The sequence below is a fragment of the Megalobrama amblycephala genome, linkage group LG9 (assembly GCF_018812025.1).
Source record: "Megalobrama amblycephala isolate DHTTF-2021 linkage group LG9, ASM1881202v1, whole genome shotgun sequence".
Lineage (NCBI taxonomy): Eukaryota > Metazoa > Chordata > Actinopteri > Cypriniformes > Xenocyprididae > Megalobrama > Megalobrama amblycephala.
The window spans coordinates 6,323,597-6,395,442 of record NC_063052.1 but is presented as its reverse complement, the minus strand read 5'-3'; the positions used below and the strand labels follow the sequence as shown (position 1 = coordinate 6,395,442).

General features: G+C 36.4%; 6 protein-coding genes across 9 annotated transcripts in view; 3 read left to right on the top strand and 3 right to left on the bottom strand.

Annotated features, from left to right (window-relative positions):
- Positions 1–11,027, top strand: part of laptm4b (lysosomal protein transmembrane 4 beta) — a 16,554-nt gene extending 5,527 nt beyond the window's left edge. The window contains exons 3-7 of the mRNA XM_048201371.1: positions 748–821; positions 1,050–1,172; positions 1,254–1,352; positions 2,077–2,172; positions 8,381–11,027. Of these exons, the coding sequence (XP_048057328.1) occupies positions 748–821; positions 1,050–1,172; positions 1,254–1,352; positions 2,077–2,172; positions 8,381–8,455 (467 nt within the window). The 3' untranslated portion in view covers positions 8,456–11,027. The remainder of the gene's footprint in view (positions 1–747; positions 822–1,049; positions 1,173–1,253; positions 1,353–2,076; positions 2,173–8,380) is intronic.
- Positions 11,028–17,764: 6,737 nt separating this feature from the next.
- On the bottom strand, positions 17,765–20,885 carry rpl30 (ribosomal protein L30). The gene is made up of 5 exons (XM_048201370.1): positions 20,780–20,885; positions 20,617–20,665; positions 18,412–18,557; positions 18,165–18,295; positions 17,765–17,862 (listed from the first exon to the last, which is right to left on the bottom strand). The coding sequence occupies exons 2-5, from the start codon at positions 20,635–20,637 to the stop codon at positions 17,810–17,812; spliced, it is 351 nt and encodes a 116-aa protein (XP_048057327.1). The 5' UTR covers positions 20,638–20,665; positions 20,780–20,885; the 3' UTR covers positions 17,765–17,809.
- Positions 20,886–34,139: 13,254 nt separating this feature from the next.
- On the top strand, positions 34,140–40,601 carry si:dkey-284p5.3 (uncharacterized protein LOC557830 homolog). Its single transcript, XM_048201369.1, has 4 exons — positions 34,140–34,606; positions 37,736–37,978; positions 39,875–39,925; positions 40,029–40,601. Exons 1-4 carry the CDS (start codon positions 34,528–34,530, stop codon positions 40,046–40,048), a joined length of 393 nt encoding a protein of 130 aa, XP_048057326.1. The 5' UTR covers positions 34,140–34,527; the 3' UTR covers positions 40,049–40,601.
- A 59-nt stretch (positions 40,602–40,660) lies between these two features.
- rida (reactive intermediate imine deaminase A homolog) lies at positions 40,661–49,205 on the bottom strand. 2 transcript variants are annotated; one of them, XM_048201367.1, is made up of 6 exons: positions 49,029–49,205; positions 46,283–46,388; positions 46,015–46,069; positions 45,843–45,911; positions 41,192–41,247; positions 40,661–40,937 (listed from the first exon to the last, which is right to left on the bottom strand). In XM_048201367.1, exons 1-6 carry the CDS (start codon positions 49,091–49,093, stop codon positions 40,878–40,880), a joined length of 411 nt encoding a protein of 136 aa, XP_048057324.1. In that variant the 5' UTR covers positions 49,094–49,205; the 3' UTR covers positions 40,661–40,877. The 2 variants fall into 2 exon arrangements, with proteins under 2 accessions (XP_048057324.1, XP_048057325.1); XM_048201368.1 differs by lacking the exon at positions 49,029–49,205 and adding an exon at positions 48,700–48,855.
- Positions 49,206–50,375: 1,170 nt separating this feature from the next.
- On the bottom strand, positions 50,376–57,712 carry stk3 (serine/threonine kinase 3 (STE20 homolog, yeast)). Its single transcript, XM_048201363.1, has 11 exons — positions 57,513–57,712; positions 57,130–57,210; positions 56,917–57,045; positions 56,690–56,804; positions 56,440–56,604; positions 54,675–54,842; positions 54,437–54,574; positions 54,164–54,289; positions 53,876–54,080; positions 53,620–53,792; positions 50,376–51,950 (listed from the first exon to the last, which is right to left on the bottom strand). Exons 1-11 carry the CDS (start codon positions 57,533–57,535, stop codon positions 51,792–51,794), a joined length of 1,482 nt encoding a protein of 493 aa, XP_048057320.1. The 5' UTR covers positions 57,536–57,712; the 3' UTR covers positions 50,376–51,791.
- Positions 57,713–60,770: 3,058 nt separating this feature from the next.
- Positions 60,771–71,846, top strand: part of nt5c1aa (5'-nucleotidase, cytosolic IAa) — a 20,832-nt gene continuing 9,756 nt past the window's right edge. Inside the window, exons 1-3 of one of the 3 annotated variants that reach the window (XM_048201364.1) lie at positions 60,771–61,163; positions 65,085–65,183; positions 70,972–71,139. In XM_048201364.1, the coding sequence (XP_048057321.1) occupies positions 61,017–61,163; positions 65,085–65,183; positions 70,972–71,139 (414 nt within the window). In that variant the 5' untranslated portion in view covers positions 60,771–61,016. The remainder of the gene's footprint in view (positions 61,164–65,084; positions 65,184–70,971; positions 71,140–71,846) is intronic. The other 2 variants (XM_048201365.1, XM_048201366.1) reach the window with 2 other exon arrangements.

Below are 71,846 nucleotides of genomic sequence, written 5' to 3'. Positions count from 1 at the left end.
TGAACAGTGCACATTCGAAGTGTCTCAGCTGAAGGAAATTATCCAGGATTTATCGGCTTTAATATATCGGCCAAATTTTCTTATTGGGGCGATAACGATAACATTAAAAATGAACATTTATCGGCCGATACCGATATGGTGGCCGATATATTGTGCATCTCTAATATATTTCAATGTATTTTCATAAAAATTTCAATGCATAATAACATTTTTTACAATTAGATCTATTTCAATTTCAATGCATAATAACAAAATTCACTATAATTTACATATATGTAATTTCCGGTTTGTTAATAGCTTTGAGCATTGACAAAAATTGTCTGATTTTATTGAATTCTGATTAACAAAGTCTCAATTTGTTTCAATACAATTTAAATTTTATTTGATTCTGATTCGCAAAGTCTTCTTCATTCAGTTCGGTCTTGATTTGGATTTTATTTGATTGCCTGAATAAATCTACATTTGAGTAAATGCCAATTTAAGTCTTTTTTTTATTAGATAGATATATATCATTTTGAGTACATTTTAAATTAGACAAGAATTTCTCTATGAACTGATACTACGAGCTTACAAGGAGGTAATCTCTAACTTTGCATTACTATAATATTTATGTTTAATTAACATTAACACAACGAAACAGCTAAATTCAGTAACACTTTTGTTTAAAACAATCCTAGATGGTACATATTGGCCGTTAAACTCAATATTCCTTGTGCAGATCTGATGTCGTTTGTCTTTCCTCCACAGACATGTGCATCGCTGCTGCAATCTCATTGCTGATGATTTTGATTTGTGGAATGGCAACCTATGGTGCATATAAGGTTTGACAATTTACTTAAAGATCTCCCATCATTTACTCACCATTATGTTGTTCAAAACCCATAAGACTTTCTTTATTGCATTGAGCTCAAACATTAGGGTGAGTAAATGAGATTTAAAGATCATTTGAAGCTCATTAAATAAAACTCAATCTGTTTGTCATCATTCTGCTAAATGAATATTCATTAGTTTGTGCAGAGTATTAAAAAGATTTCTTTCTTTTCTTTTAGCAACATGCTGCATGGATCATTCCTTTCTTCTGCTACCAGCTCTTTGACTTTGCTCTTAACACTCTGGTAGCAATAAGTGTTGTTGTTTACCCCAACACTATACAGGACTATCTTCAGCAGTTGGTAAGGATCTCATGACTTTGAATTTTTGATATTGAAAGTATCATTCCGTTATTGACTCAATGTCCCTTTATGTTTTAACAGCCTGGGACCTTTCCATACAAAGAAGACTTGATGTCCACAAACAACATGTGCCTAGTATTAGCAGTGCTTCTCTTTGTCGGATGCATCTTAGCCTTTAAGGTAATGTGAAACAACTGTACTTTGCCAGTTCATTTTTGGTTCACTATAGCTGGATGTGATGCACAGTAGCCTGTAAGATGACTAGTGAACCTGACTGCTTCAGACAAACACTGTTGTCCTTCTAGAAGCCTGACTTTTCCAGTAGACTTCAGATGTGATACAAATCGCTTTATGACAGCCTGCGCGCATTAGAGAGAGGCAGATTACTCTGCTGGGATAAACACAGTGTGCTAAAATTAACCTTTTAGCTTGCCTCCCATGCTGTTGTATGCATGACAGTCTTAATAGGTTGTTTATTACATTGTGATCTGTCTAAATCAATCTGAATTCCTCTGAGAATTAATATCATTTAATTTAGTAGTAAATGGGTAAATGGGGGAGTTCAGACTGTACATTTTACAGATGGTTGAATTTTTTGAAAAGTAAAATCAGATATTTTGGTTTGAGTTTTTAGATTATTTAGACATTGTATTCATTTTGCAATTCCTCAAAGATAGCTGCAAATATAGCTAAAGGGTTATGATTAAAAATGGGAAAAAGAAAGGTGACTAGTTTTTATGTTATTTGTCCCATATGTTCTTGTTATATATTTTTTATACCAGCTGTAAATTAAATAATGTAGACGAGGGACTGTATCTGTGGCTCATTATTTTATTGCTAAGCCATATGCACTTGATTTTTGTTGGTGTTTTATTTAGCATCAACGGCTGTTCTTTCTCTTTAGGCTTACCTTATTGCCTGCGTCTGGAACTGCTACAGATACGTCAGTGGAAGAAGCACTACAGAGGTCTTGGTTTATGTCACCACAAATGACACTACAGTAAGTCAAGTGTTTATTTGAATGTACACTGTTTTTTTACATTGACATTTGCAGATGTTTCCATAATGAACACACATAAACTACCATTCAAAAGTTGGGGGTTGGTAACTCTTTTATTCTGCAGTGATGCATTAAATTGATCAAAAGCAGCATTAAATACCTTTACAGTGTTACAAAAGATTTCTATTTCAAATAAATGCTGTTCTTTTGAACTTTCTATTAATCAAGAGTCCTGAGAAAAAAATGTTTCATGGTTTCCACAAAAATGTTTAGCAGCACAATGTATTCAACATTAATAAAAAGACTGGGGTAATGGCTCCGGGAAATAATAATATATTATAATAATATATTCAAACAGAAAGCTATTTTATTTTAAAAGATATTTTAAATTGTAATAATATTTCACAGTATTACTGCTTTTACTGTGTTTTTAATCAGATGAATGCAGCATAAGAGACTTTTCAAAAATGATCAAAAATCTTACGACCCAAAACTTTTGAGTGGTAGTGTAATTAGGGATGGGAGTCCTAAGGAGTTTGACCATATATTTTCAGATTCTTACGGAGGCCTCACATGACATGCAGGAAAAAAAGTAAATCGTGCACAAGATTCACTTATTCATTCCCTCGATTTACTAAATCGTGTGCACGATTTAGCAAATTGAGGAAACGAAACAGTAAATCGTGTGCACAATTTAGTAAATAGAGGGAACGAATTAGTAAGTCATGCGCACAATTTAGTTAATCGAGGGAACGAATAAGTGAATCGTGTGTACAATTTAGTAAATAGAGGGAACGAATAAGTGAATCGTGCGCACAATTTAGTAAATCGAGGGAACGAATTAGTAAGTCATGCGCACAATTTAGTAAATCGAGGGAACGAATTAGTAAGTCATGCGCACAATTTAGTAAATCGAGGGAACGAATAAGTGAATCGTGTGTACAATTTAGTAAATAGAGGGAACGAATAAGTGAATTGTGCGCACAATTTAGTAAATCGAGGGAACGAATTAGTAAGTCATGCGCACAATTTAGTAAATCGAGGGAACGAACTAGTAAGTCATGCGCACAATTTAGTAAATTGAGGGAACGAACTAGTAAGTCATGCGCACAATTTAGTAAATCGAGGGAACGAATAAGTGAATCGTGTGTACAATTTAGTAAATAGAGGGAACGAACTAGTAAGTCATGCGTACAATTTAGTAAATCGAGGGAACGAATAAGTGAATCGTGTGTACAATTTAGTAAATAGAGGGAACGAATTAGTAAGTCATGCGCACAATTTAGTAAATCGAGGGAACGAATAAGTGAATTGTGCGCACAATTTAGTAAATCGAGGGAACGAATTAGTAAGTCATGCGTACAATTTAGTAAATAAAGGGAACAAACTAGTAAGTCATGCATACAATTTAGTAAATCGAGAGAACGAATTAGTAAGTCATGCGCACAATTTAGTAAATCGAGGGAACGAATAAGTGAATCGTGTGTACAATTTAGTAAATAGAGGGAACGAATAAGTGAATTGTGTGCACAATTTAGTAAATCGAGGGAACGAATTAGTAAGTCATGCGCACAATTTAGTAAATCGAGGGAACGAACTAGTAAGTCATGCATACAATTTAGTAAATCGAGAGAACGAATTAGTAAGTCATGCGCACAATTTAGTAAATCGAGGGAACGAATTAGTAAGTCATGCGCACAATTTAGTAAATCGAGGGAACGAATTAGTAAGTCATGCGCACAATTTAGTAAATAGTGAACGAATAAGTAAATTGTGTGCACAATTTAGTAAATCAAGGGAACTAATTTAGTAAGTCATGCGCACAATTTAGTAAATAGAGGGAATGAATAAGTAAATTGTGTGCACAATTTAGTAAATCGAGGGAAGGAATAAGTGAATCGTGTGTACAATTTAGTAAATCGAGGGAACAAATTAGTAAGTCATGCGTACAATTTAGTAAATAGAGGGAATGAATAAGTAAATTGTGTGTACAATTTAGTAAATCGAGGGACGAATTAGTAAGTCATGCGTACAATTTAGTAAATAGAGGGAATAAATAAGTAGCAAATGGAGGGAACAAATTAGTAAGTCGTGCACACAATTTATAAATCAAGGGAACGAATAAGTGAATTGTGTGCACAATTTAGCAAATGGAGGGAACGAATTAGTAAGTCGTGCGCACGATTTAGTAAATCGAGGGAACAAATAAGTGAATCGTGCACATGATTTAGAAATCGAGGGAACGACTTAGTAAAGCCTGCAGACGATTTAGCCAACTAATTGATGTTTATATTTTTATAAACAAAATACTGAATAATAACAATATTATTTGGTAACATCTAAATTCAGACATCAAGGTTCACATTTGAAAAAAAAAGAAGCCAAAACTGAAATAAATATAAATTAAACCTAAATAGCAATTTAAAAAAAAAAAAAAAACATCAACTATCTAATAAAAGGACAATAGCACATAAAATTATTAAAATTAACATAAAAGTAAATTCAAAAGCAAAAGCAAAAATATAAAATATAGTCAAATTCAAAACTATAATAAAACTAAAATAACACTCCACACAACAAGTCATTCATTCACAAATCAGGCTAGACCTGTCATGCTGCATATTTGTCAGCAAAAAAAATTAAATGGTCATGAACCATTAACAGAAATGAATAAAATCAACCAGTTCTCATTTCTTAATCCAACACATAATTCAGTAGTAGAAGTGTCATGTAGTCCGCTATAGTTTATCTTTGCACAGCTATAGGGGATGTTCTGATGTGCATCACAGCAGGATCATGAATGATGACGCTCTCCTCATGCCCTCCATATTGTTGAGTCAGTGTTTATGGAGGGCATTAGAGAGGGCACTGTGTTTGTACTGCCTCTAATCCAGTACAGTCTGCCAGAAGTAATCCCATCTTACTGCTTCTGTCTATCTGTCCTGCTGCTCTGTTGACCCTCACAGCCCCCCAGTCACTGACAACTCACATATACGAAGAGTTACATTTAATGCATTTGACAGACGCTTTTATCTAAAGTGACTTTCAGTGCATTCAAGATATACATTTTATCTGTATGTATGTAATCAAGTATAAAAATATTTGTATTTTTTGGGGTGGGTGATCACACTAATTGGATTGCCCGGGTCATTCAGCTGAATTCCGCAGATGACCTTGCAGCATAATGAGTGGTCAGATGCTTTAAAAAGAGACCGAAAGAATAGAAATAAAAGGCCATTGAGAAGCATAGGGCTTTTTCACTATTCAGCTGCAGGCTGTTACATAACTGTCCACACTTGTTTAGTTCATTTGATATCCGCTCGGTTGACGCATTCCAGCCATCCTGACAAGGTGAGAATGCGATCCCCTCAGGGCATTCATGACCATATTACTAATTAGCTCACCTTTTCATAACAGTTCCTAAACGAAGAATGTGGCTTTGGTTGGTCTTTCTACATGGGGAGTATAATTTTTTTTTATATAGTATTTAAATTTAAGGTGAAGGGGACCCTCTTGAAAATGCTTTAGTTTTATGTGTGATGCGGCCGTGGTTTACAAATGGCTAGCAATGTAACAAGAGACAGTAGAGAGAAAACTTTATGAATTATGAAGAGATAAAGTTGAAAGACGTTTTGGGCATGACGCGAGCAGAATTCGAACCTGCATCTTCCACATGAGCACCATAACTCAATGGCTATTTTCAGAATACATACTACGGTGCTACTCTTACTATTTCTTTAGTATATAGAATGTATACTACATGCAGTATGTACAATTTCTTTCAGAAATACCCAGATGTATGGAGCACCAAACATGACATGGAGGCAAAAAATAGATATAGCGGCCACAAATTAAGAATTTGTCGACATGACTTATTAATTCATGGACACACATTTATTATTTTTTTTCCTTGTTTTAGTTCAGTCGTGGCCACATTGTACTAATATGTTCCCTTGTTTTAATTTAGTTAAATCATGATTTAATGGGAACAAATTAAGTCGTGGAAAACAAATTCTTAATACGTTACCATGATATCTTGATTTTCCCCCCATGTGCGGCGCTTCGTACAGATGACCTACTACATTTACCAAAATATGCATTCCACAGTGCAATACCCTGAACTTTACCATGTCCAATGTGACTAAGGGTGTTTTCACACCTATGGATCGCTTGTTTTTTTCCGAAACAGGGACTACATTTGTTACAATGTTGCTTTTTTTTTCTTGGTTCGGTTCGCTTTCACATAGCAACATTTCAAAGCGTACCAAAATGCGTTAGGCAAGTCACATGCGAGTAAAACTGTCCTCTTATTGGTCAGAATTTTCTCTGCGTCATCCATCAAAATAATGATTGACAAGTTCGCTCCATGAGTTTATTGTGGCTTTATTTGTAACTGTCGAGACACACGCAAACACTTTATAAATGTAGCCGTCTTTCCCGCTTTTAAATTATACTACATATATTAATGCTGCGGCAAATTCAAACGCCCTCTCTCTCTTTCTCTCTCGGTCCGTCTCTGGTTTCCCAGCGCTGTCTAGTAGTAGGCGAACTGTTGTCAGTGTGTCGAGAGAGACCATATACATTTTATAATGAAGCAGAGCGGGGAAAGGCTTTGTCGGGACAGCATTCTCGCACGGAGAAGTGCAAATACACAACAGAGGCGCTCGTTGGTTTTCAGCTATGGTAAATAATATGCTCACTCACAGAATCAGACACTACCGCTTTTTATATCAAATTTCCCGTTATGAATTATGACATCATTTGGTTCGTTGGTCCGTTAACTGGGTCGGATTGCTTTCACATCTCAAGCGAACCGCTCCAGAGTTCGTTTGAAAGCGTACCGAGACCACCTCTTCAAGCAGGTCTCGGTACGCTTGTTTGGTCCGCTTTTGGTGCGCACCCGAGTGCGATTGCTGCTTTCACACCTGCCCAAACGAACCGCACCAAAGGGGGAAACGAACTCTGGTACGATTCAACCGAACTAAATGAGGCAGGTGTGAAAGCACCCTAAGGGTGCGTTCACACTTGTAGTTCGGTTCGTTTGGTTCATTTGGTCCGGACCAAAGAAGGAAAAAAAAACCCATTTAGTCCTGGTCCGATTAGCGTTCAGATTGGCAATTTTATCACCGAACCAAAAGATACCGAACCTTCAGACATAGGGATACATTCACAACGTGATTGGTCGGATTTTATGACGTATTGCCTATTTTGAGACGGAACTTACCGAACATCCAAAACAGTGCTGTTTTCTGAGGTAAATGCGCCCGTTGTGTGTGCGTAGCTGTCCGTAGCCTGCATGTGATGGTATTTTGGCCAGCTGGGAACTCGTGAAGAGCTTATAAAATGTGTAAAGTAGTCAAAACAGCGGCGAGAATCCCTCCGTCACACACACAAACGATCTGCTGCGTGGATACGCGCGTCTGATGCCTGTGATAAACTCGCGTCTATGACGAGAAAAACCGACATGCGTGAGGATTCTGTCCATTTTAGGGTCTCGTCTTCCTGTTTTTGGTTCGGTTACATGTCTTTGGTCCGTGTTGCGTTCATATATCATTCGAACCGCACCAGAGTTCGTTTGGAAGCGGACCGAGACCCATCTTTTCAGCGGTCTCGGTCCGCTTGTTTGGTGCGCACCAGGGTTCGGATGGCAGCGTTCACATATGTTCAAATGAACCGCACTAACCGAGCAATCGCACCAGGGTTCGTTTTAATCGAACCAAACATGACAAGTGTGAACCATGGTGTGAACACCCTAAATAAACCAGAAGTAGTGTCAGACATCAGTTCTTGAACTTCTTCCTTGACTCATTATGCAAGTTTATGCAATTTAAACATTATGCAAAAAATTGAATTAAAACATGCATGAAAACATTAATTAAAACAATAAACGTTTTTTTTTTTTTTACCAAAAGAAGAATTATTATAGTTATATGACAAATGTATAGCTTAATACTCTTTAAAACTTTTTATTTTGCATAATGTGCTTTATTTTACATACTATTTTGGCAGTTTATAGTATAAACCACACAATATTCAGTTAGCAGCAAGCTAATATTCATTCACAAACATTGCTAACTGCTACAGCTTAAACTACAGCTGTTCTTTTGTTTTCTTTTTTTGTGTCATGATTCGTCTAAAAATATAGTATAAAGGGGAAACTTATAGTATAAGAAAAGCATTTACTAATATGTTACTGCTTTCATTTCAGGTACTACTTCCACCCTACGAAGAGGCGATCAGCATTCCACCGAAGGATCCCCCTCCCCAGTACGTTTCGGCTTGAGAATCGCACCACTCTTTTACTACGCTGCTCCCAAACCTTCTCCAAAGAAACAATCTTGTCACAGTAGCCCATTCCGTTGCCCCGGTCTCCTGTTTGTCGCTGTGTGACGTAAGTCTCCTCTCTCCTCTCCTCTCTGGAGGCAGCAGTATGACTTTGAGACGCCCTTCCCTCGACAAGGCTGCCCAGCTGTCCTGGCAACCCAATGCTGTGTGTCAGCTCCAATCTGATTTGCACTTTCGGCGATTATGTGTGGCACTGGCCTTTTTAATACTGTGAACTACTCAGTAGTGTTGTCGTCTACTGATATACCTGAGATTTGAATGCAGCGTGCATGATAAACACGGGAGTTACGTAAGAGCACTTTTCAAATGGGAATTACCTAGAAATATACTGAATGTAAGAAGCCGGCATTTTCACTTTAATTTCGTTGTACTGTACGAAATGAAATTTGAATTCTGGTTCAGAATATTAACTAAATTAGTTGTAAAAAAAAATAAAAATAAAAATAACAAGCAAAGCTACATAATTTTATCTAACAAAGTGAAATCTTTCAAGTCTTCCTTTATACACAATGCAGTCATTTGTTAATATTGTCTTTCAACAAATCTATTGCTAATCATTAATTAGATGTCGCAAGGACGGTTGTTCCTGCTGCTTGTGAACAGTTTCAAAGCTGTATACACTTAATATACGTGATCACTCTTATTTAGATGAGAAGTCAAGTAGATTTGAAACTTTTTAAAGATTCTGTTGACTGTGTTTCATGCGTCGTGGGGGATCTGACTTCTACGGAGCTCCTAAAGGGACGTGGTGATGGAAAAAAATATGAGATGGCAGGAAAAATTATATGCCAATGCTTTTGCGTTCCCCAGAGAAACTATGCGTTCACTTGCAAAATGTTTGCGATTCCCCCCCAGAAAATTTGCGTTCACTTGCAAAATGTTTGCGATCTCCAGAGAAACTTTGCGTTCGCTTGCAAAATGTTTGCGATTCCCCCCAGAAAATTTGCGTTCACTGGCGAAATTTTTGCAAGAAAACGTTTTGGTAGATAATGCAAAGGTTTTGCGAATGAATGCAGGGGGAGAGAATGCAGAAGCACTGAATTATATTTTTTCCATCACCATGTCCCTTTAGGGGCTCCGTATACATCAGATTAAAGGACTTGTCACTCGTTTTATTAAAAAAAAAAAGAAAAGAAAAAATCTGGGTTAAGATTTGGTCACATTTACCGTTTCAATAGGAATCCACATGATTGTAATGGTGAAAGATTTCCTTACACAAATTTCGCAACAAGTTTAAATTGGTAATGTGAATTTGCTGCATTGATGAACAGAAAGCTACTTGGTTTGAAAGTGACTTCTGTGTGAGCTGTGTTTTATGCATCGTTACACTATTGACAATAGACAATGGACCTTTTGCCTATGAAATTTTGCTGAAATTTCAGTAATGTGACCACATCTTTACAGTGAGGCACTTAGAATAGAAGTGAATTGGGCCATCCGTAAACGTTCTGTGTTGATTTTGGTGTGAAAAAAATCACTTAATCTTTCTATGTAAAGTTATATCCAGTTTTTCAACTTCGTCGTCATGACATGTAATGCCTAAAATGCTAAATTGAATGATTAAAACATTTTTACCACTCAATATACAAGTTTTAACAGAAATATTAATGTCTTTCATAAGATTAGAAGCTTCACATTTCTACTTTTAAATCCTACAAAAATTGGCCCTATTCACTTCCATTGTACATGCCTTGATTTTTGCTTTTCGACAAGGGAAGTGCTCAAATGCATAAATGAGAATTATGTGTAAGGAGATCATTTTGTTGAATTTGTCCTGTTCAGAGTAGTTGTATAACATTTCTTTCATTATCACTAGGTTACAATCTGTGGCTACAGACTGCAATGTTTTTGCACATATGAATATTATTCATTCATGTTATTGTCTGTGATGAACGGTGTGTTAATCAGTAATTTGTGACAAATGAAAAGTAAAGGACGTGACTGCCGACAATAGATTAGCATCTAGCTTAGTTCAAACGACATGGCATCTCCCTCAGACATCTTCTAGTTTAAAGTAGCTTCTGTTATTGGGAACATTTTTATATAAAGTGGCTATGCAAGGGTATTTTGTAACATGTATCCATAGCTCACAATGTCTATGTACTTGCATTTATTCATCATGGTAACATTAGGTATAGAAGCATTAACGAACGTATTAGAGATTGATAGATGTAGCCATTTCCTTTCATTGTTCTGAGCGTAGACTTTCATCTTCAGTTCAGCTTCAAATAAGCAATGTTTTTCGTGAAACACAACTTTCAGAATATTCTGTGTATTTGGAATATTGCTTTTGGTATCAAATGTGACCTGTAAATTGTATTATTCTCACAATATTTCTCATGAAAATTAAATGATTATCACAAAAATCAATTCTCAGAAACCCAGAACAATGTTTGTCAGTAGGTAGAATGCCTGTGATTGTTTGTCTTTGTCTTGTTACACATCATGTATTGGGTTGACACTGGCTTATGTCTTATTTCTAAACAATAAAATATTACAGTAATGCTTCATTATGGCTGAGTATCTCTTTATTATGCAGATGAATAAACAATAGGATTAATACTTTTATTATATATTAGGTTATATACATACAAACACACATACACAAGTAAATTGTAATTAAGTAAAGGTGCAATGTGTAAAATTTGGAAGGATCTATTGACAGAAATGCAATATAATAAACATAACTATGTTTTCAGTGGTGCATAAAGACCTTATATAATGAACCATTATGTTTTTATGTTCATTATGCCTTAGAATGAGCCATTTCTATCTCTGCCGGCATGTTTCTACAGCAGCCCTAAACGGACAAACACTCTACAGAGTGTGTTTAGTCACTATGTTGTTCTTCTTCTTCTAAACCGTTTGTGTTTTTAGAGGCAGCTTGCATTGTCACTACATTGAATACGCACGAATTAGTAGCAGTAGAAGTAGTGGTCTGGTTTATTAGAAGCAGAGACCGTTCTTTGTTAGAAGTAAGAAGAAACCTCATTGCTTCACACAGGCTACTCTCTGCTGTCTCAGATGACGACATCTTTGTCTTGTGTCGGCCAGACGGCCACCGTAGCTTCTCCGAAATGGAGGGGTGCGCGCCGCTAGTTGCAGTTCGCAACCTCACCGCTAGATGCCGCTATAAAATTTACATATTGCACCTTTTAAAGGTGCCCTAGAATTAAAAATTGAATTTATATTGGCATAGTTAAATAACAAGAGTTCAGTACATGGAAAAGACATACAGTGAGTTTCAAACTCCATTGTTTCCTCCTTATATAAATCTCCTTTGTTTAAAAGACCTCCGGAAAACAGGCGAATCTCAACATAACACCGACTGTTATGTAACAGTCGGGGTGTACGCCCCAATATTTGCATATGCCAGCCCATGATTGAGGCATTACACAAGGACAGTTAGTATTAAACAAGGGCAGAACGTCTGGATGTGCACAGCTGAATCATCAGACTAGGTAAGCAAGCAAGGAAAACAGCGAAAAATGGCAGACGGAGCAATAATAACTGACATGATCCATGATAACATGATATTTTTAGTGATATTTGTGAATTGTCTTTCTAAATGTTTCGTTAGCATTTTGCTAATGTACTGTTAAATGTGGTTAAAGTTACCATTGTTTCTTACTGTATTCACGGAGACAAGAGCCGTCGTTATTTTCATTTTTAAACACTTGCAGTCTGTATAATTCATAAACACAACTTCATTCTTTATAAATCTCTCCAACAGTGTAGTGTTAGCCGTTAGCCACAGAGCATAGCCTCAAACTCATTCAATATCAAATGTAAACACCCAAATAAATACAATACTCACATAATCCGACGCATGCATTCAGTATGCATGACGAACACTTTGAACATTTTGAGGGTTATATTAGCTGTGTTAAATTTGTTTTTGCTGTGATAGAGTCGAGAGCTCGGGAGGGGGCGGAGAGCGCGCGATTTAAAGGGGCCGCAACCTGAAATCGGCTCGTTTCTAATTATGCCCCAAAATAGGCAGTTAAAAAAATTAATTAAAAAAAATCTATGGGGTATTTTGAGCTGAAACTTCACAGACACATTCAGGGGACACCTTAGACTTATATTACATCTTTTAAAAAAAAGTTCTAGGGCACCTTTAAGTAAATTGTTTAAAAACGTTTTAAGTATACAATAACAGTTCTTTATTAAGTATATATTAATTATATTCGCCTATTCATTGTTATTCATTATTACTGACCAGTATTTCAGTATTTGTTGGTGTGATAATGACTGAAATCTGAAAGTGTACCTTGCTTGACCAGAAAAGACAGATTCACCTTTTATTTCTGCCTGAGCAGAACTATGTCAGGGTTTTAGATTAATTTGACTATAAGAATTTACAATATATACACTTCATCCACTGACCTATTTTTAATGGTTCTGGATTACAAGGATGCTATCCAGTGTGTGTATATAAAACTAAAAACACAGCCTGAGATCTTTTCTGAAGCACTGTTTTTTTTTTATTTTTGCAAGCTCACTGAACAAGCTCAGTTGAGGGTGATTATATTTATCTGTGAGGGTATTTAAGAATTAGACTTCAAACTGACTGCACGTGACTGAGGAAACTAGGGCAATCACTTCACTGAGGAGAGCCTTTGATGTTTTCTCTGCTCAAGCGCTTTAGGCCTGTCAGATTTTTATTTTGGTCTGAAAATCCTTAGGAAAAAGTATGTCATTGCAGCAGCACGTTTCTAATGTGTCAGCCTCACAGCTTACAATATTGCCTTCATGTAGAATATCAAGGGCATTGGGGAATATGTAAATATGTAATTGGAAACATAAAAGACAAAATTTAAAATAAAGTGATCCCATACTCACTTATTTTCACATGTTTGCACTGTTTCAGTTCTGCGAACTCACAATGGACAAATTATCCTGAAAATCCATGACGATTACAAAAACTGTCCTTACTTTATTGCTCACATGTTGGAAAATCACACCCAATCCAAAGTCCATGATAGCCACCATTGCAATGACATCACTGCACCATGAAGTTTAAAAATGTTTCTAATTGGCATATTGTTTGGGGTTAAATTCTGTTAACTGTGGAATGAAGCAAATCAAATATTTTATCTCTAAATCTTTAAAGGACAAATCTGCCAGCTTCTTATTTTACATAATTAATATATTATTATTATTATTATTATTATTATTATTATTTAAATCTGTGCCATTCAAGATTAGATTGGAAAAAAACACCAGCAAAAGTGCTTTGGTAGTGATTTAAAATGCCATTATACAACTTATTTTTCAGTTACATCAACAACATTTCGAAAATATTTTAAGACTGCAGAACATAATTGAATATCCACGATTTTATATATACAGACGTGGATAAAATGGTTGGTACCCTTGATAAATATGATCAAAAATGACTGTAAAAATAAATATGCATTGTTTATCCTTTTGATCTTTAATTCATTAAATTAGCAAAAATCTAACCTTTCATTAAAGGAAAAGAATTGAAAGTGGGGGGAAAATCAGATTATGAAACAAAAGTTTTTCTCCAAAACATGTTGGCCACAATTATTGGCACCCTTTTATTCAATACTTTTTGCAACCTCATTTTGCCAAGATAACAGCTCTCAGTCGTTTTCTATAATGCCTGATGAGTTTGGAGAACACCTGAGGAGAGATCAGAGACCATTCCTTCATGCAGAATCTCTCCAGATCCTTCAGATTCCCAGCTCCATGTTGGTGCTTTTTCTCTTCAGTTCACTCCACTCATTTTCTTTAGGGTTCAGGTCAGGGGACTGGGATGGCCATGGCAGAAGCTTCATTTTGTGCTCAGTGACACATTTTTGATGTTTGTTTTGGATCATCGTCCTGATGGACGATCCAACCACGGCCCATTATTGGATTTCTAGCAGAAGCGATCAGGTTTTGATTTTTTTATCTGTTGGTATTTGATAGAATCCATGATGCCATGTATCTGAAGAAGATGTCCAGGACCTCCAGCAGAAAAATTAGCCCACAACATTAAAGGTGCCCTAGATTCAAAAATTGAATTCACCTCAGCATAGTTAAATAACAAGAGTTCAGTACATGGAAAAGACATACAGTGAGTCTCAAACTCCATTGTTTCCTCCTTCTTATATAAATCTCATTTGTTTAAAAGACCTACGAAGAACAGGCGAATCTCAACATAACACCGACTGTTACGTAACAGTCGGGATCATTAATATGTACGCCCCCAATATTTGCATATGCCAGCCCATGATTGAGGCATTACACAAGGGCAGCCAGTATTAATGTCTGGATGAAAGGCATTAGACAAGGGCAGAACGTCTGGATGTGCACAGCTGAATCATCAGACTAGGTAAGCAAGCAAGAACAATAGCAAAAAATGGCAGATGGAGCAATAATAACTAACATGAGTCATGATTACATGATATTTTTAGTGATATTTGTAAATTGTCTCTCTAAATGTTTCGTTAGCATGTTGCTAATGTACTGTTAAATGTGGTTAAAGTTACCATCGTTTCTTACTGTATTCACGGAGACAAGAGCCGTCGCTATTTTCATTTTTAAACACTTGCAGTCTGTATAATGCATAAACACAACTTCATTCTTTATAAATCTCTCCAACAGTGTAGCATTAGCCGTTAGCCATGGAGCACAGCCTCAAATTCATTCAGAATCAATGTAAACATCAAAATAAACACTGTACTTACGCGATTAGACATGCTGCATGACGAATACTTTGTAAAGATCCATTTTGAGGGTTATATTAGCTGTTTGAACCTTTTTTATGTTGTTTAAGGCAAGCGCGAGCTCCGTGGGCGTGAAGCACGAGATTTAAAGGGCCACACACCCTGAATCGGCTCATTTCTAATGATGCCTCAAAATAGGCAGTTAAAAAAATGAATTAAAAAAAATCTATGGGGTATTTTGAGCTGCAACTTCACAGACACATTCAGGGGACACCTTAGACTTATATTACATCTTTTAAAAAAAAGTTCTAAAACAGTGTTATATTTAACTGTGGGCATGGGGTACTTTTTATCCATGTGTGCACCAAACCCATCTGGTGAGTTTGCTGCCAAAAACCACTTGTTTTAGTTTCATCTGACCATAGAAGCCGGTCCCGTTTGAAGTTCCAGTCTTGTCTGACAACTGAATATGCTGGATAATGTTTCTGGATGAGAGCAGAGGATTTTTCTTGAAAACCTTGTGGGGATGTAGGTGCTGTTTGACCATTTTTTTTAGGCTTTCTGAGACTCGAGACTCAACTAATCTCTGCAATTCTCCAGCTGTGATTCTTGGAGAGTCTTTGTCCACTCAAACTTTCCTCCTCACTTCACATTAGGATGATTTAGACACACGTCCTCTTCCAGGCAGAATTGTAACATCTTTAGTTGACTGAAACTTCTTAATTATTGCCCTGATGGAGGAAATGGGGATTTTCAATGCTTTAGCTATTTTCTTACAGCCACTTTCTATTTTGTGAAGCTCAACAATCTTATGCTGCACATCAGAACTATATTCTTTGGTTTTTCTCATTGTGATGAATGATTACAGGAATTTGGCCTTTGTTTCTCCTCATGTTTATACTCCTGAGGAACAAGAAGTCATGGCTGGACAATTTCATGCTCATGATCACCCTAGTGTGCTAAAAAAAATTCTATATGAATGGGAATATACTTCAGAGATATTTTACTCAAAAAAATTCTAGGGGTGCCAATAATTGTGGCCAACGTCTTTTGGAGAAAAAAAATGTATTTCATAATGTGATTAGATTAGATTTTTAGCAATTAGCAAAATTTATTTTTACAGTCATCTTTGATCATATTTATCAAGAGTACCAACAATTTTGTCCAAGTCTGTATATATATTTTTTTATTTTTCAGGACTGTTCGGACTACAGACATTTTCAAACCAAAAGCAAAGATTTGTATTCTGCTCACAAAAGCGTTGTAAAGCACCCCAAGTTCTGCTTCATCTGGAGAACTGAGGATAAAATCCATTAGATATTGCGCCCTCTAGTGGTAAACTATTACATTTTAAAGGCGTGAGCGTGTGTAGCGTTTTGTTAGTTCTTCTGTCACTTTGGCTCAATTCTTTTTTTTTTTTTTTTTAAATCAAAACAATAAGATCAGATCTTGTTCACATCAGATTTGAATTTCTAACTGATTCAAGTAAAATGCATGTGTTTCGGCACGTGTGCAAAAGATTATGTAACAGACTACAATTTGCACAATAACTAAATACACATGGCTTTTTGATTCTCAGTGAAATTGTCAAACTCTTCATAACTTCTAAATATTCTATCGTGTAAGCCTTAACATGCAAAATAATCATTTATGAAAATCTCTGACATACATGTATATTCCATAAATATCTGACATGGAATATTTGTAATGTCTGCTGAATTGGCAAATGGCCTGCCATTGTCATGAAATAGGAATCACAATCTTACCAATCAAGTTTGTAATATTATATAGGAACTTTGCCCAGCACAAACACAGACATTTTTGAACTTGGAGGAACATCACAACCCTAAACAGCAACAGCTATAGCAGTACATTTGTATTTATACAGTACATTTATTTTTGTAGAAATGTCACAAATTCAATTGCTTGTCATGGAAGACCATCAGGACAATATACAAGAATGTGTGGTGGTGTTAAGGAAGACATAAGAGTGTATTTTCAGTTTACATGTAGCACATTTCTAGAAAAATAAATGTGCTGTATAAACATTTTTCATATATTTTTTGTGTTGCAATATTGACTTTTCCTAGTAAATTTTTACCTATGGTTGAAAGTATCCGTATGATCCACAAGAGGTTTCAGATAGAAAAAAAACAAAAAAACCTGACATTCTTGTATATTTGAAGCATGAATTAAATGTTTTGGGTGAGGAACTACATTTTGCAGACATGCAATAAAGTTCTGACGTTCCAGCAAATAGTTATAACTGCACTTACAGTTTTGATAATGTTAAGACTGTTTAAAAAATCTGCCAAGTAGATCCCAAAAAGCATATCCAGGATTTCAAAAAGGTGATCATTCTTTAATAAACAACAAAACCATGAATAACTGAATCATAGTGAGTAAACAAAAAAAAAAAAAAGTGGGATGCATATTCCATTTCTCAACATTATCAAAGATTAACAGATGAAAAAACTTCTGTCACCTTCTGTTTCTCATGCAGTTTATCCATTAAACACTTCAAGCCTGAACAATAACTGAGACAAAAATAACCAAAAACCACAATGACCGTTTCAACCAATTTTATTTATAAAGATCTGGTGGAAATGGCTCTACTTCTCCCCCTGCTGCTGGTCTGGCATGCTTCTGATGATGTCAGAATCGCCTGTGAACACAAGAGAACGGCATTACTTACTGAACAATGCATTTAAACTTGACACACCGTTACAGAACATTAGTATTCATTCAGATGATGTCTAAGACCATCTAGATTTCTACTTCTGAAACCAAATAGTGCAAAACATACCAGCAACCTTTTAAATCTTATCGACCTTGACATATAAATGACCTACTAGTCTAAAAGTAACATTACAGTATGATTCAGTTAACAGGGAAAGTTACACTCCAAAAAAGGTATAAGATCACATCAGTTCAGCCAGTGAGAAGAACTGATGCATGAATACACACCAGGGTCAATGATGGCCAATGTGCACACCCTGTAGTATTTACCACAGGCTGTACCGAGCTCAATGTTGTTTCCACTGTAATGATGGACTCCGGTTTTGGCCAACATAGCGTAGTACTCAATCTCAGATTTCCTGGAAAAAATATCATGAATCATTAAAATTATCCTCAACCCTCACAAAACTATTGTCTAAGAGGTCAGGCTACTTGCATGGTGGCAGAAATATTCAAACAGCTAAAAGGCACACACCTCAGAGCAGGACAGTTGTTGGCCAGGATTACCAGCTTGGCTTTTCCTTGGCGAATCATTTTCTGAGACTGCTTGTATCCGAGAACGTATTTACCGCTCTTCATCACGAGCTGCAGTCTGGAGTTGATGGACTCCAAGGACTTTTTCTGTAAAGATGAAGATATGGAACAAAACTATAAATAAGCCAACAGCACAGAATGTCAAGAAATAAGCTTTGATATTTTTTCCTGTTCAAGGCTTCAAAATTGGAATAACTATTTTGAGACTATGCCCAAAATAGTTAAAACCAAGGTAGATGTGTGCAAAACTATTGCAATTTGACTTTAAAACATTTTTTTTTCCAAACAGATATACTAGTCTTTACTTCTTTATTAGCTAGTCAATGAATTTTATTTCTCTGCAAGTCCACCAAACCACTAAGTATTTCACAATGGCTTGTTGATACCATTTACTTTCTGAAGCTGGAAAGGTTAAAGAGATAGTTCATCCAAAAATTAAAATTTGCTGTTAATTTACTCCCCCTCAGGCCATCCAAGATGTAGGCATCTTTTTTTTTTTCCTCAGTAGAAACGTAAAGCTGAAACCGTGGTTCTTTGAGATTCATACAATGCAAATCAATGGCTACCGTCACTTTAAGAGTGAGTAAAACAAACAAACAAACAAAAAAAACATACAGGCAAAACAAAATTTAACACCTGTGGCTCCTGGCGATACACTGAGGTCTTATGTAGTGAAAGATCAGTCTGTGCAAGAAGCATACCAAGCCTTGGCAAACCGTTCCTAAAAATAAAAATTATGATTATGTTCGCTTCCACAATCTCAGACGGGAAGATTGACTTTTCACAGATGCCCAGAGTTTGAGCTCCAGTGCATACGTCATAATGCGACAGGAAGCTCGCGCTCCAGACTGTCATGAACGCACTCAGAAACGTTTGCTGAGGCTGTGGATTACAGGTAATAATGTTGTAAATAATGTTCAGTTTCTTGCACAGACTGATCGTTTCGCTTAAGACTTCCATGTATTGTCAGGAGCCAAGGGCATTCATTTTGTTTTGGATCTATATGTTTTTTGACAGCGACAGCACCAATTGATTTGCATTATAGGACTCACCAAGGACCACAGTTTCAGCTCAAAATCATCTTTACAATTCTAATGAAGAAAAAGACTGAGGTAGAGGAAATTAACAGCAAATTAACATTCTTGGGTGATCTATCCCTTTAAGATAGACTCAGAATGGCAGCTCTGGTTCTCAACCATTTATAACCTATCCTTTCAAATTTAATCTGCTGACTGATTCTCTTTTACCTCCCGAGCATCGTCACCCATTATTGATTTATGTGTATATTTATGTGCATATATACCTAATTAACAAACACTCTCTATATAGTTTTAATTATTCTATATACAGTTTCTTCGCACTGATGTAAAAATGATTAAAGATGTGGAATGTCATTCTGTTTTAGGCTTCATTTGTTGTCTTTCACCTAAAAAATTTGAAAAAAGCTTTGCAATGACTTTGAAATAAAGTTTAGTCACAAATATGTCAACATGACTAACATATCAAATGTTTAAAATGAGAATTATCAGTCATTTCTTCAACCGAGGTGTGAATAATGTGTATTGATCTTGCCTATCAGTATTTAACACAATTACATTTCTTAAGCAATTAAAAACCATTCGCACTATGAAGATAACTTCTGTCAGTGTACTTATGGTCACATGTACACCATGTATATCATGTCTGTTTCACAGACAGCTATAATTCAATACTGTATCTCACTGATACTTCATAAATATTGATCCCATAGTACATTTATTGTACATTAGGACGTGATTATTTATTAAATACGCCTTTATTTTACGAAAAATAAGCGTTTGTCTGATAGATCTGTGCTTTCGGTACCACGTTTTCTGGAGATACTTAGTAAATTATTATTATTAATATGTTTATTATATAAAAGTTATTTCCTGAACTAGAAATATCCTGACAAGCATCTGCGCCTTTCGACAACTAGCTCACATTCAGCCCACACAACAGATCAGAGATAAACACTCGCACAATATGATGTCTAAAACACTTCAACTGCGTAACAATCACATTTATCAGTATATGTGCATGAAAACATGTCGTTTATATATAAGCAGGCCTGTAAGGAGCTTCCACGTGAAGTTCTCCGGCACGCGCAGCATCGCGCTTCACTCACCGTTTTCTTTGCGGCCACCATTTTTCCTGATTAGTCCGATCTGGCCAACCTGAATACAAAGGAGCGATAAATCAAAATCTACACTTTCAAAATTATGCGTTCGTACTTTTCATGGAACTTTTAAAAGGAATATTTTAATAATTTCCAACAGAGCCGCGCTCACCTCCTGATCACACCAAGATGGCCTCGTAGAGAAAGGACTTCCCAGCGTGCACCGCGCGCGTAAACCTCACGCGCCCCCATCGCGAGAACGCGAAGCCTCGAGACCACAGATCTCAAAACAGTGTCACTCTGGGACGTGTAGTCAGAGAATCTTTTTTTTTTTTTTTTTTTTTTTTTTTTTTTTTTATTGCAATATTAACAAACAGAACAAGTCGCTACATACGAGAAATACAAACAATCTTTCAAACAAAAAGAAATTATGGTTCAATAGTAAACAGAAGAAATATGTAAGAAACTTAATTAAATCTATTGAACAATAATCCTAAAAATTAGAGAAGAGAGAAGAAGAGAAAACAAAGAAAAAAGAAAAGAAAAGAAGAGGGCACAAAAATAAAGAAACAAACATATTAAGGAAGAATATTAAACATGGCACAAATTCTGGATGTTTTCAATGCTTTCTTGTTCACAGAAGTTGAAATTGTATTTAAGTACATCTTCAATTCTAGTCAGAGAATATTTGGTGTAGCCAGTGGTTCACAATCTTTTGACTCCAAGGCTCCTCATTGTCCACAACAATATTCGTAGGCCTCATGACTTTTCCAGTTGTTTGATGTAGCCTACTGGATGAGAATGAAGTGTATATATATATATATACTGTTATTCAAAATTTCCACCTGATAAAATATTTTAGAGCAGGGTTGTGGCATTCAGCATCTTGGGCCACATAAATGGCCAGTCCATTACAGGACTACCTAGAAATATGTATGTTATAAAAATGCTCATGGAGTTATTAATTTACACAACTTTTGCATGTTCAGAAATCATACTTTTAAAAGTAGTTATACCTCATTTATCACATTTTTTTGTTTTTTGGGGCGGCTTCCTAAAAGGGAAAAAAGAGAATTCAAATAAGAAATGTCTTGATTTGTAATTGTTTTAGCTTTTTTAATGCTTGTTTTGTCTTATTTTAAGTCATCTTAAAGGTGCCCTTGAGTGATTTGAAAAAACATTTTAAATTGTTCCCTGATATCTACATAGAGGGTATGTGGCTTTTTTATGGCCGAAAATTGTCCAGATATGGTTTTACAGCTCCATTTATAACCCCACAAATAGCCCCTAGAATGAAAAGGTCTGTTTTTGCCTTATTTGGAAGGCTCATGAATAGTAATATGGTGCTCCGCTCTGATTGGCTGTTTCACTGTTCGGCTCCTTCCAGTAGCTCACACTGATAGCGAACAAATCTGTACTGTACGGCGTAAACGATGGAGAGTTTTGGTATTCAACCTTATATGTTTGAGCCTGTTTCTGACGAAGATGCAGATGTAGAGGAACAACCAATTTTGTTGCGATTGGCCATAGACGTTTCTGAGTGGTAAGTTAGTCTTTATTTTCAGTATGCACCTGCAAAACGTAACTGTTACGTCAATGGAACTAGCATATAGCGTTAACTTTACACTATAACTCATAACGTCAGTATTTGCAACTTTGTTTTTAGCATTGTAAAAAAAAATAATTGTAATAATGTGTCGCTGTATGGTTTTACAATGATAGCTTCTTCACTTTGCAATAACAACTCTAAACAACGAACGAAAATTTGTTTCTAATATATTGACATTACCGATATGATTTTAAATTTGATTTATTTAGCCAACCAAAGTAAAGCATAGAAGACATTCCAAAAAAGCAGTGTCATGTTTACTACTCAGCTGCCGTAGTGTGATTACGATTTAGCTATTAGTAACAAAAACTTACATCGTCTATAAATATCTTTTTCCACAGGTGTACGCATACAAGTCATACAAGTTCTCAAAAATAAAAATATTTGAAAAAAAGTGACTAAATGTCTTGTCAAATGACTATCGTTTCAGTTTGAACGGTGTAGAAAGTTAGCTAGAAGGATCGAGTATCTGTAGCTATCTGTAAGCAAATAAACTAACATAGTTAGCTTCGGTGTAATGTGTTGTTGGTTAAATATAGGTCAAATTATAATTATATCCGACAAAAGAGAATTGGCATATGTATCTACGGTTATGTTATAGATTATATAACAAAGACAGTAATAAATTTTAACCTCACCGTTAATAGTAGTTACGTAAACTTTGCTATTTGTTACTGTACTAGCATCTTGCATTAGATCTAGACAACACTGGGTACATGGTCGTTAATGTTGTTAGCTCACTAAGAAACTTTACATTTAATCAGAAATAGTTTCTACAGCCAAGATGTGGATAAAAGCACTACTTACTGCTTGCGGGAATATAGTTGGAATTACCCCATTCTTCAGTGTCAAACGCTGAGCGAAGCCTGCTTGATATTGTCCCAGGTTAGAAAAGCTGTCCGTGGTGAAATGGGCAGAGCAAACTAACAACTTTGAGTTAAATTGTTCCGGTATCCGGTTATAGATAAACATCAGCCATGCCTTTTGACAGTTTTTTTCTGGAGGAAGACTATGAAAAGTTTTCACATCCCCTTCACAGCCTGGAACATAACATTTATTTCCATGATCTGCCATTTTCGCTGTTATCCTCGCTTGGCTTGTTTCTTCACTCTGCTTGCAGAACTTCCGATGATTCCGCTGGGCGGTTCCGCCTGGCCTGGATCATGAGCATATGCAAATATTGGGGGCGGAGTCCCCGACTGTTACGTAACAGTCGGTGTTATGTTGAGATTCGCCTGTTCTCCGGATGTATTTTAAACAAATGAGGTTTATATAAGAAGGAGGAAACAATGGGGTTTGAAACTCAGTGCATGTCTTTTCCATGTACTGAACTCTTGTTATTCAACTATGCTAAGGAAAATTCAATTTTTGATTCGAGGGCACCTTTAAAGTGTTAGTTCACCCAAAAATGGGTGAAAAAAAAAAATTCTGTCATTAATTACTCACCCTCACGCCGTTCCACAACCGTAAGACCTTCGTTCATCTTCAGAACACAAATTAAGATATTTTTTGATAAAATCCGATGGCTTAGTGAGGCCTGCATCGCCAGCAATAACACTCCCTTTTTCAATGCCCAGAAAGCTACTAAAAACATATTTAAAACAGTTCATGTGACTACAGTTGTTCAACCTTAATGTTATGAAGCGAAAATACTTTTTTTGCGCCAAAAATAACAAAATACTGACTTTATTCAACAATATCTAGTGATGGGCGATTTCAAAACACCGCTTCATGAAGCTTTGAATCTTTACGAATCATTTGTTTCTAATCAGTGACCTTACTGAGCCATCAGATTTTATCAAAAATATATTAATTTGTGTTTTGAAGATGAACAAAGGTGTTACGGGTGTGGAACGACATGAGGGTGAGTAATTAATGACATAATTTTCATTTTTGGGTGAACTAACCCTTCAAGGCACCTGGAAAGTTTGCTGATAGCCTACCCCTAATGGGTCCCCGGCCCCTGGTTGAGAACTTTTCAGTGTTGGAGACCAGCTTAAACCAAGACCAACAAAACACCTTATAGGCTGCTTTTCTTTCACTATCCAGTTGTTTTTATTTAGTTGACATTAAACATTGCAACCGACTTTATTACTGTATTGTGACCTTTCTTTGATTAGCTATGGGAATAATGTGCTTCTCACTTTTTCTTTTATTTATAAAGCATGTTCTTTATTCTTGTATATTTTTATGTTACTTTGGTAATAAAAAAGTAGGGTGGGTACTGGGTTGATTATCAGACTGTGAAAATAAAGGCAAATTAGCTTGCTATTGGTCTGCAATTCAGGTAAGGGATGTTTTTGCTCAGGCAGCTGAATTGTCTGCCCAATATAGAGAGGTTTTGCTCAGGGAACATTAGTTTCTGCAATTTAAACACACAATGTGTTTATTCTCATCTGATATACAGTATTAGCATGTATGTTGTGTTTCACTTCTGATTATTGAATTGCAGTTGCTGCACTGATGCTGACACACACACAAGATTTTCACCAGCACTCCAGATATACTATTTTAATGAAAACATCTTATGCATAAATGCAGTAAACAGAAAGCAAAAGTAAACATTCATTTTCATCTCATGAAGATTACAATATGAGTTGCTACAGCCAACCCTAAAGATCGCACACTATGGGAAGGTCTTATATTTCCTCATGACTTCAAAGATCTTTTATTGTAAAGGATTATGCTTATATACCTGAACGTTTGTCTGGGTGATCAGCTTGGCCAGCTGCAGACCAAGCTGACCAAGCCAGGTGTGATGTTCACAGACAGAGGTGCACTCTTTTTATTTTATGTTTTAAATAATCTAATTTTAATTGTATAATTTATACTATAGGGGCTACATTAACCCTAAAACAGCATTCCCCTCCACCAGTCAATTTTGCAGACGTATTGATTGTTTGGAGAGATCAAGAACCAGCTCAGAAGAGTCCTTCCTCCTTTTCTTTTATATTCATAGGCTAATAGGCCCAAGCCTCTAGTACAGAAATTTCGCGGAAACAACGATGAATGTAACGTTATTAAACTGAAAGCAAAAGTAAACGTGGGTAAAAATGGGTGTGTAGATAAAAGTTTTATTGTCGACACTAGAAACCTTGCTCTCTTGATCAGTTCGATTAACGGTTGACATGGCGGTTGACAAACAAATCTTGACCGAGGCGCTCTCTGCCTTTCTGGGAGTCACTGTGAAATTACAGTCAGACTGTATGGATTCAGATGGAGCCATTAAACTGGATATTACCAGTCTTACAACTCTCGCCCTTCTTGGTTATGATGCGTTCATGCTTGTGGTCCAGCCTGTGAGTTTTATAACTTCTTTACTGACCGGGTGGTTTATTGGTGATCAGAAAAATTCCCAAGAAACCCCGAAAAACGAAAGCGCGAGCTCTTCTCTCCGGAAGGAATTATTTGTGATCCCGGATGATTTTTTCGACCCAAAGTTTGACTTTGATTTCACGAACATGTCCGAGTCAAAGTCTGATGAGTGCATGCGCGGGGACGAGCCGTACAAGCGGCCCTACGGGTGGATGCGCTTCGCGCTGAAGGTGCGGGACAAATACCCGGACGGGAACGCTTGGCTGGGAACAGGTGGGTGGAGGAGCCGTTCCGCGCCCGGTGAGTGGCCAGTCTCCTACCACGGAACCGGTTTACAGGGGGCTGAGGGCATCATACAATCTCACTACAAGGCGGGAGACCGTCAGGCTTACGGCAGAGGGATTTATTCATCTCCAGACATCAAAGTGGCAGATGTCTACGCGACAAGCAAGAAATTCATCTCGCAAAAGAATGGAAAGACTTACAAAGTCATCATGCAGAACAGAGTCAATCCCAAGAAGAGGGATATCATCAAGGGGAATAACTTTTGGTTGGTCCGTATTCCTGAAGGAACAACAGCTGCGAAAGAGAAAGAAATAGTGGAGAGTTCAATCCGCCCTTATGGACTCCTGCTGAAAGAGGTGGAAGGCAAATAAAGTTGCTCTCAGAATTGAGCTTTACTCTGTCTCTTGGTCATACATTTCTACATTCAAATCTTACCATACCATATGAGATTGTATTTGCCTATTGTATTTGTCTCTCTCAAATAGTTGACATGGAATTGTATAGCTGAAATAAAGTTTTACAACAATGCAATGTGTTATGTTCTGTTGAAATTGACTTTGTTTGACTATTATTAACTGTGTAAAAATTCTTATTTTTACTTAAAAGTATATTTTCCTCTGTCCTAATCAAATTCATGTATACATATTATTTAAGCTTTTTTTATTTTACGACAAATTAGCATGTAGCTACTTTTCAGAACCTAACAATTCTTATGGGAGCAATCTGATTCTGGCAAAAACAGATTGCAGAAACAATAGAATTGACTTTGTTTTTAATACCGTAGTCAGGGTTTGAAATGAATTTTGTGCACTTACCAGCCAATTTGGCCATTTTTAAAGTTATTAAGCTACCGGCCATTCAGAACTTACAAAAACAGTCAAACCAAAACTTATTCAGACACCTTGAACATTTCATTCATTAATACAGTTGATACAGTATTATAATTATACAGTACAATTATAATAAAATATGACAAGATCTCAGATTTCTGTGTCAGAAAAAATAATCTTAATTATATCAGATAACATTTAAGCAAAACATGGTCAGGTCAAAGTGTCTGAATAATTTTTGGTTCCAAATTTTTATCAATTTTAGTCTACTGTATGAAGAATTTTTGGGTATAATATGTCACAGTTTACTTTATCTTGCTATTCTCACTATAGTATCCTGCACCCACTAAAATGTATCAAAAATATCAAAAATGTGTAAATAATGGCTTGACTGTAAGAAATAGTCAGAGCTTAAAAATGTAGGCCTATTATTAAATCTGATTCAGTCATTGAATGCCTTTCAGTTTCACAGTCAGTTTACTGTTTGCTGACAACATAAAAAAATTCCATGATTTAACTAAAACAGCATTTATTTAGTTGTAAACTCAATCCAAAAATTAAGGTTTAATGGACATGTTGAATATTAGCGGACATGTCAATTCTGCTCAGCTGTTTCCTCACAAAATTCAGCCATTCTCACTCAAGGTATCCGATAATGCTAATAAAATTCATGACCCATAATATAATGTCATGATAAAATTTCCATGTCCTTCATGTCAGTATAATGATGGCAAAGTTTTCATATTTGCAACATTTGCAATACATGGTGCTGTTGTGGTCAAGCAAAAGAGATCCTTAAACACAGCAAGTTGTCTGCCTGTTACACAATACTGTGTTGTGTCAACACATTTTGATTTTTGAAACATTTAATAACCTTGTATCGCATGAAGAATGAACACTATGTTGATTTATTTGTTATCTATCATCCTCCTAGATTCCACAACAACACGATCACTGGAATCGTCTTGAATCGTCTGAAATCACTTTTTTTTAGTGTTGGACATGAACACAAACCAGGGGCAGAGCCAGACAAAACATTAAGGACTTCTAAAAAAACACTTGGGGCTGGAGCCTCAGAAATCACCCCCTTATTCCAGCCCAACACAAAATACACAGGCATATTGTTTGAACTGAAAACAGAAAAGCTAAACATCACTGCCAGTTTATATTTCTCCACAGTGTTGTTTTTTTTAAAAGCTGTAATTTAATCAAAAGGACTATAAGCATATCAAAGGTATTCAGTGTTTTTGTGTTCCTTTGTGTCTATGTCAAAAATATGGAGTTTTGCTTTACATTCCCATGCTTCCTGTGCTTTCTACCTGTTAATCTGTTTCATTGGTTACTGATTGTTCCACACCTGCATTTCATTATGGGCCTTAACACCTGTATTGAAGTTCTTATGTTCTCAATAGAGTACCCCAGGGATGACATGTTTTTGTAGGCGGTTAACGGCACACGAGAAGTTAGCGGCACATGGGTTCCCTCGGTTGAAAGCCTATGCATTTTTCCCATAGACTTTTGGAAAATCGCAGAAAATAAGCTCTGTGTTTAACAAAGGGTTATGACACTTTTGTCTATCAAGATAATCTTTACAAGTTAACACAACATTTATAGATTTTGAAACCTAAATAAAGTCGTCAGATATAAAAGGCTAACAGTAGGCTATAAATGGACTACAGCACACCATGGTCGCGGATCAACGTCGTCACCACCAAACTTCTTCAAACTGTATTTAAAAAACAACTTTATTTAAAAACATGCTCGCTGATTATGATCTGCGCTGTGTATGAATGCTTATCCACTTTTTCATGAGAAATGCTGTCCAAATGTCCCGTTTTTAATGAAGACATCTAAAGTCCAACGCCAAAGGAAGTAGTCCCTTTTAGCAACTTGTTAGCAACCGCCGTTTTTAAGACACAATAAAGGTTTAAAAAAATCACAAGTGGGTTATAACTGGTGTGTTTTATGTCATAGATCAAAACGTGAAAGTATTTAGAGGCTTTGTTAACCACAGACCTTATTTCAGGCGATTTAGCAAAAACCCATTCAAAAAACCCATTGACTTTACAGCGTTGGAACCGGAAGACCTAAAATGCTAACTCGCTTCCGGGTTTTGCCTACAAAAATGCGTCATCCCTGAGGCACTCTATAGCCGCGTTTCAACTGCCGGGCCAAAGGCGGGCGTGCTAGTGCGTACCAGGCCCGGTCGCGTTTCCACTGTCACTTCCGGGGTTTTGATCGTGCCTCTTCGGTGCTTCCTCGGTGCCAAAGGCACGGGTTTTTCGGCCCGCCGAAAACCTTGGTCCAAAGCGGGCCAGCTGGGGCTTGAGGCGCGGTCGAGGTGAAAGGCGGAGCTAATCGTAGTCAGGTCTACATGCTGAAATGGGTTGGGTTGTGTGACGTTTGATCAAGGGAGAGGTGTTTAAGGGCGGTTTTTAGATCAGCGCTGCGGAGCTAGCGGACCGACAGTGGAAACGCAACTTGATTTTGGCCTCGTGCCTAAGGTCTGTGGCCATAGGCCCAGCCCGGCACGCTGTTAGCCCTGGCTCGCACTGGCCCGACAGTGGAAAAGCGGCTATTGTGAGGTCTGATCCTCAGCTCTAGGCTGATTGATATTTAAGGATTTAATTGTTGTGAGTCCTCCATCCTCATCTTCCCTTTCTTGAATAAATGTTGTGTCTAGAGCCTAAGCTTTTGTCTCACAACTGTGACAATGTGTGTGGTGTTAGTGTGTAAAGGGCCCTTCATGACTCTATAAACATTTGCATCCTTTCATGATTATTTTATGTAAACTGGCCTAACCTACTGAAAAGTGCCCAAATCATCTCTAACAGACCAGCCTGACCATGTCCAGCAAAGGCTGATTTAAGCATTTTTCTTTTCTCAGTATTTGTTGCAAATACTACTGCATTTCACCCAATTTTGTTGTTTTATTTTATTTTCCTAAATGTAACCCCCTTAATTGTTGTTATGGTTGATCCTCTCCTTTTAAAAACAAAGGTGAACATAATGGGCATGTTAGTGGTTTCCAGTCACGGTCCTATGGACCCACTGCACATTGTGTTTGGCCCTGTCCAAATACCCACACTTGTGGTCTTGGCCACTTGAGAGCGCTTGTATGCGACAGGAAGTAAGTGCACAAGACTGTCCCATGTCTTAAAAATGCCCAAGTGCAGTGCCCTTAATGCACACTAAACCCACACTATCTTGAATATCGCTTCAGAGTGCTATTCAAGGCTAAGAGTATCCCATCATGCATTATGTTCGGGAACTCACATGCCCTGAAATCGCGAGATGTCAAGGAAAACATTCAAATAAGTTAAATTAATTATAAATTACATATAATTTGGTAGTAAAATATAAAGTGTTGCACATTTTATTGATGCAAAGATGAGTAGGCTATACATCATTTGCAACTGATTTTTATCACTTAAAGAAGCACCACAATTTTAATATTGCGTCTTAGCTACATAGCGACTACTGAACAAACATTTAGAAGTGTATTTAAAATGAAAAGCATTGAAAATAATAATAATAAAAAAAAAGCTCTGTAAACACTTGCATTTTTTGCAAGATTATAAGTGTGTCCCATCGGTTAATCAAACGTTCTACACACACTTGCAGTCTTCACGCCCAGTTGAACACTTGGGCCAAATACAGGAAATACGTCATGTAAGTAGACAAGTGGTCAAGTGCAAAGACTGCAAGTGTGGTTATTTGGACAGGGCTTTTGTCTCTCTTGTCACACTTTAGCAGGCCTAACATGCCAATGAGCTGATGATCTGAATCAGGTGTGCTAAATAAGCAGTACATAAAATGTGTGCAAATCTGGGTCCCTAGTCACACTAGTATGACTGAAAACCACTGTGTTACACGTTGACTCATAACATATCTTAATTAGGTCGAGTGTTAACGCCATGGATGTGGACAAACATATCTTGAGCGAGGCGCTCTCTGCCATTCTGGGAGTCACTGTGAAGTTACAGTCAGATTGTAAGGATTTAGATGGAGCCATTAAACTGCAAATTGCCAACCTGACAACTCTTGCCCTTCTTAAAAAGAAGCACTCAATGTCCAACCTGTGACTTGTCTGTCGCGGTTGGTTGTTGATAAGAAACCACGAAAAGTGCTTAGGCGCGGCTCTTCTCTCCGGAAGGAATTATTTGTGATTTCGGATAACTTTTTTGATCCATCGTTTGACTTTGATTTCAGCGTCTGAGTCAAAGTCTGATGAGTGCATGCGCGGGGACGAGCCGTACAAGCGGCCCTACGGCTGGATGCGCTTCGCGCTGAAGGTGAGGGACAAATACCCGGACGGGAACGCTTGGCTGGGAACAGGTGGCTGGAGGAGCCGTTCCGCGCCCGGTGAGTGGCCAGTCACCTACCACGGAACCGACTTACAAGGAGCTGCGGGCATCATACAGTCGCAGTATACGGCGGGAAACCGTCAGGCTTATGGAAGAGGGATTTATTCATCTCCAGACATCAACGTAGCAGATGTGTTCGCGAAAACCAAGAACTTCATTTCCCAAAAGAATGGAAAGACTTACAAAGTCATCATGCAGAACAGAATCAACCCCAAGAAGAGGGAAATCAAGAACAAGGACATCTGGTTGGTCCCTATCCCTGAAGGCACATCTGCTGAGAAAGAGAAAGAAATAGTGGAAAGTTCAATCCGTCCTTATGGCCTCCTGCTTAAAAAGGTGTAAGGCCAACAGTAGGCCTTGTTGAAAATTTTGACATTTGGTTAGGAATTTCATTTTTGTGCTGCTTTATTGCATGTCTGTTGAAGATTCACTCACATATTTCATAATTGTTAAATAAGTATTATGTGTGTTTGTATGTGAAGAGAAAAAAAAGTTGATTCATTAGGCTACTATAAATTCATAAGCGGACATTATATAGAGATGAAATTCCATGAAACGTATTAAAAAGGCATATAAAATGTTTGTTTTGCACATCATTATGGGAAAGATTTGTATTCGTACAAAGTTTTATAAAAAAATGTTATTCATGCCTGTTTAGACAAGCGTGATCCAGCCTTTGTTTCTTTTTGGGGCAATCTGACCCCAGAACACTGCTGAAACAATATAACAAATCCAAATGAATAGCTAGCGAACATCTACACTGCTAATTCATTGTATTTTTACTTATTTTATATTAGTGGTTCATTTTTAATGGAGAATGATTATCAATGTCATTTTGTCAGTGTTAAGAATATTTGTCAGGTTATGTCATTGGGTCTCTAAAACACCAGATAGTTAAATGCTTCTCATGCAACTTTTTCTGTTCTATCCCTAATTACAATGGCATTACTGTGACATGTGGACTGCGAGCATGCAGTTTATGGCTTCACATACACATTAATGTCCATGAACTTGTGAAACAGTTGCATTACCATGAAGTAATCATCTATACCAGTGGTTCCCAAACCTGTCCTGGAGGATTTTGTATGTCTCCCTATTCTGACACACCCATTTCAGGTCTCGCTTTCTCTAAAGAGCACATGAGTTGAATCAGGTGTGATAGATGAGGAAGACATACAAAATGTGCAGGGCTGGGGGTCCTCCAGGACAGATTTGGGAACCACTGATCTATATTGTTTTAAAAGTATCTACCGAGGTGGCGTGGGGTCCCAGAATTATCCCAGTATAAAACATAAATGTAAGCATGTGTTTTTTGCATCACTTTTCAGCAGAGGTGCTTCAATGATGACATAAAAAAAACAGTGTACGGCAAATAATGGCAAGAAAACACTTTCTTGTCCTTGCAGGAGTCATCATCATCATCATCATCATCATCATTAAAACACTGTAAAAATGCTACAGTAAAAACATGTTAATTGGTTAATAGCAAGTTCCATTAGTATACCGTGAAAAACTGTAATACATCTAACAGGGTGTTTTTTATGTAATTTTACAGTAAAATACTATTAATTGGAAGTAAATTTGGAAGTTATTTACAATATAATTTATATTATTTATATTTACAATTATAATTTACAGTGAAAAAACAAATTGACACTCCCACAATTCCCTGTGTGAAACTTTGCATTTGATGGTTGTCACATTGTGCCTGTACATGACATTTATACAACACTGTTTTCAATGAAAAAACGTAAAACTTTTTATGTGTTTTGGCCGTTTATTTACACGACAATGGCGTGAAAACGCAAACTTTTGAAAGCGAATTTTAAAGTGCATATTTTTCAAAACTATACCATTATTGTCTCCGTGTACAAAAACGAATTTGTGAAAACGGTGGTGTCATGCGTATTACGTGCAGTCTATAGTGTTTCTTTACAAAGTGACATCGCCAACTACTGGCCAGATAGCAGAATACAGCGTTTTTAATAGTTTCCGCGGATCTGTGTGAACAGGGATCATTTTGACAACGTTGTCTGTAAGTAAAAAAAAGCAAAGAAAAAACGTTCTTACATCGTTTTTAGTACATCGTTGTAGTGTAAACATACACTTAGTTGGAATTTGAGTTGGTTTTGCACTGTTCTCTTCAGTTTCATGTCTTTGTTTATCTGTTGCCATAGTTTGTTTTGATTAAAGAAATGCATGCGATTAGATCCTGCCTTTCATTTCTTGCATTATTATTTTCTTTATTTTCTTTCTTTTATTGCAAACCTTGCCTGACAATGGTATTTTGTTTAAACAATTCTGTCTTGTTAGTTGTTATCAATCATGTTAAAACCCTTTTTTATCTTGGCCCGGTTTCACAGACAGAGTTTAGCCTAAGCCAGGTTTATGCTTTAGTTTAATTAGGATATTTAAGTAACTTTTATAAATGTACACTTTAAAAAAACATTATTGATGTGCATCTTGACATATTTTTTAAGATATGTCAGTACAAGTTGCTTTCAGTTAACAGCTCAGACATGCATTTTAGTCTAGGACTAGCTTAAGCCTTATCTGTGAAACCAGAGGCTTATGTTGTTAATATAAAGTTTATTGTATTATTTTCATGTCACATTACCATGGTGGTGTTTTGTATTTGTGTGCAGGAAACTGTGCACCTTTACCTAAGCTTGTGGAAAACCTAGGCTACATGTGATGAACTTTAATTCATCATGTGTCTCTTGTATACCACCTGCAGTATTACAGTGGTTATCAGTATAATATACATGTACAGAATAGAATTATTACTTTAGATGGAATATTAACATTATATCATGGAATAAAATATTCAGTTCTTGTGGGAACTTGTCAAATACACTGACGTAAGGCTCTCAATATAGACTTGAGGGAACTAAACAAATGTTGGAATAATGGAATCTCAAAAAAACATAGATTTCTTAGGTTACAAGGACATTTAGCATTCTCTGTGCAATGACATTATCCACCATAGCTGTAGATTTAGATTTGGAGGGTAGGAGTTTTCATTGTAGAACGTCAAGAGGTTGGCCAGTGCTACTCCAGAAGTCACCTGTAGATGTCGCCAAAATCATTACACATGAACTACGTGATGTCATATATTTTAAGTTAGAGTACATTTTCTTTCTCATTAAACGCATGTTATCGGATTTATATTGATATTTTGGCTGTTAGAACTCAGGTTAAAACATAAAGTGTCACATATAATTTCTTAACAAAAATATTTAACATTTTAAACAGACAAGACAGGAGTTCACTGCTGTTTTAGCATTGAACCGTGACCTGTTACCGCGAATAAGGGCAGGTTTGCATATGACCGCCGCTCATACACACTCAGATACACCCAATGTGTTACCTGACTAGGGAATGATTGCTGTCTCTATCGAGTGCGCGTTTAATTGGAGCAGTATTCCTACACTTGAAGTCGATGCACGCCGCTGGGCACGACAACACTCACCAAAGTGCTTGACTTCATTCACTCCTGTCAGAGGAAGACACGATGGGATGCACTTCCAGCACTCAGACCACAGCTCAAGACACAACACGACCCAACACCAAACAAGATGGGAGCACATCAAGTAAGACTATACAGCCCAATAATTCACATTTGAGCTATATTTTGTCAAACATTGTTGATTTGCAAGGTGTTTCATGAGGTGAAGGAAGAATTCCAGGTAGGCTATGTGGTAGCTATATTTTGATCAGGTGATATAGATGTCATTATGTAGACACCAATGAATTGAAAAATGCTTCGTAGATCCTTAAGTGAGAGGAAGATTGCGATCTTAGTTACTTTTCGGACCCTGGGTCACCCTAACTTGAAACTGAACCCTCAACCTTTGTGTAAGGCACCCAGATACTTATCTAAAGCTGTCATCAGCCCGCCATGCAGTTTAGATCTACTTGACTCCAGCGTCTCTTATAGAGAAACTTACAGTATTTATTACACTGAAAGTCCCCCTGGAGAAGCCTGAGTTTAAACGCCTTGCCCAGATCCTAAACCATTAGACTTTAACTGAAAGTTACAACATTTTTTATGTTTTTATAGCTAAGGTGAAAATTTCAAATAGCAATTTGATAACTGGCATTGAATTTTTAATTGACAGATTATTTATAGTGCCAAAGTGTTTTAACTAGATACAAACACATAACTTTGGTGTTGCGTTGAGCTGCTAGAGGAACAAAATTTCACACTTTAGGACCAAATATGTGATTATAAATGTTGAAATGCTTAAAATAAATGGTTACTGGTCTGATCACTTAAAATGTACACATTAAACTCTTTCCTTTAGATGTTTACGTTTTAAATTTTGATGATGATTGTGATCTCATGAACATCAACTGATACGTGTTTAAAAAGTGCTATACAAATAACAAATGCATTTGAATAGAATTTTGAATTTAGATGTATTGAATTAAATTTGTCAAACAAATTAGGGAAATTTGTATTTTGTTTTGTTGCTGTTATATGTTTGTTTCCTGAACCATCACAGTGTTTCTATGGTGATTTCTTGGAATTTGAGGAAAAACATTTAGGTTATCAGAGGAGGTCCTCCACACCTCAAGTGTGCACCTTCAAGTGTGGTGATGCATATCAACCTGCCAGTGGTGACATTTAAACAAAGTGTGTTCATCCCGGAGCTGAGAAGAAGGTTTCATGTAAATGTTGTGTACTTTAGATCACAGATGGCTGATGTCATAAACCTTTGCTAGTTTGCCTGTTTTAATACATCCATTTCTTCAGCACCTGTTGTTACATTAGTTTTCATTATTTAACCAGGATGTCAATGTGTTTCTTTCAGTTTTATTTAATTATTAACAGTGCAGCCTCGATAATAGACTATTACCAAGCTTTAGTTTGGGAGTTACTGTTGAATTTAAAGTTTGGCCTATAAAGAGTTGTCTTGTACCTCGTCAACACTCAATACACAGAAGATGAGAAGTTGGAAAGGACATAACGTGTGTTTCATATTTCTGTGTTAATGAAATGTGAATTCTGTGGAACTAATTTAAATATAGTAAAATGTGTTGAACAGATGAGTGTACTGAACTCAACTGGAAGATGAAAGCATTTTTAAATTAATTTTAAATTGAGGTGTGTAATTGTTTTAAATATTGAAATTGAGATGGGTGATGGGTGGTAATCTGTCTGAAAACAATTATTTTTTTTAATTCTGTTCAGTGACACAAAAAAATGCAGTTATAATAAGGAATGTGAATGAACACGTTAATGATGGCTGACTGAATCTATGGAAATTGGCTTTCAAATTCAAATTTCAAATGGAACTAACCATTTAAAATGCCTAAACATACTGTATGTGATCGATAATATGAGGGAAATAATAGCGAAGAAACACTTCACTATTTTTTCTTTTTAAACCACTTTTATTTTACACCACTATTAATATTTTTTTAATTAGATTTTTATATATTTTGCTTTTTAATTTTAACGTTTTAGTAATTTTGTTGTGTGTTTTGTAATTTGTAATAATTTTTATGTGTATATTTTTGTGTAGTTTTAGTTATTCTTTTAATTTAAGTACTACAATATGACAAATGATGCTTCGGCTATAGGGTTGGGTATAGTTTGACTTGTAGCGATTTCAGTTCCGATTCTGTCAAACATTTAGATATCAAACATTTATTAATTTGCAAAACATGTCTTTTTGCAAAATATTCTGTTGCAGCTTAATAAAATGAACAAAAATCAGCGGCCTAAAGAATAACTAACTAATAAACTAGATTAACTAATATAAATTTCAAACATTATTAAAGACAAGTGTACAGTCAGTAATACAATAAGAACAAATAAGCAAATTAGCAATAGCACGAAATTGAAATCAAATGTAAAACAACAGTGCATAGTTTTCTTTGTTATAAAGAATCTTTATTAAAGTTACAAAAGTTATTCAGTCAATATCAGTGAGTGATTTTCTTTTTTCTTTAGTTTTTTGATTAACAGTAATGACACAGGCGGCAGCACGTTTATTGGGCTGCTGTCACTTTAAGACTTGCACGATCAAATATAGGCTACTGTTACACATGCATTTGCTTTCTCAACTGTATATGTTCACTTAAAGGGATAGTTCACCCAAAAATGAAAATTCTGTCATCATTTACTCACCCTCAAGTTGTTCCAATTCTGTATAAATGTCTTTGTTTTGCTGAACACAAAGGAAGATATTTTGAAGAAAGTTTGTAACCAGGCCGTTTTGGGGCACCGTTGACTTCCATAGTAGGAAAACAAATACTATGGAAGTCAATGGTGTCCCAGAACTGTTCAGTTTCCCACATTCTTCAAAATAGCTTCTTTTGTGTTCAACGGAACAAAGAAATGTATACATTTTTGGAACAACCTGAAGCTGAGTAAATTATGACAGAATTTTCATTTTTGGATGAACTATCCCTTTAAGTCATATAACCATATTAAGTCATATAAGTCATATCAAGTCATATAACTGTGTTTAGGAGGATATTTTGACATAATTTTGTTTTGTGTTTGTGCACTCAAACGAAGACACGATAGATTATTCAGTATTCATGCACCGTATGAGGCAGCTTTTTGTGAAGCGAGTTCTCCTTCGCATCTTCTTCCTTAAGTATCCAATTCCGGAATTCATTTCAGTTAATGTTTATTTTATTTCAAGTTATATATTTTTTATGGTTTAAACTTTTTTATGGTCAAAATATTTGTCTTGATCTCTAAGGGACAAGTAATGAAAACGGTGGTCCTGCAGCAGACAGTGAGACAATTCCAGACCAAACCCAGGCTGAGGAGTCTCCACAGACATCCAGTGCAGCTCCTGTTCCCTCAGAGGAAATCCAGAGCTCTACAGCTGCAGTAGCTCACAGTGAACCAGAAGTGGCTGCTGCTGAGCCCATCACATCTGAACCTGCTGAATCCAACCCCTCCATGACTGCTGAAAATACTGAAGAACCAGCACCAAGTGGTACGTTTTCAATTTTCAGACAACTAGACTAAAGTCAGTTTTCTGCCATTTTCCTTATCCTAAAGGGACAGTGAGTGAATTGTCCTAAAAAAACTGGTAATTCTTCTCAAGATCAAGGTACATTACACGTGTTCGTGTTCTGTGCTTGTGTATGCAAATGGTTTTGGTAGTTTCAAGGGACGTATCTCTAGATGCAAAAGACCTTGCACATTCTCCTTTAGCAATGAGGACTTCCTGAAATACATTTGTATCATTTTAAAATGCTTTATTACCAATACACATTCATACTTAACTTTAAACTTCAAATGAAAGGTAAAAGTTTCAAACTTTTTAAGAGCGACTTTTTTTTTTCTTTTTAAATTGATGTGACCCATACAGTAGCCTATATACAACCATGTACATGCAATGAAGTCAATATAGTGCCATGAAGCAGGGTGGGGCCGAGAGCCGTGGGGGCGGAGTGAGGCCGGTGGGGCGAATGCTAATGAGTGACACCTGCGCTACACACCGGTCTCAAGTCCAACGGAGGAGCTCCGGAAGGATAAAAGGAGGCAAGAGAGGACCATGCCGAGGAGGCAAGGGAGGCAGTGCCTCAAAAAATTAGGATGAGAACATAATCCATCTTACAAAAATAAAACAATTCAAATATTACAAAATGTGACAATAAAAAGTGTACAAGTCACTCGTTTTTCTAAAAGAGTCCGTGTCTGTTGTGCCTCCCTTGAGCTCATAGAGATCAATAATGATCGGTTATGATTGGATATGATTGGTTTGTGTGATAAATCCCGCCTCTTGTTTACGTGCGCGTTCCACGCGTCAGTCTGAATGAACAAAATGATGGCGTCAATGGGATGACTAAATTAAAAAGCAAGTAAACAGGTCACCCACTTAGATATCACCGCTTTATGTCACATCAAAATCACATTTGAAAAGACCTGAAAACATGATGATTGCGGGGGTTTTAGTGAGCAATCAGCTTGATGAAATTGAAGATACATCTTCGCGTCTGTGTCAGAGTGTTTACCGAGCATGACTGATGATCTGAAATAAGATGACTATTAAAAAGAACAGCTGAAAATCAATACACAAATAAAATATATTGTTTAACCCGCCATGGTACAGTGTTGCCTCCAGGCAACATAGTCTATTTTAGTTTGTTTTTAATAAAATGAGACTTTTAAATGAACTTTTAAAAAATAAATTATTGATATTGTTATAGCGTCCAATTTTAAGCGAGAAAAAACATAACATGATATCATATTGCGTACCATAGAGGGTTAAATTGTTACTGACTTTAGTTGTTATTTTGGAATAAATGTAAAAATGCTTAAAACTCTAACTTAATGAGGTTGACTTGGTTTCTAACATTAATGACCTTGTTAATGTAAAAATACTAAATAGAATTGTATTTGGTTTCTTTTTTCATGTAATGTAAAGTAATGTTCATTTAACAAGGAAACTGTGACAACGTTTAAAGTAACAGACATGAATTTACATTTGATTTATAAAAAATTAAAAATAAATAAAAACTGAGGTCATTGTTTGCCTCCTCATTTCAGAACTTTGCATGCCACTGATTTCAAATGTTAATGACAATTTATCCTCTGATGCAAATATCTTGGCTGTAATGTGGAAAAAGTGACATTGTCAAATACATAATGGCTAACCACAGAGCAGGAAACATACTAGAATACAACAAGAAATAATATGGACACAGAAAATTATTTATTAAGTGTTTTATACTAGTTTTAGTAAGTCCAACATGACAAAAAATGACAGAGAATATAAACAATTTCCGTTTTTTTTTTTTTTTTTTTTTAATATTACTTTATTTATCAGGTGAGTTTTTTTAAGCCTAAATCAATGAATTAATTAGATAAATCTATATTTCCACAGAAAACACAACTGAGGACCAGGCCGATTCCTCCCCGCCAGAGGAAACACCTGGTAAGTAGGGTAATATGATTCAAGACAGCTTTAAAAAGTTCAGTATCTCCTGAGGATAAATGTCTAATCTGATTGATTTCCCATACCACTTCATCTCTTTCAGCCTCTGGTGAAGATAGTTAAGTGTGCAACAATTGGCACAGTTACTACAGAATCCAGATTCAACCACAATAAAATCAGGATTTCACATAAATGGTTTAAAAATACAATAGAACATTAGTTTATTTATTATATAGATATTGCTTGTTCGTTGCCAAGACATAGACCAAGTGGTCTTCGAAGACTCTGTGCCTGTCGGTAGCTAGAGATTTCAATATTTCATTAATATTTCATATCGGTGCCTCTTTGTAGTGGCTTTACCCCTGGATAAAGATGCGAAAAGCCAAAGAGAGTATGAAAATTGTGAAAGTAAATGTGAATTTATTTATATAATTATATTATGCAATATTTTAACCAACTAAACTGTTACAGTAACCAGTAAAATCCATGCATGTTATATACATTTACAATGACAATGGAAAAAAATATTTGAAAAATAGGCCTTTATTTGATTTACGCTAATGTTTTCCTGCAACAAACACGACAGATTGATCAGAACTTTGCAAATGGAGGAAATGTTTTTGTGGTGTGATGACAGATTTGTAGGAGTTTAAAAATAAAGTTTAACTTGAACTGGGTTTTGAATGGTTACTCTTATAGATTAAGTGAATATAATGATGAAAGACCAACAGTAAATTCAAAGTAATATGAAAATTTATTAGCAAAATGTATATTAGCAACAGAAGATACTGCCCATGGAAGGGAATGCTTTTTTTCTATCTGTGATTTCCCTTGTATTCCAGCATGTAATGTAATGGAAAGGTTAAAAGTATGATTAATTTTGTAATCTTGGATGTGGTTTATCTCCATATAACTATATTTACAATTTGTGATGCATGCTGGGGTCATATAGTCAGGAGGCATCTGTGATGGGTCCCAACACAGCGACTGCCTCAATCTCAACAAGCCCCCCCTGTAAAACAGAAAGTGAAATTAAAATAAGGTATAAAACAAATTATACATTTTATTGCAATATTTGTATCTTAATTGATTATAAATCAACTAGATTTGGACATTTTCTGAAGAAAATTGAGTAGTGCCAATGCAAAAGTCACTGAAACGATGCTAGTGTGGTGTTGCTATGTGGATGCTTACTGGCTCAAGTAAAAAGATAGTTAGCTGGTTGCCTTAGCAAACACAACTAACTAACCTGCACTTAATACTTACTCTAGGCAGCGCAGCTACTTGATAGGCAGCTCTAGCTGGGAAATTGCTCCTGAAAACTAAGGAAAAAAAGGGGACAGAAACAAAGAAATTAAAAAAGAAAGTCAGACTATGGGAAACTCTAGATTCTGGCCTCCATTAGACACAAATAGTGTTCTCGTCACTTCATAACGTTAAGGTTGAACCACTATAGTCACATGGACTATTTTACTATCTTTCTGGGCCTTGAAAGTGGTCATTAAATTGCTGTCTATGGAGGAGTCAGAAAGCTCTCGGATTTCATCAAAAATATCTTAATTTGTGTTCCAAAGATGAACGAAGGTCTTAAAGGTTTGGAACGACACGAGGGCGAGTGATTAATAACGATATTGTCTGCTAGTGTGGATACTAATCGTTATATAGATATCTTTATAGTTATCGTTCTAGGTGTGAACAAGCCTTCATCCCTGTGTTTATATGTATTATTAATGGCATCATAAGTTTTAAAGAATGAATGAACATGAATCTGAGTATTTGTTCACGCTGTTTTGCATGTCACATCATGGAAAGTTCTGTGAAGTAGGAGGCAGTGATGATGGGTTGTCCTCGTAGAGAGGAGGCTTTGGTTTCACAGAATTGCAATGTATCCCTTTACACGCAGACAGGATAGGATTACCCATCAGCATTGTATTAAAGAGGAAATACCATGGCTGCACAGAGGCATCATTGTGTAACATCTGAATAATCAATAACTTGCTTAATGCATTACCGTCAGTGTGCAGGATGGGAAGTGAAGGGGTTTGTACACAAAAGTCATGCTTGTTTTTAATTTCACATCAAATGACACTTCCAAAATAATACTTTTTAATAGGGATGTCCCGATCACTTTTTTTTGCCCTCGAGTCCGAGTCCGAGTCATTTGATTTTGAGTATCTACCGATACCGAGTCCCGATCCGATACTGCTATAATACATAAAAAAGAATAAAGAAGAGCGAAAAAACAGATCCAGGATCCAGGAACAGTGCTTTTCAGGTTTTTTAGGTATCTAACAGTAGTTTTCACGTACAGAAAATGGATAAAGTAATCAAATATAAAATATCACTGCATATTATCTTTACTGTATAAAATAAATAAAGATTAATCATTATTGAAGTTACAAAAACTATTCAGTCAAGAGCAGTGAGTGATTTCTTTGTTATTTGTTGTTTGATTTAACATTAAAAACAGGCAGCAGGAATAGTTTTTTTTCCCTATAGGACATGCACGATCCAGTACATATACTGTTACACATGTGTCTTTCTTTCTCGACTAATATACGTTCACTTAAGACATAACCGACTATGTTTGCTATACTCGCTAAGACGGGCATGTTGACATAATTTTTGTATGAATTTGTCCGCTGAAGCGCAAGACTTGAAAGAGAACTCAGTATTTGCGCGCTGACTGAAATAAGCGTGTGCGCGCTTCGGATGAGAGCACACAAATCTTCTCACAGCGCGCGCGAGTTCTCTTTCGCGTTTTGTTCTTGAAGGTTTAAATCGGCAAGGCTTAAATGAGTTAGTTTAAACACAGATAGCAGCGTGTGCTGTTCAGGTCTCACCTGCGCTCGCGCTATCAACGGCGATGACGGCGTAAATGACTGGACATTATAGCAGACGGCACTCGCAGTTAACAGTTTACAAAGAGTAGCTGTTTTGTCCACGCTTTCTGATTATTGTTGTTGTAACGTTTTGCGCATCCATCGACTGAAACATACATTATCTGAACTCTGTCTGTCTGTTTCCCACGTTGCTATTTTAAACAAACCATATTAACCAATAGATGCGTCTTCATTCGAGATGGACCGCGGTGCAAGTGCGTACCGAACCGTAAGTGGAGAACCGTAGGGTTCGATTTTTTACAGAGAACCGTTGCACCCCAATACATATATATCCAAGTCCTGGTCGGGAGGTAACGTCCGATTCCGATCGAGTCTGAAACCACGTGATCGGGCCCGATTTCCGATCGCGTGATCGGATCTGGACATCCCTACTTTTTAATACCATTTTCAAGACCTTTCACCTGCACATCACTTCCATCAGCTTCAATGTGAACAAAAAAAAAAATCACCCTGCTCAACAAAGATATACAGTGCAAATGAACAATGGACATTTCTGTGCATTAAAGGTGTGGTTGATTGATTTAATTTTTTTTTTAACTTTAGTTAGCGTGTAATGTTGCTGTTAGAGCATAAACAACATCTGGAAAGTTGCGACGCTCAAAGTTCAATGCAAAGAGATTTTTTCTTTTAAAGAATTCTCTGTTTAAGGACTACAACAAATGGCTGGTAGAGACTACAACGAGATTCTTCCCGGGTTAGTGACATCACTAACCCTAAAATTTACATAAACACTGTCCCCGAGAACACACAACAAAGAAGACTAGGCCATGTTGTGCAGCTTTAGAGAAGAGGAAGAGTTGCTGTAGTAGAGTATTGTTACCATGCTGTCATTTTACACCGGACTGCTTCACAAACAAGGGTCAATTCAATGCTGGATTTGCACAAAAGATTAACATGACGGCACATGCTAGTCGAGGAGTTGAATTAACTCGACAGCAACTACATAAATTTATCCACTAACCATTCAGAAACATCCAACTTCTTCCTGAGTCTCTCCATCAGTGTCCAACTCAAGTTTGAACAATGTAAGGATGAACACTGTTAGTGACAATCCTCATTTTGGCTGCGTGAGATTCTCCAGCTTTGTTATTGTTGAGCAACTGAACCGCAAGGTGTTAAAGCTCCGCCCTCTTCTGGAAAGCAGTCCGGGAGCAGCAGCTCATTTGCATTTAAAGGGACACACACAAAAACTGTGTGTTTTTGCTCACACCCAAATAGGGGCAAATTTGACAAGATATAATAAATGATCTGTGGGGTATTTTGAGCTGAATCTTCACAGACACATTCTGGAGACATATTACATCTTGTAAAAGGGGCATTATAGGTCCCCTTTAAGTATTTAAAAAAAAAAAAAAAAATAATAATAATAATAATAATAATAATATATATATATATATATATATATATATATATATATATATATATATATAAAAAAATCTATTTTGTAATATTAATACTGGACTGAAAATATAATAATAATAATATATTTTTTGGGGGGGATAGAAATAGTAATATATCAGAAGTATCATATTTCTGTTTTAATTCACTTTTATGCATTAGACCCGTTTTTACGATTTCAAAAAGCAAAAAAAAAAAGTATTTTCTACTGCATCAGATCAGTTACATTTTAAAGGGTTAGTTCACCCAAAAATGAAAATTATGTCATTAATGACTCACTCTCATGTCGTTCCAAACCCGTAAGACCTCCGTTCATCTTCAGAACACAGTTTAAGATATTTTAGATTTAGTCCGAGAGCTTTCTGTCCCTCCATTGAAAATGTTTGTATGGTATACTGTCAATGTCCAGAAAGGTAATAAAAACATCATCAAAGTAGTCCATGTGACATCAGTGGGTTAATTAGAATTTTTTGAAGCATCAAAAATACACTTTGGTCCAAAAATAACAAAAACTGCGACTTTATTCAGCATTGTCTTCTCTTCCGGAATCCTTTCCATTGAATTGATTCCATTGAATCCTTTCATCTGTCAGCGTTGGTAATGCACTTTTACGTCGTTGTTTTTGGCGATTAGGATATCCACGACATGCACACTTACGCACCATTTAAAAAAATATAGCAATACCAAAATACAAACAATGTAGAATAGCTTGAATACAGCGTGCGTCTCCCTCAGACTGTAAACGAAGCTCTGGCGCACCGGATAACACGTCAGCAGCGTCTTACATCAGCAGCGGAGTCGTGAACCACACTCCGGAGCAGAAGGGGACGGTAATGCACCAATAAGCTGGATGCCAAATACCATAAAACAGGAAAGAAGAAGAAGAAGCGGAGTCGTGAACACAAATTGACAACAGACCCGGAAGAGAAGACAATGCTGAATAAAGTCATAGTTTTTGTTATTTTTGGACCAAAATGTATTTTCGATGCTTCAAAATGTTGCGGATGTAAACAACCACGGCGACGTAAAAGTGCATTACCAACGCCGACAGATGAAAGGATTCAATGGAACCAATTCAGTGGAATCAATTCAATGGAAAGGATTCCGGAAGACAATACAATGCTGAATAAAGTCGTAGTTTTGTTATTTTTGGAGCAAAATGTATTTTCGATGCTTCAAAAACTTCTAACTAACCCACTGATGTCACATGGACTACTTTGATGATGTTTTTATTACCTTTCTGGACATGGACAGTATACCGTACATACATTTTCAATGGAGGGACAGAAAGCTCTTGAACTAAATCTAAAATATCTTAAACTGTGTTCCGAAGATGAACGGAGGTCTTACGGGTTTGGAACGACATGAGGGTGAGTCATTAATGACATCATTTTCATTTTTGGGTGAACTAACCCTTTAAGACTTTTTAAGGATCCACAGACATCCTGATTGATACACTTTTAGAATTAACACATTACACATTAATATAATTCCCAAGAGGTTTTCTATATTACCAAGACTACTAAAACTGTCAGGGAAACCTGTGGTTGAATGTAGGGATAAATTTAACACTCTGTGGTGAATTGTGCCACCATGACTCCTTCATTCATACTCACACTGCTTGTAAACATCATTGACATTATTGAAGTCATTAATGTCTGCCAACAACACTGTGGTCTTGACAACTGCAAAAAAATAAAATAAATAAATAAACAGACTTTATAAAATGCCAGAAAACTTGCATGAAAGAACTGACATGCAATGCAGGTGATGCTTTTGATGACTCACCGTTTTCATATCCACATCCGGCAGCTTTCAGAATCTCCCCCATGTTAATGAGTGCCTATAAAGTTGTAAGGAAAAAACACTGAAACATGCACTGAGAGAACCTGTATCCCATTTTAGCAAAAATGACTACTTTTGTGTATTAAAGTCAGTATAAAATCAAAATTGACTCTATTTACTTAAATTCTAATATGTTTTATTGTGAATGATTCATTTATTCCAAACTATGTTCATCTAAATGTAAACAACTATCCTCGGGTGGTTTTGTCACCTGTTTGGCCTGAGCCTGCACTCCTCCCGCCACCAACTGTCCTGATGCTACATCCATTCCCAGCTGTCCTGAGATGTACATTGTGCGGTCCACCAAAACAGCCTGGCTGAATGTAGAAGCAACATCATTTAAAATGTCAATTAATGGTGAACTCTGACTTTGGAAGGAGTAGGGATGTTTTACTCATGTATTTTAATGTTGTCCTTCGCTGCCTTCTGCTGGTATAACCAGTACACTGCAGTAATAACCTCATTTTAATAGTTTGGATATTATTAATTATAAACTGGATACTGGATATTATATAAACTAAAGTTAGTTTCAAGATATCACACTGTGGCACTGTAAAACAACAAGATCATGTATATGTTCAGCTTGAGATCACAAGTCCAAGTTAATATGTGTCTAATACAAGACTAGTTCAGAAAGTTATATAACGGAGTCATTAATGCTGGTTGTTTTTACAAGCATGGTTTGCACAACTGCAAGGAAACTGAAGATCATTGGTCACCACATACATCAAATCTCTTGTCTTGATTCATGCTGTTTTGAATGATGCATCACTTGATCATAAAGTGAAATGTAGTGTCAAAAGTACAAAAATACAGCAAAACAGCAATATTCTGAAATTAATGTGTAATTTATTCTGGTGAAGTTTCAGCATCATTACTCCAGTCTTCAGTGTCACATGATCCTTCAGAATTCACCCTATATGCTGATTTGCTGCTTAAAGGGATAGTTCACCCAAAAATGAAAATTTGATGTTTATCTGCTTACCCCCAGGGCATCCAAGATGTAGGTGACTTTATTTCTTCAGTAGAACAGAAATTATGATTTTTAACTCCAACCGTTGCCATCTGTCAGTCTTATAATGCGAGTGGATGGTAACAAAATCTATAAGAGTCAAAAAATATGCATAGACAAATCCAAATTAAACCCTGCGGCTCGTGACGACACATTGATGTGTTAAGACACGAAACGATCGGTTTGTGCGAGAAACCGAACATTATTTATATAATTTTTCACCTCTAATACACCACTATGTCCAACTGCGTTCAGCATTCGCTTAATGAGGTCTGATCGCGCTCTGACAACGGAAGTAATGTCTAGCACTCATTGAAGTATAAGCGCGAGACATCACTTCTGCTGTCAGAGCGCAATCAGACCTTGCTAATCAAATGCTGAACGCAGTTGGACATAGTGGCGTATTAGAGGTAAAAAATGATATAAATACTGTTTGTTTTCTCGCACAAACCGATCGTTTCGTGTCTTAGGACATCAATGTGTCGTCACGAGCCGCAGGGTTTAATTTGGATTTGTCTGTGCATATTTTTTGACTCTTATAAATTGTGTTACCATTGACATGCATTATACGGCTGACAGACGGCAACGGTTGGAGTTAAAAATCATAATTTGTGTTCTACTGAAGAATCAAAGTCACCTACATCTTGGATGCCCTGGGGGTAAGCAGATAAACATCAAATTTTCATTTTTGGGTGAACTATCCCTTTAAGAAACATTTATTGTTATTATCAATCAGTTGTGCTGCGTAATATTTTTTTAGGAAACCTTTCAAAGGTATGCAGTAAGTAAGATAAAAAAAATAACATTAAAATTTTTATTCAGCAAGACACATTAAATTGATCAAAAGTAACAATAAAAGTTATTTTGAACTTCTATTCATCAAAGAATCCTGAAAAAAAGTATCATGGTTTCCACAAAAATATTAAGCAGTTTTCAACATTGATAATAAAAAGAACTATTATTAATAATTAAGCACCAAATCAGCATATTAGAATGATTTATGTGATCATGTATTATTTATAATATATATTTACAGTACATTAAAATAGAAAAAAACTTATTTTAAATCATAATAGTATTTCTCAATATTACTTCTTTTACTGTATTTTTGATCAAATACGTACAGCCTTGGTGAGCCTTATTTTAAAAACATTAAAACTTAAATCTTAATTATTCCAGTTCGGTATATAACATAAGTTATATATGTATATGAAAATGCCAGAAATGCCAAACTGTTGGTTGACCTCTGGTCAACTCAATGAACTTGACACCTCCTCTTACTGTCTATTGGTTGAAACTCAAACGCCCCATTGTAACGACTTTCAAGTAATTATATGCAGAAATTTTATTTAAAAAAAATCAGAAAAACTGTTTTTTCTTTGCAAGTACTGAATACAGTTAATAAAATTTAGTGCTACTGAGAAACTTTTTTATATAGTAGTGGGTTAAAGCCCATGTGTTAAAAATGATAAAACAGTGGTAGTATGGAGCAGTTCCAAAATCGTATTATAATGCATGCATAATGCAATCCCAATTATACAATTTAAAAAAAAAGAAAAGAAAAAAGGAATCTAAATGCTATTGTTCTATATGAAGTTGGTTGACAGGAATCTTACCTGTATATGCCCTGTCTAACAGGGGCTTTAGCTGTATATGGAATTTTTCTTTGAACAGAATTCATCTCGTCCAAACAGTATATGAAAATTTGCACAAAAACCTCCAGCACAAAGTTGCTGAGTGCGCTGTCTAAAGACACGCCCCGAACAAATATTGCACTGCAACTTATGTCAGGCCTTTTGTTGCTCAAGACAGTCTGCTAAATGCATAACTGTCGGTACTTTAAGTAAAAGTCACATATGTCCATATGCTAGAGCATGTCACGTGTGCGTTTATTATTGAGGAACACAAACATAATAGTTTGTCATGACTGCAGACAGACTCTCACCTGTAGGGCCCGATCGCGGCAGGAGCTGCTGCAGTGTGAATGATCTTCCTAATAACCGCAGACATATTTGAACAGATTCAAACGAGACCCGTGAATCAAAACAGTCAGTTAACTTCCAGTTGAGCTGATGAATGAGTGTGAAAGCAGGTTTGTAGAGATTCACTTCCAGTAGGCGTCAGCGATTCCTACCGTAATGACCCACATATAGAGACGGTACATTTCGGAACTATAAATGTTAAAGATTTAAAGGAAATAAATGGTAGACAGAATATACACGTTAAAACAATAAGTTTCGGGTCTTTATGCATAAATATACTAGCTGGCACTTGGCTGAAGTTCATGTTAAAGCAGAGCTCAGTGCAATAGAGTGATTACGGTAATTCGTGTAATATTCATTATATTCATGAAAAAGCAGTGGATAGTATAAATACGTTTAAATCTAAATATATTCGCTTAATTACTTGTAATTTTTAAAGTGTTCATAATTAAAATCAAGTATTATGCTTTTGTAACTGTGAAGTTATTTTGAAATAGTAACTGCTGCATAAGCAAATGTAGTCATTCAATATACATACATATATAGACATTTGCTCTCGTTTTCTGAATGATAAAATATATTAGAGCTGAGAAAACCTAGAACATTTTATAAGTTTTCTAGTAACAATCACAATTTTAATTTCCTCTTTGTTTCCAGGGTTCTCTGTATATCTTTAAAGGTGATAGAGAGGATTTTTTCGTCGACGGAGAATCCAAAGACTGTTACTGAGTTTTTGAAATGAGCGCATGCATAAGAACAACCCCCCTCCTTCACAGCTAATTTCAAAGGAACGCCTCCCAAAAATCGTGCACGAGTATAGGAACACGAGTGTTTACCACCGGCATTCGCTGTGTCGTGTTTTTTGGATTCATTATGTCGGACTCACCGCAGGTAACTCATAATCTGCACTTGTTATTCCTCTCTCCTGACAAAAACATTGCATGCGGCGCCTGTGGAGTGTGGAAAGTTACTGGAGCGCGCAGCCGGGCTCGTCGCTCACAAGGAACGTCATGGCAGTGATTGACAAGCCAGAGGGCCAATCCGCGCACGTCTCTCACAAGGAACGTCACGGCAGTGATTGACAAGCCAGAGGGCCGATCATCGCGTAAACGATTGGCTGATGTTTTTAAGGCCCTACCTCGTGCACAGATGATGTATATTAATATTATTACTTTCAGTGCACCTAATAAATAGTCTTTTATCAGTTAGTAAAGACAGTTTCAAGTAATATTGCAAAAATGTATAAAACAAAACATCCTCTTTAGCACCTTTAATAGCTAAAATATATTGTTAAAGAAGTCCACATGTGGTTTAAGGAGACAAGTAACAGACCTTTATTCAAAAACTCTATGCAGAGTGCAAAAAATAACATACATTATGAATAATGCACAATAAATTAGAGTGTTCAGTAAAAACGTGCCTAAGTAAATGTCAGAGTATGAAACAAACTGATATAACTCACAACTGCAGGAAATGTAAGGCATTGGTAACATCCCTAACTATCTCAATATGCTTTTTGTTTTAAAATAGAGAAAAACAATAATTAGACTATACTTCAAACCAGCTCGGATTCATAGAGATCGTCAGTCCACAATCAGGGCATGAACATTATGAGTCATTTTAAGGTGTATTTTAAAACCATTCATCCTTCTCTTAAAAGACTCGGCAACATTTTAGGCCATTCACATTACTGGCATTGTTACATTACTATGTCCTTGAGTTGCTGTATTGCTTTTGGTAGGTATGGAGAGACTCAACAGGCCTAGTAATGATGGTACCATTACCATAATGAGAAACAAAATCACTGCATTGAAATCTTTGAAAAAGACCAGAAGAAAGAGTTCAAAGCAGAGCAACCCCTGAGATAAAGCGAGAACTTTAAAATGGGGCACAGGAAAATTAGTTCTCACTTTCTCACACAAACTTTGCCACACTTTAGCAAAAAGCCAGTGGCACTGAAGAAAACATAGAGGAAGACGAGACACGGAAACATTCATAAACCGAGAAAGTGACATTCAGCATAAATAAGCCATGCATATTTACAAAGCTGTGGACAGATGTTTCAAACCTTTGTGCTGAAGAGGAATTCTGATGGAATGGGAAGCATAGCTGCAGTAATGGTCCCGTTTCTCTCGAAATTAATTCCAGTAAAGATGACGTACAAGATCTCTACTGTAACATGGTCCCATATTAGCAGAATACTAACCTATAGCTTGGTGATGCAAACTTCATTAAGAGGGTTAACCAACTCTAAGGCATTCTCTACTTTTGATTGTCTTTGGTTTAGTAATCCATTCACACCTAAAAATGACTTCTCTTTTTTTATGAATTCAGCCACAAAACTTCACGTGTTCACAGTTATTTTTGCCTTGGCTTCATTTACAGTATTAAGAAAGTATTAACCACAGATGTAGATATGGCTGAATTAGTTTTTGGAAATTAGAGAAAAGCCTAAACTTCATAATATTGTGAGGGTGAGACTCAATTTGCTCTATTTGGGATGAACTCATATTTTAACATGTGACCTTTGAATTCTAAAGAACATAAAAAAAAAAAAATATCTTGATTTATGTCTTGATTTTGTGTTTTATACATCTACTAGGACCTTCTTCAAATGTACAAACAGCAGAAGGGTAGAATAAGATGCATCAGTACAAAGATTGAATACAGGAGGGGACATAAGATCTGGCCAGCCAGCTTTGAAGCTTCAGCATCTGTGAAGTTGGTTAGAAGTTCTGCTGCCGGCGTTTCTTCGCATCCATGGCGTCAAGAATGGGTTGCCTTTTAGCCGTGTAGCGCTGCCGCAGTTCTTCAATCTCTCGCTCCATCATGGGGTCCAGAGCAGTGAGACGCATCTGGAGCTCCTCAAAATCAAGGTTTTTCAGCTACATAGACAGGAAAAACAAATTCATTTTAATCACATTTTATGCATAAAAATAGAGCGCGATTCTGGATAAATTGAGAATAAAGATTCTTTTTTTTTAATAGATGAATATTTTTTTAAAATTCTGAATAGACTACTAAACAAAGTAACATCATTTACTAGAGGTTCTGACAAAATGTTAATTGCTGCAGTCTATTTAAAGGGTTAGTTCACCCAAAAATGAAAATTATCCCATAATTTACTCACCCTCAAGCCATCCTAGGTGTATATGACTTTCTTTTTTCAGCCAAACACAATCAGAGTTATATAAAAAAAATATCCTGGCTCTTCCAAGCTTTATAAGGGGAGTGAATAGGGGGCGAGATTTTGAAGCCCCAAAAAGTGCATCCACCCATCATAAAAGTAATCCATACAATAATAAAGGCCTACTGAAGCAAAGCGATGCATTTTTGTAAGAAAAATATCCATATTTATAACTTTATAATCTATAATCACTGTCGTACGCAAGTTGAGTTCCGGCATAAGAGTGACCTCTGACCCAACGCATGACGTAGGCGTAGCATAAGCTTAGGTGAGAGTAGATGTCTCTCACCGTTCAAACAAATAGGGCTGGACAACAAACTCAAGCTCCTTTTCTCTTATATCGAAATCCTCTGACATTTCTCGTTAAAAATTCTCATTTTTAGACTTTTGTTTTGCTCTATCGTCTGCGTTTGTCAATACGTCATGCATCAGGTCAGAGATCACTCTTCCGCAGGGACTAGACTTGCGTACGGCCATTACCAGAAGCCAGTGTTTATAGTTTATAAGCTAAAAATATGGACATTTTTCTTACAAAAGTGCATCGCTTCACTTCAGAAGGCCTTTATTAACCCCCTGGAGTCGTATGGATTACTTTTATGATGGATGGATGCACTTTTTGGGCCTCAAAATGTACCATTCACTCCCATTATAAAGCTTGGAAGAGCCAGGACATTTTTTCAATATAATTCTGATTGTGTTTGGCTGAAAGAAGAAAGTCACATGCACCTAAGATGGCTTGAGAGTGGGATAATTTTAATTTTTGCATGAACTAACCCTTTAATAAATACAATTTTTTTTTAAGCATGTTTAATTTTTTTTCGGTTCCGTCACATCTGTGATGTTGACCAATAAGAGCACAGAAGCTCTGTGCACAGCTTTCAAATATGGTAAAACGAAAGAGTGACAATGAAATTGGTGCTGCTAGGTGGAATTATGCAATAGAGGAATGGTTTGTGGAGCTATGGCAACAATACTCCTCGAGTGACTACCACGACAGAGTGAAAAAAGACAAATGATGGCGAACGATAGCGGCGGTGCTTCAACCCGGTGAGTACTGGAATTAGCATTAAGCTAGTAAAACCATCGTTTGTTTATGCTCTTGTTTTCAGAAGTCAGTCACTAGTTCCGCCTTCTCGATGGCATTACGCACACTGTTAAAGACGGCAAGCGATGATTGGTCAGGAAGCAACTTGCAGTCTGACATGTTTCTGGTCTTCAAAATTACATAATCTGACACAGTCTCTATCATAACAGACAAAAATATTGTGTAGTCTTTAGCTGTATCATCATTTAAGAATAAGAATAAGATTAACGATTAATCCTGACAAAAAGACAAAAAGAATCAAAACAACCATCAAAGCACTTACAAAATCAAAATCTCCATCTTGCGGCACTTTCCAATTATCAGGAAAAGCGGTCTTGGAAATTAAACACGGGTCCTGCTGGTTGTGATTATAACCCTCTTGTGCTTTATTTGAGTCCTGCTTGTCGAAGTAGTCCATGAAGGATGGACGCTGAATTTGCTGAGATGTAGGATTTCCTATTTAGAGGATAAAACATCAGATTATACATTTCTCAAACAGCCACAAAAATGTTAATTGAAAGATAAAGACAAAGGCTCACTCCTCATCGAGCCAAGATCTTCCTCTTCTTCCTCATCATCGCTGTTGATGACCATGGTGCCCAGGTCAGACTCCAGCATGGTGCTGCCATGGTGCTCGATCATGGTCTGAGCGCCGTCGCTCATGGTGCCCGTGGCCCGCATGGTGCCGGCGTTCTCTGAACCAGACTTCACCATGGTGTGGGAATCTACTTCCACTTCCTCCTCCTGTAGAATGCGGTCACATACAACATCAGCTAAAGCACAAATGCTGAGCTCATTGTAAACTGAACAACTGATATACAACTCACAGAGTTCTCGTCATCCTCCTCCAGCTCTCTCTGCTGCTCCTGTTGTCTCTTGACCTTCATCTCCATGGCCTCTGTGATCAGGTCCCGCAGGATGGTCACTGGCTTAGCACTGGTTATAAAGGGATGCTGCCAAACAGACAAAATGCAAAGTATGCTAGATGTTGATAAACACAACTTCATGGAAAATCCCCAAACTAAAACAGAGAGTGAATTAGTAACCATATGAATCACAAACAGGAACTATTAGTTAGCAGTACAAGGCTCTTCCCACACCTGCAGCAGTTGAGTGGCCGTCGCTCTCTGCTCTGGGTTCTTCACCAGACATTTCTTCACAAAATCTGTGAATTCGTCACTCCACAGTTCTGGCTTGCGGAACGTGGGTGGAGGGTTTGTGGGAATCATAAAAATAGCCTGATGACACAAAAAAACAAACAAAAACAAAACAGAAACAGTCACCATCCAGTTTCTTGATGAAATTTCAAGTCAAGACTTATAAGTGTGTTCCACTCACTCTCATTGGATGAATGTCTGCATAAGGAGGCTTTCCTTCGGCCATTTCTATGGATGTGATGCCGAGAGACCAGATATCTGCCACACAGTTGTACCCGATCTCCTGGATCACCTCGGGGGCCATCCAGAAGGGTGTCCCGATAACTGTGTTCCTCTTGGCCATTGTGTCCTATTGTGGTCGGTATAAATAAACAAGATTACATTAAAGGGGACCTATTATGTCCCTTTTCATAAGAAGTCTCTGATGTCCCCAGAATGTATGTGTGAAATTTCAGCTCAAAACACCCCACAGATAGACGTCGTTTTTGTGTGTGTCCCTTTAAATGCAAATGAGCTGCTGCTCTCAGCCCTCTTTCCAGAAGATGGCAGAGCTTTAACTGCTCATGCTTCGGATACTTAACAACAAAACTGGAGAATCTCACGCAGCCAAAATGTCAAAAAATTGTCAGTAGCGGTGTTCAGCCTTACATTGTTAAATCCGGAGTCAGACACTGATGAAAGACTCAGGAAGAAATTACAACTTTTAGAATGCAACTGGATGTTTCTGAATGGTTAAATTTATGTAGTTGCTGTGGAGTTGATTCAACTCATCGACTAGCATGTGCCGTCATGTTAATCTTTTGTGCAAATCCAGCATTGAACTGACCCTCGTTTGCTAAGCAGTCCAGCGTAAAACAATTTGCGCAAGTATATAACACTTTACCAACTTTCTTTGACACATTTCATAAACAAAATTCAACCGATGTGTCCTCTGTGCCTCAGATGCCAAGAGTCTAAGGAGACTCTTATGTTCATTGGTACATCCAATAACAGAAAATTTGAAATGTTTATTTTGGCTCAGACGTATATCTCCAGCTGCTACAGCGAGGAAACAGAAATGGCGGACTGCTGCGGCTCACTCAGGGCGGCATCTATGCTAATAGGGCAGATCGTCACCAGTCATGGGCGGGGCTTTTCCCTACTCTTACCTAACCATTTGGAGAGACTGTTTATGATTTATGGGGATTTAAAAAAAAAAAAAAAAGTTTTGGGTGGAGTTGGGTGGATTTTTACCATTATAGGCTGGTTATTTACATACACTGTGGATACACATCTGTATTCAAACACCTTATAAAAGTGAATTTTGCATAATTCATAATTTCATTCATGTAACATAATACATGACCAGTTTGGGCAAACTTGACCGAAAATTATATCAGATGAACATAGATGAGAGAAAACCTTTTGATCTGAATACTTATCCGTAAATGCGTTAAATTATTACATATTTTTTTCAAAAATAACATTTTTTAAAAATTTAAGGATGATTTGGACTCAAAAGTGAAAAAAAAGAAGCTATAATATAGGCTCTTTTTTTTTATATACAGAAGCCAAAAATACTGTATCTGTCAAAAACTACACAGTTCCCCACACCTCAATGTGTATTTTCTTTTATAATAAAATTTTTTACCTAAATTACATTTTTATAATTTACATTTAATGTTTATCTTATTTATTAGTATTCTGCTAATATGGGACTATGTTAGAGTAGAGATGGTTCATCTTGTATGTAATATTTACAGGAGCTAACTTAGAGAGAAACTGGACCATTTATGCAAAGACAATAACATCAATGTACAAAGCACTGGTTATTTAATATTTTCGTTGACTTTACTATTACTCTAAAATGTGGAAAATATTAATAAAAAATAATCAGTAATGTCCAAACCTTTAACAAATAATTTATGCAATTTTTCTACATTAAAGCAGATAGTTGTAATACTCACGGTAAGTTGTCCAGCCACTCCAAAATCAGCTAGTTTGGCATGTCCTTCTGTGTTGAGAAGAATATTCCCAGCTTTGATATCCCTGTGGATTTTCCTCATGAAATGGAGATATTCCAGACCTTTCAAGGTGGATTTGAGGACTGTGGCAATTTCTTCCTCGGTGAGCTTGTCATTAGAAAAAAAAAAACTGTGTTATTAAGCATGGAATGAAGCTGTATAAATTATTTACAGCTGTATTTTCATATTTTACCGTTTTGTTGCGCAGTCTGATGATATCAGACACCGATCCAGCGCCACAGTACTCCATCACAATCCACAGATCTGTATTCTTGAAATAGCTGCCATAGTACTTCACCACATAAGGACTGTTAAAATACAAGGATGGAGAAATTGGGAAGTATTTTATATGAGCTCAATAACAATATATTAATAAAACTGTTATAGATAAAGTACTTATTTATTCATGGGCTGCTTTACCTGTCACACTGCTGCATTATGGAGATCTCTTTGATGATTTCCTGCAGGTCTGATTCGACAGGAACCTGTTTAATGGCCACCACCTGGCCTGATTCCTTATGAATGGCTTTAAAAACACTGCCATATGATCTGAACCAAAAAGCATTCACTATGTGAAAATTTCACACAAAACATATGTACACAATATCACTTGAGTATAAGAGCGGTACACACCCTTCTCCAAGCTTTTCAAGGACATCAAATACTTCCTCTGGCTGCTTGGTAAGACTGTCTTCACTGAGTTTCTTCAGCTTACTGTCATGAACAAGACGACAGTACTTTATTCAATGCATAAAACGTCATGAGTTCAGACACTAGCAGTTATATGTAACCCAAACGTAATTTTACCAATTAACATAACAACTGTAGGTCAGACTGCGTTCAAGCGTTAATCTTGTAGATATATAATATAACATAATTACGAACATAAGGATATAAACTACACAATTTATTCTAGATCGTTCAATGATCTTAAGTTTCAGTTTGGTTGGTGAGATGAGGCCTGTAAATATTAGCTCGGTTGATAACAGGTTAGCCGAGCTGGCCATTTCACTTACTTTTTGGGCACCGAATGCTCCATTCTTGTTATTCAAATGAACAGATATTTTCCGAATAATTTCAAACAGTTTGTTTGTTTAAAACCTAAAAAAACAGCAATAACGCATGTTTTGTTTGGACTTTGAGGAAGCACTGCTACTGTCTTTCCGTGCCGCCGCTAACAGAGATGTGAAGCGAGCTGACGTGTGGGATTTTCCATGACAAACGGCACTTCAAAATAAAAGCCCCGCGAACCTAGGGTAAAATACTGTAAGTATTCAGTCTTTATAAAATACGAAGTTCAATTTCATAATCTCTTTTTATATATACTACTAAGTAGATCGCTGAAAGTAAATTCTGAAATGACTTACAGTGTTTCAGTAACAAATTACATCTACGTTATAGCATGAATCGGTTCAAAAGCTGTTTGAGAAATTTGAGAACTACAGTTGTAGTGGATTTCATTTAGTTTCATATTTAGCTATTTAATGTAATTTCGGTATGTAGAGACCATTATTAAGGACAGTTATTGAACTGTTATATAAAAACAATATCACATTCTTGCTTGCTTCTACAATGCTGTCATACTTAAAGGGTTAGTTCACCCAAAAATGAAATTTCTGTCATATATTCACCCTCATGTCGTCCCAAACCCGTAAGACCTTTATTAATCTTCAGAACGCAAATTAAGATATTTTAGTTGAAATCCGATGGCTCCGTGAGGCCTGCATAGGCCAGGGAGCAATGACATTTCCTCTCTCAAGATCCATAAAGGTACTAACATTTTTAAATCAGTTCATGTGAGTACAGTGGTTCAATATTAATATTATAAAGCGACGAGAATATTTTTTGGTGCGCCAAAAAAAACTAAATAACGACTTATTTAGTGATGGCCGATTTCAAAACACTGCTTCAGAAAGATTCGGAGCACAAATGAATCAGTGTATCGAATCATGATTCAGATCGCGTGTCAAACGCAAAACTGCTGAAATCACGTGACTTTGGCGCTCCGAACTGCGGATTCTGCTTCAGGAAGATTCGGAGCATAAATGAATCAGTGTGTCAGAATCCGCAGTTCGGAGCGCCAAAGTCACGTGATTTCAGCAGTTTTGCGTTTGACACGCGATCTGAATCATGATTCGATACACTGATTCATTTGTGCTCCGAATCTTTCTGAAGCAGTGTTTTGAAATCGGCCATCACTAAATAAGTCGTTATTTAGTTTTTTTTGGCGCACCAAAAATATTCTCGTCGCTTTATAATATTAACGTTGAACCTCTGTACTCACATGAACTGATTTAAATATGTTTTTAGTACATTCATGGATCTTGAGAGAGGAAATGTCATTGCTGGCTATGGAGGCCTCACTGAGTCATCGGATTTCAACCAAAATATCTTAATTTGTGTTCCGAAGATCAACGAAGGTCTTACAGGTGTAAAACGGCTGGAGGGTGAGTAATTAATGACAGAATTTTCATTTTTGGGTGAACTAACCTTTTAGGGTTGAACCACTGTAGTCGTGTCGCCGGATTTACCAATGTCTTTAGTACCTTTCTGGACCTCAAAAGGTGTAATGTCATTGCTTGGGATAACATGAGGGTGAGTACTTAAAGGTGCAATATGTAATATTTTATGTCCGCTAGAGGTCGCTAGAGGCCTATTCAAAACAAAGGCGTAGCTTGATGACGCCATGTTTGAGCGCGGAATCTTGGGACATGTGGTCTCCACCTCAACGGCCGATGGAAAAGAATTGGGATAGGACACGGGAAGAAATCATGTTCATGGATGTGATTATTAACGTTACTGTAGTATGAAGCAGAGCAGGACTGAGTGTTGTGGAGCTGAACGAGGCGCTGGAGCGATTGCGCAACACACGCCTCACAAGCAGCAGAACTTTTATTATGCCACAGTCGCTGGCACCGCTTTTCCGGTCATGAGTATGAGGTAACGCAGCTCTGTTTATCTTATTAGATACATTTGAGTGTGCTGAAAATGTTGTAACTTTACTCTGTGCGTTTGCTCGGCAGCGGCTGTGAGACACTTGTTGCACACTGCAGTAATCTAGATCGATTTTAGAATATCATATTAAATGCTGGATGGCTTGTGTTGATAAATGGCATGCAATTAATTTTAAAACGTATTGTATGATGGAGAAAATTCTGTATTACTGTTACTAAACATAAAGCTCCATCTGATTATGTTATGTTAGCTACTTGACAAAATAGTGTTTTTCTCTGAGGCATGGTAAAGCATGGTACTCGCAAAAAATAAAGAAAATTAGATTTAAACTGTAAGACTAAACGTGTTGAGCTATATAACAATAATTAGTTTTCTGTCTAAAATATATCAAAACAGTTGTTTCCTTACCTAAAACATGTAAATATTAAAGCGTCTTTGGTGTTTTCATGGTTTCTACAAAATAAAACCGGAAATCGAGGGTAAAGCGGGTATGACGCAGTTGACAGGCGACTCCTCACACGTCCCGGATCCTTGGTTAAAATTGCAATTTTATCACGATTTACAAATAGTTGCAAACATTTGGCATATTGTAAGTAGCCTATTCAAGTTAACAAAATATATAACACTGGCCTAGTGGTTTTTGGATATTTTACTGCAAAATTCTTACATATTACACCTTTAATGACAGAAATGTCATTTTTGGGTGAACTAACACTTTAAACTGCTGTTATCCTCTATGAGCAAAGACAATATAGTTCCTCCTTCACCCAAAGAGGGCAGCCTATCACTGTATGTACAGTGTGGGCAGTTTGTCACTCATGGCCCCAGGGCTGTTGACAGGGCTGCAACTAAGCAGCCAATCTCTGGCAAGGTTTTACATAGGGTCGAAGTGCTGCCTAGCAACTGATTATTGGGTTACAGTGCCATCAGAGGGAAAGTGGGGAGAAAGAACAGTCATGTTTGTGTTGTTTGATCTATCTATCTATCTATCTATCTATCTATCTATCTATCTATCTATCTATCTATCTATCTATCTATCTATCTATCTATCTATCTATCTATCTATCTATCTATCTATCTATCTATCTATCTATCTATCTATCTATATCAGAGGGAAGGACTATGAAGGTTATCTTTCAGGGAAGCCCATTACTCTGGCTGAAAGATGCTGATCCAGTTATAAAATATGATATGAGTGAGTGAGAGAAAGCACATGCAGACAGATGATATCATGTAATAGAGGGAAAGCGAGGGGGACAGTATGTGCATGAGTGAGGGATGAGTGGGGAGGGAGGGTGAGAGAGAAGGGGAAAGATATCAACACATAGCGCGTCACAGCAGCAGATTGCAGGCAGAGCGTCAGAGCAGAGAGGATATAGCCGCACAGAAGCAAAGCAAGCACTGCCATTAGACACTGAAGCAGGAGATATACCACTGGGTACCAACAATACTGGCTGGGAACATACACTGTGTGTGGAAGAGAGGCTGTGTATGTGAACAGAGAGAACAGCACAGCGTGATACAGCCCTGGATCAGTGTGTCGTTAATGAGAAGCGTTGGGGAGAATGAGTCTTGACCCTGTTCTGGTCATGAAGGGGCAAGACCCCATGCCCAACACCTGTCCGCCAGCCTCAAACGGTGATAGCAAAGCATCCTGGGAGGACAGCAAGGAAATCCATGAAAATACGGGTGCTACAAAGAAGCCCAAATCAGTAAGTGTCCCATTTGTGATCAGTGTTTCACATTGTATTTGTGCACCAAGTGTATAACATTCATCGTGATGTGATTTTCCTTTCGCTTCTGTCCTTTTTTCTGGTGAAGTCACACTTATTTAGTGTGCGAAATGTTTACATGCAGTGAGTAGTGCACGTGTTTCAATGGCGCTTTGAAGTCGGTCCACATTTGCAGGCACTTTTCCCTCCACAGAGATCTGTAGTTTGGCAGAACAGCATAATTACGTGAAATATAATTATAAGAACATCTTTTAGCTGTAAAGAGGAGTGTAGCCTTTCATGTTGTGATGCCTGGTTGTGGTGTCAGTATTTATAAAAGAGAAACAGAGCAGGTTTCATGGGAAAGGAGGGGGGTGATAGCACTATTAGGTAACAGTACTAGTGTAAGGAGATAATGCCATCCGAGGTGCAGCAGGTGCAGCTCATTTTAAGTCGCACACTTCTTATTAGACTGCGAACACCACCGTAAAGATATCGAAATGCCATCTGTCATATGTGGTGGCGAATAAAATACTGACAATCCTGGCAAGGGCAGAGCTTTGTAACAGGAGATTTTGTCTGGCCTAGTGCATAATTTTTGTATATTGGAGAACTTTAAATGTGTTATCAAATACATTTGAGATGGCACAGACACTTTAACACACAAAAACAGCTCCTTCAGTGTGTGCAACAGGCAGCTGGTCAACACCATGTGGATAATTCCCTTCTCCGCCGTAGCCTTTAGTGCTATACTTACTCTAAGCGTCACTGGCCTTTTCCAGATCTATTAATAACCTGCAATGCCATTCTCCTCTTTGTTATCCTCTGGTATTCTCCCATTTCTAACACTTGCACTGGTTGCCCCAGACTGACCCAGAAATGATTCATGGTTCTTGTTCCCCAGCAGTGTCTACTAGTTGACCTATGCAGTGAGTATAGAAAGTCACCACTCCAAATTTTGCCACTTTGACCTGTATGAAATCATATTAGCCAAGTGATGGAAATAATATTAAAATATTTCATTTAAAACTCATACTTACAATTGCACTTTTATGTGTGCAGTAGTAGTGGAGCCCGGGGCTAGTTGTCACACCTTTTACTCCAGTGAGTGAATATATCTTAGTGTGTGTGTGTGTGTGTGTGTGTGTGTGTGTGTATGTTTTTTTTTTTTTTTTACATAGATACATCTTAAAATCTTGACAGCAAAAAAAGCTGCTGAATATTTGTTATACATGTTGTAGGGCTGTCAAACAATTAATCGCGATTAATCACATACAAACTAAAAGTTTAAATTTGCCTAATATATGTGGGTGTACTGTGTGTAATTATGTACATATAAATACAAACACATTCATGTATATATTTGAGAAATATTTACAAGTATATGTATTTATTTATATTTTTATATAATTTAGATTATATATAAATATATTTTGTACATAAATAACATATTTCTCTTAAATATATACATTAATTTGTGTGTATTTATATATGCATATTAATTACACACAGTACTCCCACATATATTATGCAAACTCAAACTTTTATTTTGTATGCGATTAATCGTGATTAATCGTTTGACAGCCCTAAAATGTTGTAAAATTACAACAGACACTACTATTCAAAAGTTTTGGGTCAGGAAAATGAATTTTTTTTTTAAAAGAAATTATTACTTTTAATTCGCAATGAAGTATTAAACTGATCAAAATGACTGTAAATACAAAACAAAAATCAATTTCAAAGAGAATCTGTTCATTTGAACGTTCTATTTACCAACGAATCCTGAAAAAAAAGTATCATAGTTTCCACAAAAATATCGAGCAGCACATTGATAATAAATATTTCGTGAGCAGCAAATCAGCATATTCAAATTATTTCTGGAGGATCATGTGACACTGAAGACTGGAGTAATGATGCTGAAAATTCAGCTTTACCATCACAGGAATAAATGACATTTTAAAATATTTTCACATATAGTTATTTTAAACTGTACTAATATTTCATATTATTACTGTTTTTAGCATATTTTTAATCAGATAAATGCAACATTAAGCATAAGAGACTTTTTTTAAAAACATTAACAAAATCTTACAGACCCTAAACTTATAAATAAAAAACATAGCCTAATCTGAATTCGAAATGTATAAAATAATAATAAAAAAAAACAAACATTGAAAACATTGGTTGAAAATGCATTAGTTTTTTACAGGTTTTACAATGTCCACTTGTGAACGCCACATTAGTTCACCCAAAAATGAAAATTCTGTCACTAACTACTCACCCTCATGACACAAATTAAGATATTTTTGATGAAATCCGAGGGCTCTCTGACTCCTCCATACACAGCAATATAATCACCACAGAAAGGTACTAAAGACATCATTAAAATAGTCAACGTGACTGCAGTGGTTCAACCTTAATGTTATGAAGCAACAAGAATACTTTTTGTGCGCAAAAACAAAACAAAAATAACAACTTTATTCAACAATATCTTCACTTCTGTATCATTATCATATGTTCTACGTCAGGACAGCGATTCAACAGGCTTGTTCGAGATGCTTCGGTGCTGCTCAGACCGATCGGTGTGTGCAACGCTGATGCATCTCGAACAAGGCTATTATTGGCTGGCTCCTTCGTCAGCATCACACGCATACGTCATGCTGCTCACGTGATCAGCTTTGACCAATACTGAGCCGGCATTCGGATGTAAACATGGAAGCCTTCACTGTGCTTACTGCAGCATATATGTAGGGAAAATGACAGGGAAGAGAAGAGATTGTTGAATAAAGTCGTTGTTTTTGTTTTGTTTTTGCACACAAAAAGTATTCTCGTCTCTCCATAACATTAAGTTTGAACCACTGCAGTCACGTCGACTGTTGAACGATGTCTTTAGTACCTTTCTGGACCTTGAAAGTGGTGATTATATTGTTGTCTATGGACGAGTCATATACCTCTCAGATTTCATCAAAAATATCTTAATTTGTGTTCCCAAGATGAACGAAGGTCTTACAGGTGTGGAACGACATGAGGGTGAGTAATAAATGACAGAAATTGTATTCAAAAGGCTTATTTCGCTAATAAACACAGTTTGGGAAAATGGTTAACCTTTCAACATGACACTGACAACAAACAACCACAAAGCATCTGTACAGTACTTCAATATTGTAGCCAGGGCCAAAATCTAAATCTCTCATCAAAAATCTGTAAAATTATGTTTTCCATCAACTGGTCTTTAATGTGCTATCTCAAGGCCCAATTTCCAAATCAAAATGGACAATACCATTTGCTCCTATTTTATGAGATTTAACACAACAGAACAACATTTTTGAAGAGGGATGGTGTCTTTCTTTGCTCACTTTCTTTTTTTTTTTTTTAACAAATGGATGCAGTGTAAAGGATCAGAGGTTGAGGCTCTGTTTCCGCTTGGTCAAAGGGAAAGAAAACGCATAGTTTATTTACCGGAAGATTGTTTCCTGAGACGAGCTGCTACTGGTAACACTCAATCTTCAACCCTCTGTCTGTAACTGTATCTGTGCCAGTATAATTAAAGAGTCTCTATATCAAGAGTTTGAACCATGAATAACATCACATACTACTGAGCAAGCATTCGAGGAGCTTTTTCAAGCACTTGGTTTATATAACATCCCCACAGACAGGAGAGCTAAAACTCTCTACAGGGACACCCATTCCAAAGCGCCACAATTCAGACATCACTTACCTGTGAGTCTTAGTGAAATACAGTGTCTTTTTTTCGGAATCGGAAGCAGTTTTACCCATTTTATAGTCGGTTTTATTGTTATCATGATAGGATGGTTAGGCGGTTCTGTTTTCAAGGTTCATCTGTTGTATTGGCATTTTGTCCCAGCTGTGTTTTCCTATTCATTTCCAATCATGGCAATCTCTATATGCATTACATAACAGACAAATCTGTATACCTGTGACGTGGAGGTTGATATGAAATGTCATTTTATGAAGGGACCTGTAAGACGGGCCAGGAAGGTGGAGGGAGGCATATTCTTTGTAAGTATTTTCAAAGGATCATGCAGATTTTCTTCTCTGCCGTTTCATTAACAATCTGTTCTGCTTGGCTGTACTAAACGCATGACCTTTTGACCCACAATATGGACTTGCACAAACGAATATATTAATGCATTCTTAAGAGCTCAGTTTGATGGTGCTTTTAGTGCTTTTGACAGTGTTTTTAAGTGACATTAAATGGGTGCAAAGAAAAGTAATTTAGAAATCCATAGTGTTTTCCAGTGATGTTTAACTGAAGGCATGAGATATACAAGGCATATATATGCCTTTTAAAGGGATATTTCACCCAAAAATTAAAATTCTGTCATCATTTACTCCCCCTCAAGCTGTTCCAAACCTGTATACATTTATTTGTTCTGCTGAATCCAAATGAAGATATTTTGAAGAAAGTTTGTAACTAGGCCGCTTTGGGGCACCATTGACTTCCATAGTAGGAAAAAAAAAATACAATGGAAGTCATTGGTGCCCCAGAACTGTTCAGTTTCCCACATTCTTCAAAATATCTTCCTTTGTGTTCAACAGAACAAAAAAATGTATACAGGTTTGGAACAAGCTAAGGGTGAGTAAATAATGACAGAATTTTGATTTTTGGGTGAACTATCCATTTAAGTTGATGTGCCTATGCAATGCATTCATTCAACATTTTTTACTTTCCTGTGACTGACCACACAAGAGAGACAGAAAAATGGAAGAATGAAAGAGCAGAATAAGCAGTATAACCACAATATCACACACAAAGAGTGGAAATAACTGAAAATAAATTAGATTAAATTTATTTCGATTAAATTATCACATATGTATATAAATATAAACCTGTAGTATGTAATTATATATATTTTATTAGTAAAAAAACTTGAATTTCACAATTTACTTTTTTGAATAGTCACTTTAGTGCAAATAAAAAAAAAAATATATTAATTGAGTATAATATATCTTATTCCTTTTATGTATTTAAAAAAAAATCCTAATTAAAATCCTAGATTTTCGGTCTGGTCTCAGACTGTGTAATACATATTATTATGTGTGACCCCACTATATAATACATTTATATGTTTGTAAGTGGCTGTGTGTGTGATTCTCTTATGATCATTAATCAGAACTTTATTAATCAATTCCATTGAACAGAATTTTGAATATATTATTTTTCACTGAAAATGGTCTATAGCAATGTAAAACATTTTCAGCTGGTTAAAATTAGAACTGTAAGTTCACCTGCTGCCTTAAAAATGTGAGTTAACTCAACTTGAAGATAAGCTTTGTTTCAACTCACAAATAGTCAAGACAATGCATTACTTTAAGTTTAAATTTTAACTTAAAGTAATGCGTTGTCTTGACTATTTTTGAGTTGAAACAAAGCTTATATTCAAGTTGAGTTAACTCACATTTTTAAGGCAGCAGGTGAACTTACATTTCTAATTTTAACCAGCTGAAATGTTTTACAGTAATGACAAAGCTGCTTATTTTCAATCTTGTTTTTAATTTATTTACAAAACTAGGAATGGCAATATATTAAAAAAATTAAATAAAATAATTATAAAAAAAAAATATTTAAAATATTTAAAACTTGACATGACTAGAAAAATTACTTTTCAGTTCCAGAAATCACTTTTGAAATTCCCTCAGTTTTACCAGAGCTGTGGGAATCTTAAAGGTCCCGTTCTTCGTGATCCCATGTTTCAAACTTTAGTTAGTGTGTAATGTTGTTGTTAGAGTATAAATAAAATCTGTAAAATTTTAAAGCCTCAAAGTTCAATGCCAAGCGAGATATTTTATTTAACAGAAGTCGCCTACATCGAACGGCCAGTTTGGACTACATCCCTCTACTTCCTTCTTTAATGACGTCACTAAAACAGTTTTTTGACTAACCTCCGCCCACAGGAATACACAAGAGTTGCGTTTGTAGAGTGTGTTTGTCGCCATGTCGTCGAAACGCTGTTATTTTCATCCCGCAGTCCAATCACCGGGTCTGATTCCGGCTCAAATTGATATGGTAAAATTAAAGACATGTTTACAATAACACTGAGCGCGTGCATCTCCACGTTATGGTAAGAGGCGTGACCTTTCCGGGCAAGGTTCGCTAAGCTGCTGTCGAATCACAACACAGGAACCGCTGGCACAATCAGAACTCGTTACGTATTTCTGAAGGAGGGACTTCATAGAACAAGGAAGTCATCAGTGGAAACAGCGGTATACAGATAAGTAAATTATGTGAAAAATACTGGGTTTTTTTTACACGCGAAACATGAACACGGGACCTTTAAATAAATGAGTTGTTGAGTAAACAATAAAAAGAAATAATAAATATGATTTTAGATTTCATATGGATTTTTAGCTATTTTAGCTTATTTTAAACCTTGTTTTGTCTTTTTAAAAATAATTTTAAGTCTTCTTGGGCCCCCTTGAAAATGTGTTGAGGTCACTATAGTGGGCCCTGGTCCCATTGAGAACCTCTGGTCACTACAGACTCTTTCCCACTTATAAATACATACATTCTAATTTAATAATTCTACTTTAACAATTTCCCTAAAACATCCCAAATGTTTGCATGTTTTAAAAGTGTAACTTTTTTTTTTTTTTTGGCTAAACATTAAAGGGTTAGTTCACCCAAAAATGAAAATTCTGTAATTAAGTACTCACCCTCATGTCGTTCCACACCCATAAGACCTTTGTTCATCTTCAGAACACAAATTAAGATATTTTTGATGAAATCCGAGAGCTTTCTGTCCCCTCCATAGACAGCAATTTAACAACCGCTTTCACGGTCCAGAAAGTTAGTAAAGACGTCGTTAAAATGGTCCATGTGACTACAGTGGTTCAACCTTAATTTTACAAAGCGACGAGAATACTTTTTATGAGAATACTTTTATTCAACAATTTCTTCTCTTCCCTGTGATTCTGCTGTGCTGTTTACGTTGTAGACAGCGCCGACACAAATACTGAGTCAGTGTTCTGATGTAGAACCTGGAAGCGCTGCACTCTATCTACATTAAATTGCTGTATAAGGAGAGGTCAGAAAGCTCTCTGATTTCATCAAAAATATCTTAATTTGTGTTCTGAAGATGAATGAAGGTCTTGTGGGTTTGGAACAACATGAGGGTGAGTAATAAATTTGCATTTTTGGGTGAACTAACACTTTAACTTTTCTCCCTGTGTTTTTGCCTTTATGTTTCTGTCTGGTTCAGAAAACACTAATGTCTGTAGGTAAAATAACACATAGCTGGTAAATGGGCACTGCAGCTGCAATTCAGACAATTACAACAGATTCTAAAGAGCAGGTCAATGTTCACTTTTTCCTGATCTGTAAAAGGCTTTTAGAGTAAATGTTCCATCAACATTGTACTGAATAGTTAAATTCTGGTCCAATTGCCCCTACAGCCCATTCCCTTTGTAATGCAGTGGCCAATTATCCACTCTCATTTCCAGATAATGTCTTATTTCCAAAACCACTGGAGCCTCCTGAAATACTCTGTCTTTCAAAAATTTCCCAGACCTGCTCAAACCAGGATCTCCCATGACCAAGAGTAGCGACATGGCTCATCTGATGTCTCTAGTTCTTTGGGGAAGTGGCTTTTAACTCATCACAGATCAATTTACACAGGCTTGTCCTTTTCCCATAACCCCCCAGGCAGTACATGTCTCTGGTTGGAGGGTACAGTTGCTCGGATGAGGGCATGTTGAACCGCACGCACAGTGGTCTGGCTGCGTCATACGGTAGCCCTTTTCCAAAATTAACTAGCCCTGCTCTTCCTGGTGGTTTCCTGTGACATACTGATCCATGGGTCAGCTGATGTGTGGGCCATGTGACTGTACGTAAACACTGTACATGGTTTATGCTCTGCTGCTGGGAATCACATTACCAACTACACCATTTGATACATTACCAGCAGTTTCCACTGAAGTACAGAACATGGATAAAAAAAAATTACTTGGAAATGAATTTTAGTTTGATCACTGGATCTCTCTCTCTATGTGACAGCATGAAACACTGAGTGAATAACAAAATTGGGGATCAGAGCTGTTGTGATGACCACGATAATCTCAGATCTTCCAGTTCTGTCTGATCTACTCTGAAAGTGGAGATCCTAATGTGCTCTTCATTAATCACACTATTCTTGCCTTCTCACTTAAAAAGATAATCTGTAATGACGCATGGTTGCCTGCTTTGGAGAGTGACTATTGCATTTCATACTGTTCCTTCAACTGCTTTACAAACTCTTTGGAATTAAATTCTTGCTGATTCATTTTAAAACGTTAGTTCACCCCAAAATGAAAAAGATCCCATTATTTACTCACCCTCAAGCCATCCTAAGTGTATATGACTTTCTTCTTTCAGCCAAACACAATCAGAGTTATAAATATCCTGGCTCTTCCCAGCTTTATAATGGGAATGAATAGTAACTGAGATTTTAAAGCCCAAAAAAGCACATCCATCCATTATAAAAGTAATCCATATGACTCCAGGGGGTTAACAAAGTTCACTCTTTCACTGGAACTCGACTCGCGTATGGAAGCCAGTGATAGTTTATAAACGTATAAATATGCATATTTTTCTTAAAAAAACACATCGCTTCACTTCAGAAGGCTTTTAACCCCCTGGAGTATGGATTATTTTTATGCTGGACGGATGTGCTTTTTTGGGCTTCAAAATCTCAGTTACTATTCATTGCCATTTTAAAGCTTGGAAGAGCAAGGATATTTTTTAATATAACTCTGATTGTGTTTGACTGAAAGAAGAAAGTCATATACACCTAGAACGGCGATATTTCGGGGATATTTCACTCAAAAATGAAAATCCTGTCATAATTTTCTCAGCCTCATAATGATTCAAATCAGTATGATTTTTGATCTTCCAAAAGAAGATGTTTAACAAAATGCATGTGCTGCATCATATTAGTGGTCTATATGGATTGTGAACTATATTTGAAGTCATCTGAAGTAAAACGATACCTAAGCGAGATTGTTATTCAGTAATTTTTCCTTTCATATGTGATTATTCACCCAAAAACGACATTATGTTGAGTAAATGATGACAGAAGTTTCATTTTTTGGGTGAACTATCGCTTTAACATGTCTGGTTTTTAATCAATGATACTAAATGTAATTGGTTCTTATATCCAGTGCTGATATTGTTTTTGTTAATTGAATATATCTGAAATAAATAAAAGAAAATATAAATATTAGATGAAAAATTTTAAACAAAAATTTGAAATTAAGTACTAAAATGACTAAAAAATAAAACTGAAATGTATATTTAAAGCTAAATAGGGATATTCATAAAAATAAAAAAAAATGACATGACAAAAACACAAAATTATTAAAATTTAAACTAAAATGAAAGATTTAATTTTTACATTTTCAGTTATTTCAAAATATAATAAAAAACCTTTAAAACGAATAAATTCTATAACAGTATATAAATAATACTAAAATTACATTGATATCCATTTGCAATATGCAAATTCAAATCACACAAATGAAATTTGAGCACTATCGTGGAGAAGATTTTTAGTGAGAACAAATAGATATTAGAGAAAATATTAGTGAAAACTAACTTTAATTTCAGTCTATTTGTCACACAAAGCTATCATATGTCTTCTGAAGACTTGAATCATGCACAATTCATATAGACATATAGACCACTTTTATGAAAAACATGCACATGCTTTTAGCCAACAGAAGAACCAGGTACCCTGTACTTGCATGTTATGTGCTCAAACATACCTTGTGTTTGTGATGAATGTCTCACAGCTCTTTCACCATCCCTATTCAGCCCAAACCAGAGAACGCAGTCACCATTGCAGTGTCATCGCGGGTTCTGTTCCGCACAGAGAAAGAGCAGATTGTTTTTGAGCAGCAAGGAATAGAGGAGTACCTCAGGTATCAGGTGGAGCACGAGAATGAGCCCTTTGCTCCTGGTCCAGCATTCCCGTTTGTTAAGGTAAATATACACAATGATTTTTGATGACTGTTTCCTAAAACATTTAATGCATTATTAACCCTTATAGGGTCTTTGGGGTCTTTTTGGACCCCAAACGATGTTTGCTCAAATAAAAAAAAAAAAGTTCTCTTTGTCCAAATGACATGAAACTTTGTACCGTTGTTAACACTTTCTAGATCTACAAAGAAAAAAAAAATTGGAGTGATAGCTTGTTTTTATGTTACTGTAAAAAAAAAAAAAGGCACACTCAGGGTCTTCGGGGTCTCCACAGACCCCAGGCAACAAAATGTAATTTTGTTATAAAATAATTGTTTTTTAAAAAACGAATGTAATTTTACTCTGTTTATTAATGTTTTTACTTCATATTTGTGCAGTTTTTGGAGGATTTCTCATATCTTTTAAATTTATATAAATTAATAAATAAATATTTTTTTAATACAAAAGCAGCTTTTTATGTAAAATTCACCTTATAAAAGACCCACATTTCTAACTTTCATTTATGGGGATAACATGGATAATTTGACATGGTTTAATGTAAGATTTTTGTCCATCTTTTGGAAAATGCAATTTTAAAAGTAAAAAAATTATCACTTTAACCAGTAGATGGCTGCAGAGCTCCACTATTTGCTATGTGCTATTTGACTGACTGAAAGACATCTTTTCATAAATTTTTTTGTTGTTGTTGGATTCATATCTAAATGTTATGA

What these genes read in the sequence shown, in the direction of transcription:
- stk3 (XM_048201363.1), bottom strand. Translation starts at nt 57,535, where the DNA reads ATGGAGCATTCGGTGCCCAAAAA. An exon ending in GAGCATTCGGTGCCCAAAAA is followed by an intron (nt 57,211 to 57,512) that starts GTAAGTGAAATG and finishes TGTTCATGACAG; the next exon opens with TAAGCTGAAGAAACTCAGTG. An exon ending in TCAGACTGCGCAACAAAACG is followed by an intron (nt 56,605 to 56,689) that starts GTAAAATATGAA and finishes TCTAATGACAAG; the next exon opens with CTCACCGAGGAAGAAATTGC.
- si:dkey-284p5.3 (XM_048201369.1), top strand. Translation starts at nt 34,528, where the DNA reads ATGGGATGCACTTCCAGCACTCAGACCACAGCTCAAGACACAACACGA. An exon ending in TGAAGAACCAGCACCAAGTG is followed by an intron (nt 37,979 to 39,874) that starts GTACGTTTTCAA and finishes ATATTTCCACAG; the next exon opens with AAAACACAACTGAGGACCAG. An exon ending in CCCGCCAGAGGAAACACCTG is followed by an intron (nt 39,926 to 40,028) that starts GTAAGTAGGGTA and finishes CATCTCTTTCAG; the next exon opens with CCTCTGGTGAAGATAGTTAA.
- rida (XM_048201367.1), bottom strand. Translation starts at nt 49,093, where the DNA reads ATGTCTGCGGTTATTAGGAAGATCATTCACACTGCAGCAGCTCCTGCC. An exon ending in TGCAGGCTCAGGCCAAACAG is followed by an intron (nt 46,070 to 46,282) that starts GTGACAAAACCA and finishes ACAACTTTATAG; the next exon opens with GCACTCATTAACATGGGGGA. An exon ending in AAGTAGCTGCGCTGCCTAGA is followed by an intron (nt 40,938 to 41,191) that starts GTAAGTATTAAG and finishes TCTGTTTTACAG; the next exon opens with GGGGGGCTTGTTGAGATTGA.
- rpl30 (XM_048201370.1), bottom strand. Translation starts at nt 20,637, where the DNA reads ATGGTGGCCGCAAAGAAAACG. An exon ending in AACAACTGTCCTGCTCTGAG is followed by an intron (nt 18,296 to 18,411) that starts GTGTGTGCCTTT and finishes TATTTTTTCCAG; the next exon opens with GAAATCTGAGATTGAGTACT. An exon ending in ATTGGCCATCATTGACCCTG is followed by an intron (nt 17,863 to 18,164) that starts GTGTGTATTCAT and finishes TTGTGTTCACAG; the next exon opens with GCGATTCTGACATCATCAGA.